This window comes from Euwallacea fornicatus, chromosome 5 (genome assembly GCF_040115645.1).
Source record: "Euwallacea fornicatus isolate EFF26 chromosome 5, ASM4011564v1, whole genome shotgun sequence".
NCBI classification, from domain to species: Eukaryota; Metazoa; Arthropoda; class Insecta; order Coleoptera; family Curculionidae; genus Euwallacea; species Euwallacea fornicatus.
The window spans coordinates 4817394-4887952 of NC_089545.1; the positions used below are offsets into that span (position 1 = coordinate 4817394).

General features: G+C 34.5%; 6 protein-coding genes and 1 non-coding gene across 13 annotated transcripts in view; 4 read left to right on the top strand and 3 right to left on the bottom strand.

Annotated features, from left to right (window-relative positions):
* The first annotated feature begins 353 nt into the window (after positions 1-353).
* On the top strand, positions 354-17451 carry LOC136339235 (proteoglycan 4). Of its 5 annotated transcripts, none has more exons than XM_066282311.1 (17): positions 354-522; positions 10482-10629; positions 10692-10854; positions 10916-11071; positions 11127-11317; positions 12410-12579; positions 12697-12838; positions 13110-13295; positions 13730-13819; positions 13917-14007; positions 14076-14222; positions 14334-14542; positions 14599-14785; positions 14845-14947; positions 15013-15145; positions 15894-16119; positions 16411-17451. In XM_066282311.1, the coding sequence occupies exons 1-17, from the start codon at positions 500-502 to the stop codon at positions 16542-16544; spliced, it is 2499 nt and encodes an 832-aa protein (XP_066138408.1). In that variant the 5' UTR covers positions 354-499; the 3' UTR covers positions 16545-17451. The 5 variants fall into 5 exon arrangements, with proteins under 5 accessions (XP_066138408.1, XP_066138407.1, XP_066138409.1 ...); XM_066282310.1 differs by having other exon boundaries at positions 355-522; positions 16408-17451; XM_066282312.1 differs by having other exon boundaries at positions 355-522; positions 12709-12838; positions 16408-17451.
* On the bottom strand, positions 14098-21262 carry LOC136339241 (solute carrier family 35 member E2A-like). The gene is made up of 5 exons (XM_066282318.1): positions 20599-21262; positions 20169-20420; positions 19701-19887; positions 18961-19158; positions 14098-18854 (listed from the first exon to the last, which is right to left on the bottom strand). Exons 1-5 carry the CDS (start codon positions 20822-20824, stop codon positions 18659-18661), a joined length of 1059 nt encoding a protein of 352 aa, XP_066138415.1. The 5' UTR covers positions 20825-21262; the 3' UTR covers positions 14098-18658.
* Positions 15606-15679, top strand: TRNAT-AGU (transfer RNA threonine (anticodon AGU)). Its single transcript has one exon. It is a non-coding gene; the product is annotated as a tRNA-Thr (tRNA).
* A 134-nt stretch (positions 21263-21396) lies between the features above and the next one.
* On the top strand, positions 21397-23906 carry Xxylt (Xyloside xylosyltransferase). Its single transcript, XM_066282316.1, has 3 exons — positions 21397-22067; positions 22282-22423; positions 22735-23906. Exons 1-3 carry the CDS (start codon positions 21596-21598, stop codon positions 23210-23212), a joined length of 1092 nt encoding a protein of 363 aa, XP_066138413.1. The 5' UTR covers positions 21397-21595; the 3' UTR covers positions 23213-23906.
* On the bottom strand, positions 23556-27022 carry LOC136339242 (calcyphosin-like protein). Of its 3 annotated transcripts, none has more exons than XM_066282320.1 (5): positions 26846-27022; positions 25477-25631; positions 25035-25216; positions 24595-24804; positions 23556-24268 (listed from the first exon to the last, which is right to left on the bottom strand). In XM_066282320.1, exons 2-5 carry the CDS (start codon positions 25628-25630, stop codon positions 24167-24169), a joined length of 648 nt encoding a protein of 215 aa, XP_066138417.1. In that variant the 5' UTR covers position 25631; positions 26846-27022; the 3' UTR covers positions 23556-24166. The 3 variants fall into 3 exon arrangements, with proteins under 3 accessions (XP_066138417.1, XP_066138418.1, XP_066138419.1); XM_066282321.1 differs by lacking the exon at positions 26846-27022 and adding an exon at positions 26392-26696; XM_066282322.1 differs by lacking the exon at positions 26846-27022 and adding an exon at positions 26282-26403.
* Positions 27023-28665: 1643 nt separating this feature from the next.
* Positions 28666-41209, bottom strand: LOC136339240 (protein Wnt-9a-like). Its single transcript, XM_066282317.1, has 6 exons — positions 41030-41209; positions 38670-38897; positions 38139-38341; positions 37922-38086; positions 36465-37750; positions 28666-35743 (listed from the first exon to the last, which is right to left on the bottom strand). The coding sequence occupies exons 1-5, from the start codon at positions 41113-41115 to the stop codon at positions 37365-37367; spliced, it is 1068 nt and encodes a 355-aa protein (XP_066138414.1). The 5' UTR covers positions 41116-41209; the 3' UTR covers positions 28666-35743; positions 36465-37364.
* Positions 41210-65812: 24603 nt separating this feature from the next.
* The window catches only part of wg (wingless), a 22423-nt gene continuing 17676 nt past the window's right edge, over positions 65813-70559 (top strand). Inside the window, exon 1 of the mRNA XM_066282893.1 lies at positions 65813-66173. Coding sequence (XP_066138990.1) covers positions 66004-66173 — 170 coding nt within the window. The 5' untranslated portion in view covers positions 65813-66003. The remainder of the gene's footprint in view (positions 66174-70559) is intronic.

The following is a 70559-nucleotide window of genomic DNA, read 5'->3' on the forward strand; positions in this document are numbered from 1 at the left end:
CACACGGAAATAATTTGCGTCAGCCATTTACCACATATTTTTAATGATAGTTGGTGAAGGTTTCCACACATTCGTCTTGTGTTCCTCACAGGTTGCAACAGACAAAAATTTCTGAAAATTCTTTTCGCAAAAGCACCTGGCAACTAGCCCAATCTCGACGACTCCTCTTGATATGCAAACCTCTTCTTCACCTTCAGCATTGAAAGCATCTTCACTGATATTTTGTCTGCAATCTTCATGCTGTCAATTCGAAAAGCGAAAGTGTTGGCCTCGATCTCTCTCACTCACGTGTTGGCCTCGTAGTTTCGTCGCACTCTGACACTTCTGCGACCGTCTAAGAGCGGTTCTTTCTTCCTTTCCTGCCAGCTAGTACTTCTTATTCGGGTCTTGTCTGTCGTTTAGGCGGTTGGAACGCGCACCGTACGACCGAGAGGGTGGGTGTGATTTGCCGACCCTCAATTTTTGTTTAAAGTTTTATTTTCTGGAGGTTTTAGTGGACATGGAGGGGAAGATAATCTTTATGTAAGTACATTTGCATATAGTGTTTCCACGTTTACGTCCCGTATATGGATCTCGCAAAATATAATACATACAGCCTTTCAAACAGACTTTTAAAGTTCACACTAGTTGTTAATTAAGTCGTATAAAAAATATCACGTATATACGGTGTGTTCAAGACAAGACACTGGGGTCTGGTACTCGGTCCTTGAGTAAATGGGGGAAGAGTTACGCATTAAAGGGCGTAGGTTTACGGTGCAACCAGATCTGTAAAGTTATGTTTAGTTTTTCAGGCGTTGCGAGTAAACCCAAATTTTCAATAATTTTTTTTTTACCGAATGGTGAGAAATATGTGAGAACCAGTTTTCCATTGCAGGTTTTTATAAACCTCAAAATGAGTCTTAGGTTCATTTTACGGCATTTGCTTTGTCAAAAATGACCGTTAATTTTTTCCTTAAAGCCGGCCCTGGTAACTTTTTTTCTAGATTTCGAGACACATTTTTTTACACACTCATTGACGATCACGCTTAGTAATTAATTTTTGAGGGAGGCGTCCACTTGCTCCACAATATGATAAGGAAAGCGTCGATTGATTTAATGTTCAAAGCGAATTTTAATCCATAATAATACTAAGCATGTGATAAATTCTTCTTGTCGATTATCAAATAAGTTAGTTTCTTTGTAACGATTTTGCGCAAATTGATAATCACAGTGTAACAGAATTTCGATATGTTTTCTGCTTCACATTATATCTTAAACACCGATTAACGTTGGTCAATTTCACACTTTCAACAAAAAGAAGCTTATTGTTAACTGTGCATAACAATAATATAAACCTCTTTGAACTGCTTCGAAAGAGCCATTCAGCTTCTGTAATATTCTTCTAAGATTGATCAAGGATTAATTCGTACCAGCAGCAGCTAAATGAAGTTAAGTTCACTTTTACTTTGTCTTCAATTTTTATAAAGTGCGGATGCTGCTTTAGAATGGCCGAATGAACGTAATACCTTCTGCCTTATTCTCATGACAAAGGAGAATTGAACACGAGCAGTTCTTTTTGTGAATTATGCTATTCTACCATGAATATATCATTTATCCGCAATCGCATTTTAGACGTCATCTGATAAACGATTCGCATACGAAAGCGCGATTGGGAAACGCGTCATGTGCTAAGTGGGTAGATATCCAGATTAACAAATACTTAGACATCTATATTTAACTATAATATTATATATTATATGTATAACATTACAGTATAATATTTACCTACTATAAACATTAATTTTTGATGTGTTAAGTCGGAGTTAACTTATCCAGTATGTAATAAAAAATTGTGAGTTTACAACAAATTTCATAAAAAAATTCTGTATTTAGTTATTAAAATTTTTAAACAACCGATTTAAAATGTTAGGAAGGAGTTGGTAGGGAAAATACTGCACCTGATAAAATATATGTTCAGAGCGAATACCATTCTGCACTTGAATAAGGATCTGGATTATAACGAAAGCGATATTGGTCAAGCTGTTTTTGGTCACAATCGAAGTAAATAGAAGGCACCGACACCTGTAGGGACAATAGGAAGACAATGTCCCCCCACGCGCCCTCAAAATTTTAGTCTTATAAGTTCTGTGCGTTTTTTCGTAAATATATATTCCCACATTTACAGGGTGTCCTCAAACGGGATTGCCTATACCACAAATGAACCAAATTGTGCATTTTTCGAGAAAAGGTCACTCTTCATGGAAGTTTTTGCTCGTTCCAAAAGCACCCTCCGTACTGAGAAAAATAACTTTCTTATACGGGGAGCTCGGAATCTTTAAAAACATAGTTTGGACTCAAGAGTAAACTAACTCTATTTCTGGTTTTTGAGCAAAATGTTACTTGAAGAAGTTGCTTAGTCACTTCACAAGTCAAAATGCAAAATTTCAATTATTTTAATTTTGAAATTGATAAAGTTTGAGTTGCCGAACAATTTGCAAGAAAAAATCGTAGCGACCCAATAGGATGGTAAATAAATTTTTTTATAAACAGAATGTGCCGTTTTAATGAAGACAGAATGATGAAAAGAAGTCTACATAACCACAAGCATGAGAAATAAAATGAAGATCTCTAAAGAAAGCTTGGTAAAATCCCAATTGGAAATGGCTCTCGTTTCCGGTTGGTTGAAGAAAAGGTGACAATATTGACTTAAGCTAACTAAATGGATTATAAATTCTTCTACTGAAAGTAAACAAGCGGTTTCTCTACTGATTATTAAATCTTTAAATTTCGATTAAGCCACATTGATATGTTAATTGAAAGATCTTGTAATATTCAAATACTAATTTTCTCTGCTGCAACATGTCCAAAAACCGACGTTTAATAACACTAATTCGTATTTAAGTGGTATGTAATAAACTTTCGGCGAGAGAACGAGTTGCATTTAACAATTTATTATTTGAGTAAAGGTTACGGTGATGAGATAAGGTTCTTCAGGCCATTGTGCAAAACGAATAATCTAATTAGCATGGAAGACGAATCATTTCGAGTTGATGACCAATTTATACGAAACAAAACCCGTGATGAAAAATTTTAATTAGCCATAATAAATGTTGAAATCCACCTTAGATATACTATTGAATCTCACTAAACATGTACTACCATTGAAAATATGTATTTGAGATAGGTGAGCATGCAAATGAAGTATTGTTGCTAATATCGAGTACTGCGGCTAACAGTAAAAGTAAAAACCTTGGGCCATGCAAAGTTCAACGTGAACGTTACCCAACCGAATAGATTCTTTGGGGATAGCTGTTATTTCTTTTAATTTTGCAGTCCTTTCGGTACTTAAACAGTCAATGAGAATCTTGATGTTACCGACCGTATTCTCACAATCAGCAACGCCATTTTTCAACCTCTCCTTTCGATGCGATAGAGAATACTGGAGGTACAGGGTGTCCACGCGAAAAGTCCCACTCCCCCTTTGACTTTTTAATGTATTGAGACAAAAAAAATAATTTTAGCAAAAAGTGCCTGAAAGTTTATGTAGTTTTTAAAGATTGTCAGCAGTTTTTCTGCACGTTGTTTAATAAACGTGTGCCAACCCAATATTGTATTTTTTAACAATTATTTTTTTTACATATTTAAATTCTGCGTTTTTTTACGAATTCGACAATATACATAGGTCACACTTCAAATCTCATAATTATTATTCTTATAATTATAGTGAAAAAAAGAGTGTCAAATATAATAAATGACATCAATCGAAGTAATATAATAACGAAATGCCCACGAAATATGGAAAAAGATATCGATTATGTGTTGAACATGATGGCAGGAACTTTGAACAATACCTGTAAAATAATAACAAAAACGAAGGAATAAGTTCATTCTGCCTTACTGTCATCGTATTCAATTGAATTTAATTTTAATTTTAATTATTAATATTAATTATACTGCTATTGGCCTGAAAATTAAATATTAGGTTTAGCAAATAAAAAAATAAAATACACCTTTTGAAGTGTTTATCTATTTTTTAAAGTAAATTAACAAAATTTGGCATCTTTCTTCTTCAAGTATATATAATTTTTCATGAAAAATATTGATTATAAACGCAATAAATTATTAAATTTAATTTTGAGACAATCCATAACAATTACAAGACAAATGACTACTGTGACCGTATCAGCTATATTTCTTTCAAATCTAACTTAGGTATATGTGTAGAACACTGTCATTGAACTATGTTGCACGGCAGTAAATTTTTGTAGATGTTTCAAAAATCATAAGATTTAAGACATGACATATATACAGGGTGTCCAAGCGAACATTGAATATAGGAGATTAACATGGGAAATTGGTTTTTATTTTTTTGCGCCTGTACGGATTATCCAATTGAAAAATTTTTATATGGAGGTCATAGTATGCAAGACCGGCTATCTTTCAGTATTTTTTTCAGTCTTCTAGTTACAGCCGTTTTGGCTCAAAACGCCTCCAAAATTCAAAAATTTGAATGTCCCGCGTAACCGTTCGGCGCCATGATTGGTCAGAATTAATGTCAAAACACAATGTCGCCAACAACGTAAGCGTAAACACCCCATTTCAAATTAATTTTCCCTTTTTGCTGATTTCTAACTTATTTAAGAATTAATTCAGGGAAAAATCAATGGAAAACCTGAGGATAATTATTATGTGGTCTGCTTTGATGTCCCTACGGTAAATACGCAAGTTTCTTATTACCCTATAATGATAACACAAAGACATAACCTAACCTTTTATCTCACTTACTAGACAGAATCTTCGCGGGCAATTTTAAATTTAATTCAAAACAAAACTTGCGTATTTACCGTAGGGACATCAAAGCAGACCACATAATAATTATCCTCAGGTTTTCCATTGATTTTTCCCTGAATTAATTCTTAAATAAGTTAGAAATCAGCAAAAAGGGAAAATTAATTTGAAATGCGGTGTTTACGCTTACGTTGTTGGCGACATTGTGTTTTGACATTAATTCTGACCAATCATGGCGCCGAACGGTTACGCGGGACATTCAAATTTTTGAATTTTGGAGGCGTTTTGAGCCAAAACGGCTGTAACTAGAAGACTGAAAAAAATACTGAAAGATAGCCGGTCTTGCATACTATGACCTCCATATAAAAATTTTTCAATTGGATAATCCGTACAGGCGCAAAAAAATAAAAACCAATTTCCCATGTTAATCTCCTATATTCAATGTTCGCTTGGACACCCTGTATATACTTGAATCCATAATAAAACGTACAATTTAAATAAATAAAAAAGTAATGCTTGATTGTTCAAAAAATACAATGTCGGGGTGGCACACGTCTATTAAACATTCTGTATAAAACTGCGAACTATCTTGAAAAACTATATGAAGTTTCAAGCACTTTTCGTTAGAATTTTTTTTCCTATTTCAATATATTAAAAAGTTAGAGGGGGTGGGTCTTTTCGCGTGGACGCCCTGTACATACATATTGTTACACTTCACTCTAAATTGCATTTACATGACTTAAATACTTCTTACGTACTTAAAACATAAACATTACGTTCCGTTTTGATAAAATTGAAATTATTTAAGAATCTTAAGTTTTAGGTATTCCAAGCCTTATTAAAATAGACTTTTATTTTCATTCGAGGATCCAAAAGTGCAATAATATACAGAGGTTTCCATAAAAAAACATAACTTTAATACTTTTAGGGCTATTGGGACATCCTGAAAAATGTAATTAAAAAAAAGGTTAATAGCACTCCATATGGCCCAAAAATATAACTTTTTGAAAACCTTGTATTTTGGCTACAATGTGTCGTGTCAAATAGCGTGAATAACTCTGTATATGGGGCGTACCGAACTATGATGTTTCGAAAAAAATAATTAAAAGAAAAATACTGAATTTTCCGAAGCAAATATTGCCTAATTTTTCCGGCAAAATCACTGCTTTTATTCATATGTTGGCAAAATGAATTATAACGGCCTATAAAGGCTTTTTTCGATAATATCTCTCGACGTTCAGTGATTTAGACAGTTATTCCAATAGATTGCTCTAGTGTTAAGTACTGATAACGACAAAAATATTAAATCTGAATACATTTTTTGGCAGCTACTTCCGCCCTAACTGTGGAAACCCGTATTTTTTGTAAAATTAAATTAAATTTAAGAAGAATGAGTCTCAGTGAGTCGTCCGATACTTGAATATTCATTCCTATTTTAATATTTAAAGGAATGTGGATTTTCGAAAAAACGACTTTTCTTAATTTAACCGATCGTGCGGATCCAACAGTTTCCGAAATAACAACAGCGAACAGATTTTTTGCTTCTGAGACACGTCAGAATGTCAGCCTGTAGATATAGATTATGGCCAAACTTGCATTTAACTCTTGTTCAGTTCTATGTTAAAAGTCTCTATTTTTTGAGCAAGATTTACGACGGTACCCTAAGCGATCCATAAGCTCGAGAACAACCGCCACGAATTTGGTAATAATGGCGTAACATGACTGAACTATAGGTCACGTTATCTAGACCGTAGACTTGGATAATATTGCTGAAAGTGAAATGTTAACGTACACTCAACCTGAATTTATTTATTTTTGTGGTATTTATTATGATACGTTTTAACCCGTAATTTTACTGCCGATTTATTAACGAAGCGATCTCGTAATCGTTTTGGTTCATCCGCCATAATTCCCAAAGCGTTAATGCTAAGTCGGAATTTCCATTCGGTAAGACGTTTCAAACTATCGAAGATCTTAATAATGCAATAAATTGAACTTTTAAAAGGTCACACGTCGCACTCTCCCATATTTCTGGCACCTTGACTTTTTAGAATCAAGCTCTAGATAAGATTTATTATCCTAATGATGTGTCCTCCAAATTGGCGAAAAGGCAAGTGTAACCAACAAAGAAGAAAGTTGTTTTACGTTCTATATTCCTATAATGGAACTAGGCTTATATAGACGAAAATAATTGCTGTCTTGTTTTACTCTTGTTATGCTTGTGTGTAAGTGTGCAAAAAAATTAAACCACAAGTATTTCGTTTAATCCGTTCCAGCCTAATTAGAACAAACATTGTTACAAATTATCTGAATATTGTTAGGCTAGGCAACTGATTTGCTCAGTTAACATTAGCAGACTTTTGCCTCGGGGAAATTCTGCATTTTCGAATTTACAAAAAAAAAATGAAAAAAAAAAGAGTATTTTCCCATTTCAGCACACAACAATGTTAACTTTAACGTAGTTTTAGGTGGGCAACTTGGCCGGGGATACAAACACTTGCATTCCAGCAGAGAAAATAATAAGGACCCACGCAATACTAATCAGCCAAGTTTGCATAACCATTTGTTTACCTGCTTTGAACGAAGTAAATTTTATGCTATGTGCACATTCGCTAATCTAGAATTTCTCTAATGCAAATTGGGAAAAAATGTCTCATACGGTTTACCTCTGCAATATCAATGCAACCGCAGAGTTTTTTTCTTATTTCTTCCGCGTTAACTTGAAACATGTTACCTACTGTGTATGCGCATAATATAATGACCTTTGTGCTCTCTTTATCCGTATGATTAATTTTTCTTAGCTATTTGACACCGAACGCTGATGTTATCCTCTCAAAATGGAAATAGTCGGCAGGCGAGCAATTTCAAAAATATCCAATTATGGAGATGCAATCAGAAAACGACCGACGCAGTGAATTTAAACGGCACGTAATTTTCTCAGATTAACATTTAAAATGATAAAATGACATTTTAAACAAAGACTTTTGCCTGCTGATGGGACGTGGAGTGAATCAAGGAAATTACGAAACACGCCCTAAAATTGCTTTACGTGTACTAAACGCATCTCCATTTTGTAATGTAGAGGAAAAACACGAGGAACGTGTTCTCTTTTACGATTCGATGTTATCTTAATATTACTCACTTTAACGACTTTGCCGCTCCTCTAGTGAGTGATCCTTTTTGCACTATTGATGGTTAATCTTATCTCTTGGAAGATGTGAGTTAGGTCTCAACTAGTGCAAGACGTAACACCGGCATAGAAATTTAACATTGAAATAAGCCTGCTTTGAGAGAATCTTTCTTCTGAAGATAGAAAATGGCCCGATGTTAAGACTAAATTGGCAGAGTTCCAGTGTTATGGGGATGACACATCAATTTTGTACAGAGTCGAGTTTTTAACGCGACACAAGACATCTGTTTCAAATCAGTTCTTACCCGGTCAATTCGCACAATTAGTTAAGTCAATTGGCACAATTAGTTAAGTCAATTCGCGCACAAATAAGGCACTTTTTGCGGCCCCGAGGGAAACGAAAAGATATTTTGCAAATCCGGTTATGTCACGGAGTGCATCGAGGCTATTAATTTAAGATATTTTTTAAAGCATTTGCTCAGCGTGTTCCCGAGATGCCGACGTTCGAAATTCGAAAAGTGGCAGGAAACATGTATCTGCTCCCTTTTGGAAATTGTCAGAGAAATTTCGATGTGCCGTTTCTCGGTTGAGTGGAAAGATATGGATCCTACGTTGATCCAGGGTGCTACCGAAGTTTCATGAAATTCTTCGCATGTTTGCCTTAACCGACGAGCAAGGGCCGAGGTCTCTTACCAGAAGGCGTACAAAGGCCTGTCGCTGATTTTTGCAATAAGCAAACTGTAGCAAGTGCTCTTCGAACAAAAAAGTTGTGACGCGATTCAGGTTGCAAAGATGGAACAATCGCGATGAATTTTGGAGGATCGAGAGGTTTCGAGGGACACAGCGACATAGATCCTTAGGCTCCGGACCATGTCCTTATAATTTATTTAAGCTCCAAACAATTAGTTTGCTTTTTTATGCTTTACCTGAGTACCCACATCGCTCTGCGACATATACAGTCATTTTTGTTAAATTCACTGATTGCGAAGAACTCTTCAAACCGTTGAACTAAAGTCTTCAGCTTTCAAACATCCCTGTTCAATTAGTTTCTACAAGATATATGTTTACAACATTGACAGAAATGATAGCCATGGGGACTCAAGGTACAACGAAAATAATTAAAGCCAATTAGCAAAGTAAAGAAAACGTAAATCAACAAAAGGAATAAATTGCCTGCCAGTCTCAACCAGCCGTCATGGGTATACTCGCCCAACCGGATATGGGTATGGACAGGTTATCGCCAATGGTCTTAAAAAATAATACAGCCAAAAGCAGGCGACTTCTGATTCGTGTGTTATTACGAAAATTACTTTCTATATTGGGAAGGTCATCCTTTGACCTTGATCCTCGAAGTGGACATGGCCGTAGGTTATTCAATTTCACTGCTCTTTCACTCCCGATTGAAAATTTACATATATTGACTTTAAAGGATAATTTTTAGAGACGAAATTTATTCTTGTCCACTGAAGATGGCACTGAAGATATTTCTTTATCTCTGTTAACTAACTTTAATAATTTTATGTTTTCTGTTTATTGGCAGATTCACAAATGATTTTATGCGTTAATCTCCTGCTTCCTCGAAATATAGCAGCTAAACTATTGCTACAATTTTTGAAGAAAACGATGCCCAACTATCTGTCTAAGTGCCAGTTCTTCAACGTCCTGTTAAACTGCATGTGAAGTAAGTTGTGATGTGAAGCATGTGAAGTAAGCAGTCGAGATTATGTAAAGTGTCTCTGTTACTTACGGAGGTGTCTTCCCTTCAACTATTGGTTAAACTTTAATTTCAATTCAAAAAACCTTGCATTTGCTAGTTAGTTGAACTAGACAGTAATAGTAAGCGTGACTGGACATTGAAGAACCGGTTCCAAGTAACGAAATATAAATCTTTTTAAGTAAAGTTTTTTTCCGGAAGGTACAACAGTAGTCAATATCTCAATTTTGGTTTAAAGCCAGAAATTATCCTGTTAGTGTCACAAGCAATTTAGTATTAAGCGTATTACCATTCTCTTTCCAATATATTTTTGAGCACAAAAAGTAGAAATACTAAATTATTATGTACCCGAAGCAAATAATTTAACACAAAATCATCAATTAGCAAATCGTACATTTAGGTAAGAATCATTAATTTATTAATGCACCTGTATTACTTAATATTCTAAGAGCTCGTATAAATCGGGGTCAAACTTTAAATAACGGTGATATTTTCTTACAAGGTAACAAACACTATTGATAGTTACATAACTGTAATGTAAGCTTTTGTTTCATTTATAGCAGGAACAACGTATGTGACTAGCCTAATTAGGACACCTCCTGAGTCTACCTGTCAATGAACAGCCCTAATTGCGCAGATTTATGTCCCATTGACCCCATGGTATAGTTAGTGCGTTCTCTCCATTCGGTGGATTCCAGAAAACTTGCGTCCAACTAAAGACTATTGGTTAACAAAAGCCTCTGTTATACACTCAAAATATACTTCTACCATTACTAATAATTCACAAACTTCTCGGGGAGTTGCACTCTTCCTAACTACATATATTACATGTATGTAATAATTAATTTACTTACCTACTTTTCATTTTAGATTATTTTCAATTGCATCCACGATAGTAGCTCTCCCTACTCAGGATACCAAACTTGTAACAAAAGCTCAGCCCGGGCAAGAATATGTTTTCGTCCAATCGTCCGGATCGGATGCTAAACCCATCAATAAAAAAGGCAAGGAAGAAAAGGTAAGTTTTTATTTACAAAAAAAAACATTCGATGGATGAGAAAATGTCTACTCTAATTTCAGATACAACCTTTTGAAACCTCTCATAAGATACCACCGAACCTCGCCTTTATCATCGCCGATGAAGATGATGATATTCTCGAAAACACCAAAGTAAAACCTACTAAATCTGCTGGGAAGAAGGTACACAAAAGAGAGGCCCAATCGGCTGCTCCAGCACCACCAGGTAAAATCTCATACAAGCCAGTTAATGGCTGATGAACAAAATTAATATCCACTGCTTCTAGGTGCTATAAAAATAAATGTGTCTCAGCTTTTACAAAAATATAAAGAGGCTATGAAGAGTTCTACTCCCAGTACTGTCAGCAGCAGTACAGCCGCTACGACAACAAACTACAGTAAAAGAAGGGGGGCCGGGACTAAAAGAAGGTCTAGGCGTTCAGGTAGTAAATTTAAGTTTTTTAGTAGCGGTGGAAGCTAAATATTCATCTCGATCAGGCCCCACAACTCCAAAACCAGTATTGACCACAGCCAAAATAGTCCCTAAAAATGAAGATACAGATGTAGTAGGCTCCGCCAGTGAAAAGCAAAGATCAAGGATCCAAGTCAAGAAAGGGCCCAATGGACAAGAGTATGAATATGAATATGTTTATTACTACTATGACGAAGATGAAGACTCAAAAGACAAGGTAATCACTAGAACCACTCATTGAATATGTATTGAATAGACAAAATGTTTGAATTAACTCACCTTGCTGGAAACCAGCAGCAGTGCCCACGACATACTTCATAAATAGCCGTTAAAGCCTGAGGTGTTCGAATTGTCACCATTAACGACTATCAGTTTTCAGATCATGATAAATCATCAGTGAGAGGATCGATTACCGAAAGATGAGATTTCAGATAATGATGATTGGAACCATAACTAAATATCAAAATATTGAATAGTAACAGTATCATACTACATGCATCAACAGACACACTAATGTATGCACATGACTTTCCCACTATGTAATTCACAATGCTGAAATATAGCGTCGGAATGATTGCGCCAGTAAACGTCCAGTGTAGCACTGAAGAATGGTATAGTAACTACCATTGAAAATGCCGAGCAACAGAATGTGGCAAAGCTTGAACACCATCGGTAACTCTTTTGTAAAATTTCATAAGCTATTGTGACATTTGTGTTGCACTTTTTGCTCTATATATAAGCATTTCTGTAAGAGGAACAATACATAGTTAATGCTCTTATCAGGAGTGTGAGAAAGCTGGACAAAATGTGAGGAAACTGTTTTGTGCAATATATGAACACCACGATTTAGGTGATTGTATGTGTAAGAAGATTGCGGTCTCGAATCCTTACATGTCCTGAAATTATTGCCATGAGTTTTTTCAAGGATTTCGTGAGGAAGCGAGAAACTCCGTATAAAGAAGAGTTTCAGTGATCTCACAACTATTAAAAAATATTATCGAAAGAACTCGTATCGGGTGATCTGGGAGGCCATGCATACGATCCTGCTCTTCCTATCCAGCTGTCAGAATTATTGTCCAGGAATTGACCTGCAACTAAATTAAAGTACGATGGCACCATCGAGCCTGAATCTGTATATGAAGTACTCGCTAAAATAAGAAGGAAAAACACGGGTTTTAAATTTAAATTTTTCCTAGCAAAATAATAACATGCATTCAATATTTTACCTCTAACGAAGCAATGTAGACAAAAACAAGGCACATGTTTCCATGGCTGTAAAACTATTACAAATATCATCATTTTTTTTAAGAACCTTAATGGACACGACAGTTCGACAAGAAACACCATCTCCAGAGGGGACAAATCCAGAGAAAAAGCCACCCCCGAAGCCAACGAAGTTGTTCCATCCCGAGGAAAATCTCGAAGCAGACAATTAGGCGAGGAAGAAGTTCAAGAAGAACGACTGCCAGCCAATACAAGGTGTGTATGGTAAAAGGTTACAACTCATTAGTGAACTTTGATTATCCCGAACCATTCACCCATATGTACCATTTCATTCCGTTCACGACAAAAGAGCAAACTTTGCAACACTTTCAGATTCCCTCCCAGAAGCAGAAACCTTAACACTACTCCGGTTCCACAAGAAGAACAGAAGCCTGCGGCCTCCAGAACCAGGGTCAGGGGCAAACCCGCAGCTGAGATTGCCATTGAAATTGACAATATTTCGGATGAAACTCAAGTAAGTCAATTTAAACGAGTGCTTAGATGCTTAGCTTAATTTTCTCGCTTTAACCAGTGTGCTGCTACTCACCTTCAACTAACTTTCCAGTCATTGGCCACTTTTTCTGTCCATGTTTACTTTTATCTCAACTCATTTTCATGTGTTATTTGTCTTTTTAACCATTCCTTCTTTTAGAACGCTCTCCTTTCTCTTTTTTTTCTCTTCTTCTATTTCTCATTTCCAACAAATGTGTTACATTATAAAGCACCCACATCGGATTAAATTTCAGGCTTCCAGAGGGCGAACCAGAGCAAACGTGCGCCGCCCATCGCTGGAATTCGTTGACAGCGAAACGTTTAACACGCATTCAGCTGCGCCACCCGCGGCCGCCCAATCTCCCACTTTTCCCGCCCAGTTACCCGCTGGACCGGTACGTTTTTTGGGCGCCACTCCGAATGAATTCTACGATCTCCCAGTAAATTCCTTTTTGAGAGAGTTCTCTTCTCTTTGGCACCAAAGCATTCGCACTGGGCAACTAACTTGGTTTTCTACTATCACATCAGATGATAGTGATATTTCAGTAATCGATCATGACTAAAATGCACTTTTAGGAAGCACTAACTTGGCGGGCTTTTATCAAATATTACATTACTCATTACATAGCTACAAGTAACTTAATTTCCATAGAAATCAGTAGATAACAAAGAAGGCTGAACAAAAACCAACGTAGATAATGGTGCACGCGAAAACTCATTTTTCAGTCACCGTGATATCTGACCGATAAGCTTACTCTCGCTTTAATGCAGTAGAAAAACTAAAAAAGTTTGAGGTTGATATTCTATCAATTACTACATGTGAAGAATATCAACTAAGGTCTAGATATCTCATTTTTTTTTAATGTATGCTTAGGATGAATCAGGAGATAAGCAAGAGGTAACTGAACAAACTTTCAAGCCTGGGGAAGATGATTCTACCACATCAACCACACGAATGAATAAGGTTAGACTTTAATCGCTCAAATTCCGTTGTACTAAACCGGCATCTCGTTTTATTGGGTCTACAGGGGCTTAATTGATAATGAATAAAACGTATTTAGGTGGCGCTGGACCTTTACGCCATTTCCCAAGGGACACAAAAGCTCTTCGGCGAAGATGAGGCAGAACTGAGCACCGAAGAAGATAATGATGGTAACGAGTTGTTAAATTAATTGAGCTGAGCAAACTGTATTATACTAACGTAATATGACATTGCTCAGGTACCACCCAAGACTCTTCGTCTACTGAAGAATTAGAAACGACTACCCCAACTACCACAACAACAACAACAACAACCACAACTACGACAACACCTGCACCAACAACGACCAAAACCACTACAACCACTACCGAGGCACCAACTAAAGGTAAAAGGAGAATAAGAAAAACCAAATGTTCGAGTGGAACTTAGTAGTTTCTCAACATCGTCTTTAATGGCTAGACAAGTTTAATCTGCTCAATTCGTATTTAAACAACAGCTAGTAGATTCGGAGGAAGGCATCCAGTCCTACCTTCAGGAAGAAAAACTTCCACGACCACAACCGAGTCCCCTTCTGCTACTGAGGCAAAACCAAAGAAATTTGGTAGGCCCAATTTCGGAGTAAGAAGTCGCGTAAAACCAACCCCAGCACCGGCCGCTGAAGAAGAGGTACGCAAGGAGGAAACCAAACCAGTGAGTCAATCAAAGGTACACCGGAATTTAGTATTTGGTGGCAGGATCTGATTTAAATAATCTCTTTTTAGCCTGAACGTGCAAGATTCGTTGCCTCAAGGCAACGAGGACGCACAACTGCTGCACCCCAAACCAAGGAGGAAACTGCAAGTACCTCGGCGCCTTCGTCTAGCAGACCATCGCTCCCTAGAGCAAGACCAGCGTTCAATTCTCTAAGAGGTAGAGGTCGGAGTACCACTGCTGCCCCCTCTACCAAAGGTATTTCGTGAATATTTCCTATGCGTATAGTGTGTTACTTTGCAGAAATTTTACTATAGAAGGTGCATCTGACTCTGAAGTCAGTTCTTCTGAGCCCAGTACCACAACCACTCGACCTGCTAGAAGAATTGCAGGAGCCACGGCTAACATCAAACCTTTAAGGTTCCTTTAAAATCAGATAAATAATAGTTTCAAAATAATAATTACAATATTTGTGATTTTTTTAGGCCGGGTCCTAAGATTAACTTACCAGGTAAACGTGTCACGCAAACTACAACCACAACTACTGAAGCTACTAAAGTTGAGGATATTGTTCCTGGCGATGATGAAGAAACGCATGCCGAGGCTGCAAGCGAGAAGGTAACAGTATTTTACTTTATTTTAATATGTAATACAGTGAATAATACTAGACATTCGCATCAACGGTTATTGAGGTATAAGATATAGAAATAGAAATTACCTGAATGTCGAAAATGCACCTAACTATCTCCTTTTAATCACAACTTTCCTCTTTTTTATCTAAAAAATCTATAGGCACTTTCTACAGTAAAGTCATACCTATCTTATTTGTTCACTTAGAGCAAATCCCGTCACGGATTCGACTAAAATTATTTTTCTTTAGGTGTTTTATATTTTTTAGATAACACATAGGAATGTTGTAATTAAGGCGAGACTGTTAGGTGGATTTTTGATACTTAGTACTTTCTACATCCGGCATGAAAAGAATCGATGGTGCAAATAAGGAAGTGTTCAAGTTGAATCAACCTGGACTAGCCTAAATCGGAATATAAGATTATGATGATCATCACCACGCACCGGAGGCGCCGTGGCTTAGTTGGTTAAAGCGCCTGTCTAGTAAACAGGAGATCGTGAGTTCGAATCCCGCCGGGGCCTACGCGTTTTGTTTTTTTTTTGAAAAAATATACTATTTGCATTTAATTTTTTTTTTGAGCTACATTAATGTACTGAGTACTTACGTAATCACAAAAGGCATTTTTTTCTACACTATTCTGCCTCTGAAATCGCGAATAGAACTACTGCCCGCACTTCACGGCAGTCTCTTCAATACACATAGAAATATGTGAATGAGTGACATTCCAAACTCCAGGACGAAGCTCCTGCACCAGCTCCCGTAGACAACAGTCCATTGGGACGTCTACGTAATAAGAACCGTTTGAACATTCAACCAAAGAGCAAATCTGGCACCGCAGCAAGTGCCAGTTCTCCGGTTCAAGTGCGAAGGCCAAACCCTCTTCTTGGCAGGAGGCGACCTGGACAAACCACTGAAGCACCATCTAGTGAAGCACCCACTAGTGAAGCTGCTGAATCAGAAGGTAATTGGGTTTAGAACAATCTACTCCTTTATTGGGTAACACTGATAAAACTTTAGAGGTAGTAGATCATTAGTCATTATATTTATCGATTATTATACCACACCTAATTTGATACCTAGTTATTGAGAAATTCAAGCGGCTCGTAAAAAAAGTTACCCGCAAAAACTTTTATACATACACGGTGGTCCCCACCGTGTATATATAATGGACCTAAGTTCACAAACATATTCATTCTAGAGAAATACAACGTTTCACATATAAACGACATTCATTACTTGACGATTTCAGCAGAAGAACCTGCTGCTGAAACTGAGGCTTCTCCCAGTTCTACTACGACAACAGAAGAGCCTAGAGGACTCAACAAACTATTGGCCGGGAGGAGGCGCTTAGCAGCCAGAACTCCAGGAACGATCAATCACAAATAGAAGGCTGAACAACTAAATTTTAAAAGAAACCATACACTTTAACACTGCTGACCATACATAATAACATTCAAACATGTTATATACAAATAATTAGGTACCTAAATGCTGTGTAAGTGAACAGTACTTAAAATTATAAGTTACAAATCTATGACGGATATCAGTGAAAAGCAACACAAACCCAATTTAACAATGTAATGGTTTAACTCAATGTTAGTAATGTAAATAATGGATTGAATGTTAAGGTTTTGAGTATCCTTTAATCAAAATCTTGTAAGTTAAAGTTTATCATACAGAGTGTCTAGGATAAAATATTGAAGGATAAATGAGAATCATGGAAACAATAATCAATATTTTGGACCATCACATTTCAGCCTAGGACAATTTTATTACTTCTTGAAGACCTACTCGACCTACTCTTTGTTTATCCTAATATATCATCCTCCTGTCCTTGGCGCACTGTATTCCCTATGTAGTGATATAGCTCAATAATTTAATTGAAAGTAACTTAAGCTAAGCAGGCCTGACATTAGTGCCAATACTCAAGATAATTATAGTTATTTCAGCAACTTGTCTAAAGCAGATAAGCTGTAATTATATTTTCGCATTTTGCCCGATTGGAAATGGAGTGAAATTGTTGTATAAAAATATTTCAAACATTTTAGTAATATTATTGTGATATATTATAATACTAAAACACAGATAAATAACTTTAAAGATCGAGATTAAAACAAAACAATTTGATAACACTTCCTGTAATACCTATACATACCTATAGCCCTACCATTAGTGATGTTTTTAAATTTTGTAATTATTTATTGTTTGGTGTCCAATTTTATTTGTCTTCGGTGTTTAATAGTTGTAAATAAATATGGAAAATAAATAAAACAATAAATACCTACCGCAAAAATATTTTTTATTGTAGCAAAAAATATAAGTTTTTAATATTTAGTAAGAGATCAGAACTGACCAACGCAAATTTTCATGATTTACGACGATGTGAATAATACCAAAATCAGTCACAAGTCGGTCACATGACAAAATCTTTATGTAATAACAACAAAATTTGCAAGAATCTAGCTCTTTGCAATGTCTTCACAACGAACCGGTTAAATTCGCCAATGGGAATACGGAAATAGTAAAAAATGCGCAAGGTCGTTCAAGTAGAAATACAACTGCATATGTATGCAACTTTCAGTTTAATAAATACAAAAATTCTCTCGAATACTTGAGTAATTTCTAGAAGTTAAAGGTAATTCAGATACCTATTTTGTAATCTTTTCGATACGTCATACATAATGTTGTGACTAACTCAGCGTAAAAAAGTGTTTAAAGAAATATTTCTGATAAATACTTTTATTTTCCTGAGTAAAATATATTAAAACATAACGAAAAAGAGCAACCAATTTGACGTCGCTTTATGAAATTCTCTTCCGCTCAGAAGTAGAAGCTTCAAACAATTTTTGATGTTTTGATTAGTCAAAATATAACTAGGGAAACCATATACTTATTGTAGTAGCCCAATTGTTACGGTTACAAAACGGTAATCGACACCTTTTTGTCGGTTGGTGATGGTAAATTCACGAGTTACCGACGTATAACCTTTCTAGAAAGATCTATTTGTAAAGGGATAACCTGTATAAATATCCATAAACTATCCTCATAGTTTTAAAATGTGAAGACAACCTCATATCAGACATCATCATCAGGCATGTTTCTTTTTTTGAACTGATACCAATTAAGAGGTACTAAAATTTAAAGAATCCTAATAGCAGTTACTATATTTGATAATAACTTAACAACACTTATATCACATACATATTTGATAAATTCAACAATAAATACAAAATATATATATATATATATATATATATATATATATTTTAAGTTCTACTAAGTACTTTTTTAGTTCACTTCTAAACCCTTTCAACGTTAATACAGAATTTAAAGTGTTGTTTGTTTACCAAGTACCACTGTGTTTGAAAAACGAACTGAAATTAAAGATGACTGCAAATAAAATTATCTAAAACTAATGGTAGATTTTCCTACAAGTTCTGAAATAAATAAACTCTGAACTCGAACAAACAATTAAACTCAAATTAATCACATGAATGGAATCATATAGCTCTAACTTTTTTATGCTTCATATTTGCGGAACTAATCACCTTTCGATCATATTCCTGGGCTTTAATGTACAAGAAGACGCCAACTATCACTGTTATGGTTCCAAGTGCACTTAATGGCGTTACCGGGTTGCTGAACATAAAGATTGATAACCAAATAAGAAAGGCACGTTTGGCTGTATTGGCAACGCTAAAACAGGAAGTATCTTCTGTAGATTCCATGGGAAAATAGCGTTTTGTCAACTTGCATTATACTTCCAATGCGGTTTCCAAGAGAGGCGAAATATTGCTCTTACCTATGGGTAACAGGACTAATATAATCCATTAGAACATACGCTGTTATGCTTTGGAAATGGAACAGAACTCCGTTCAGGACAAAGCATCCTAACAGCTTTGTATTCATATTCAAAAGTCTGAAGTCAACTAGTAATAATGTAACTGGAATTTGGACTACGATACTTGCGATACTGGTATAAAACTGCAATTCGGCTGGTCTAAAATAAGAATAATAAGATGCTAGGGAGGAAAATTGCTTGTTGCTATATATGTTAAACTCATTCCAAGATATGTGAATCGTTAATATTACAATAAGAAAATTTGAGACTTGCGAGCATCAAAGACGATTATTTCACAAACGCCAAGCTTTCAGGTGTACTTTTATGTGAAAGTACACAATTCTAAAGCGAATTTAGCATATTCGGAAACAAAACGCAGGATCTTGAAAGTTGTGGGGTGTAGATTTCTGATTTCAAAACCTAGATATCAATCAAATGAAAACACTAAGAAACCATAAAATATAACATAATATTTCAGAACTTAAAAATTTTAGACAGTTCTGATACTTCACAATTAAAGTGGAAATTCTACAAAAAAAACAGGAAATGTTGAGAGTGTTATGTATGATCTTAATACACCCGCTTATACAAGTTTTCCGAAAAAATCCCGAAAGTTGCCAGAAATTTTGGAACCTAATAATGTTTTCGAAATTTTATATCTCTAGCCCTTCACCATACCATCCACCATACCTCAAACTTACGTGTATTTAAAGTTCTCTCCTGAAATTAACATCTTTGAATAAACATTTTGCACACATTCGGTAACATTTGTGGCCATTGCCGCCAAGAATCCTATCAGATCAAAGCTAAGTTCATTCAAGGAACATAAAGCAAGACCACACATCACAGGCAAAAGACTTAAATTAACATATATTCCAGTTTGTTCGCCTACAAAAGGCGTCACCTATCAGGTTCAGATGAATCAGTGAATGGTGCCTGAGATTTTCTTAAATTACTGGTATTTCCCCCATTAGGGCCAAATTATTAATACATAGCCATTGAAGTCTCTAGCTTTTTTGCAATCATAGTCTAGAGGTATACTTAATTGGTTTTAAGTTTTTATTTTGCATTCAGTAGATGACATATTACATATACTTATCAATTTGCATGATTCTTAAAGGTCTCTTAAAAAAAAAATTTAGATAATGCACAAATGAAAGGAAACATACCTAATAAAAATCTAGATATTAAAACAGTAAATAATGGTGCGGAACTTTTTATGGTTTCAGTAAAGCTCACAGCCACATAATTCAACGCAACTAGCCCCAAAACCACTGTTGAAAATCTGAAACTTCCAACCAAAACCATGTGTCTATAAAAGCCAGGTGGTCTGTTGAGCCTGTGGAATGGTTTGTACATTCCACATGGAAAATACAATTGAATGAACCCACATGTGGCTGTCATTAACATTTGAGATGCTCCTGCAAATCAAAGGATATTGCAGCACTGAGTAGACATTGGGGTGGATGCCTGAATTTGACACATGCAACAAGAACCACATGTCAAATGCAAACAACTCCATGCCAATCTAAAGTAGCATGAGCTTAGTAGTGTTACTCAAAGTAAAACTTAATTTGAAAGAACCTTATGATTTCTCACCTAATATTGTCGGGTTCCCACTCAATGTAGCCAAAATATATTTGTTAAGAAACAATGTACACCCACTGAAGAAATACCATAACAAAAGAAAAGTTAATGCCCTGAGGTTGAGCAATCGCCCCTTGGTGGATCGCTCTAGAGCACTCAGTTCGTTTGTGTGGTCATTTTCTTTTGGGAGACTATTAGATTCTACCTGGTTACCAGTTCTGCAGATGTGTTTATCCATTTTAAAAGCGATTTATCACAATTTATCACTTTTAGTTGCTTTATTGCCATGTGAAATTAAACTTCGTTAAGAAAAAATTAAACTAAAGAAATATAAAACCTCTGTCATGTTGCTATTTATGTGTTCACTCATAGCCCCCAACCCCTGGTTTATTTCAATATTTTCCACTTTTACTTCTGACGTCATCAACACAAACATCGTGACGGGGGGTCTATGAGGCAGTGTATGGCATTGCCGCACGAAAAACGCTATTTAAAAGAAGATCAAGTGGGTTTATGAGATAAAGCAAATTAACTACAGGGTAACCATCACTTTCTGGAATTTAAAAATTCCTATTTGAAATATAAACATTTGCGAAACCTACTGATTTTCATGACTGCGATATAAATTTACAGTTAAAAATTCACATTACCTCGACTTGTAATAAGAGGTATATGAATTTTGTGTCACAACTGTCAATTAAATGGTACGTTCCCGACTAGCGACTCTGTAGTTGTCTTCCTTTACCACGCCATAGTAAAAAAGGACACATTTCCATTGGTTATGACCAAAAATTCAAATGGAATGGAGACTTCAATTTTCCTAACCAACAAAAATACCCTATAAAACAGTAATGTTTTAAAAATGTATGTTAAATTTTTAGTAATTAAACATCCATAAACTAATGAAACAGCTTAAAAGACGTTTAAAACCTACAAAACCCAATGAATAGGTTTTTTCAGCATCCAATAAACTGTAACCTCAACAAAGACAATACAACAATGCACCATTATGAGGAGACCCAAATTATATTCAGTTATTCACCTACTTTTGCTCTTAATTCTGCTATGTGCCTTATATTTTGCATTTAATAATGCAAACCTGGAACTCCAAACATCAACAGACATTCACGCACCTCAAAGTTTGCAATTTGTTCATACATCGTCACTGCCGTTACTTGTTTCTAGACCTATTCGCGACGAATACAATATTTGGCTAATATTTACAAAAGTAACAAACAAATCTCTATTGACCACAAAGTTTTATAATGTGATTTATAATTTAATGAATTTATCCACAGTACCTTTAGAGTTTCATGTAATTGTTGATAATATTTCCAAACCTATAGCTAAAGCTCAGTTTTCTGAAATTGTGTACAAAGCGAATCATAGTCTTATTTACAAGTTTTATGATGTTGAAGACTGTGCTGCAAAAATTGATGATATTGTTAAAGTTATGACTCCATTTTTTAGTTCCAAGCCTGGTAAGTAATTTCTATCATAATTAAAATACACTTAAAATTTTACCTCTTCATTGACTTTTCCTACATAATCACCTTGGTATACAGCTGGTGATGGGAGTTGATGTATTACATTATACAACATTGCATTACTCCTTATTAATTAAATTTGGTAAATTTTGCATTTGCTTTAAATTACCACCTCCGTAAAGTACCTAATAGGTAATTTTGTTTTTAGGTACATATTATAGTGATGCTTTGTTCTATATGTCATTAGGACTTTATCGGATAGCCCCGGCATCACATAAAAGAGCTATCCTGTTAGACTGTGATCTTTACTTTAAAAAAGACATTAAGCTGTTATTTGAAGAATTTGATAGGTATGATATCACTTATTTATTTTATCAAAATGTAACTTTGTTACTCTGACAGTTTCTGAAACTTTTTTAATAATAAAAAAAGTGACCTTGTAAATGTAAATTTTAATACAGTATCTCATCAAGTTGGTTACTCCATTGATTCATCATTTGTGAGAAAAATGTTAAAACAATAACTTTAAAATATTAAAAAGAAAACTTATGTGCTATTTTGATGGGACAACTTGGTCATCACTTACACAGTTTTTCATATGTCCATATATCTTTTTTCATTTGTGCTTCAAATTTTTTTTTAACTTTTAATATTATTTTAGGTTTAAATCCTCTGCAATATTTGGCCTGGCCCCAGAACTAACTCCTGTTTATCGTCACATATTGCATATGTACAAAAAAAAACACAAAACCACATTCGGTGATTTCTACCGCGCCCAAACTGTCACATTGAATGAAATTCATCCTAACGGATTCCAAGGTTACAATAGTGGGGTTGTATTAATTTTTCTTGACAAACAAAGGTTATCCAAGGATTTTTCTCATATAATTTCCAAAGAAAACGTTTTAAATATGACCGAAAAATACAAATTTAGGGGGCATTTGGGAGACCAGGATTTTTATACATTAGTGGGATACGAGTATCCTCATATTATTCAGACATTAAATTGTGGTTTTAACAGACAGTTATGTACATGGTGGAGGGATCATGGCTACCGTGATATTTTTGATTCTTATTTTAAATGTGATCATCCAATCGTGGTGCTACATGGAAATTGCAATACTAAGATTCCTAAGTGATGAAAATGGTTAAATCATGTTATAATATAGATTATTGAAAATTCTAAATTTGGAATGTTTAATCTATAGTGCAATATTTAAATTTTTTTTTTTGTATGATTAAGTAATATTTTAGTTACTCCCGAATCTCAATCAATAAATTTATGTGCAGAGTGTCCTACAGTTAATTTTCAGAGTCAGTTTTCTCAAAAGTATAAACTGCAGTGCCAAGAGCCATAAGATAAAATTTACAAATTTGGTAAACGGTAGAAAACGTGTTTCAAAGATGTTATAGGTACCACATTATTTTTGGGTATTAAACAGTTTTGTAATACTAAACCATATTTTAATGTAAAAACACATAACATGTCCGACTGATTTATTTACCACAGAGCTTGCCATTTAATTAATTATAATTATAGGTGCAACATTCTCATTTTTTATTTAAAAAAATCTCAAATCTATTAATATTTTAAGCAGTCTCATTTCTTATTTATATGAAGCCTTAATAATTGATAGTAGTGCTTATTTAATATGTTTAACTCTAAATTAGATTACTTGTATAAGTATTTGTAAGTACGCTATTTTAATTCTCTAGAAGAAAAGGTAGCAAATAATAGTTTTACAATGAGTTTTCGGTGTTGATGGTGTGATATTCTTCAGTCTGAAAAATGCATCTTTGATTTAATTTTGCTAAAATAAAGTATTTTCGAAATTTATGTATTTTATTTTAATAAGTAATTGGTATCCTTCAAATGTAGTACGATCATACATATCATTCCTTACAGAGCCACTATTTATATAAAAGTTTAAAATTACTTAAATACATATTCAGGATAAAGTGTCCAGAAAAATACACAACAATACTGCTTAAAATCTTTGAAACGGCTTACAGACTTCTTACTAATTTTTAAATAAATTAAAAGTAGAAAAATCTCATTAAAACGCTTTAAAATTCCAAAGTTGCGATACAATTTACAGCTTATAAGCTTGCCTCATCATCAAGTCAAAATAGCCATCGTTGTCTATAGAAGCGCTAATGCCAGAATAATAATTGAAGAATTCTTCGGTTGTTACCTAAAAATGTATTCACAAAAATTACTTCATGGGACTTTATTCGCATGTATGGGTTCCGAAACTAAACTGTGCACGTGGCTCGCAACAGGTAACCTAGTCTAATAAATTCCTCAGTAGTCACACAAGTCTTAAATTCTACATTAATAATGAAATAATAGGACACAACAGAGTATAAAATGTCACTCTCAATGTCTAAGCTATAAAGTAACCCATTCCCTGTTTAGTCATTTAAAGTAACAGTTTTTAAGGTCTGTAATTTATAGCTGTGCAACAGTTTTTGTTTTGGAGATGCACAATAATTAGACATTTTTACACAATTAATTTACCTTTCCATCCATAGTAGCGTCTTGTTCGAAATTTCCTAAGAACTTCTTCAAAATGCTTTCCTCTGTTTCCTCTCCGGACACATACCTTGGATTCGATTTCACGTTATAGATGTTCTTGAGATCTTCGATTGTTATCTCGCCATCTCCAGTTTTGTCCATTTTATTAAAAGCTTCGCCTATGACCTTCTTTCGAGAGTCTGATAAGGGAGGCTAAAGAAATTCATTTAAATTGACGAAATTCTGCGGTGATATATATTTATACCAAAGAAAAATGTGTTGCAGTGCAGAATACCCAAGTTTATTGCATAGTTGTGCTTCAAATTTCTAGTTTATTAGTACCGGAATTACTAAGAAGTTGACTGAGCGGGGCATATGACGAGAATTGTTCATTTGCACTGACGATATGCTTTATTTAATTGCTTAAATGGTAAACATCTTACCCTAATGTGAACTAAAAATTCATCCATATTGATACTTCCACCTCCATCTGTGTCGAATTTGGTGAAAAGTTCCCTAATCTCTTCATCTGTGATCTCCAAGCCCATTTCCCTAAGGCCGTGAGTAAATTCCTCTAAATTTAATTTTTTGTTCCCGTCATCGTCCATTCTTCGGAACATTCGCCCTAAAATGGTGATTATTAATATACAAAGTATTTTTTTGTAAACCATACAGATTTCAATGTAATATATTTAGTTTCTTCTAAAATTTTCCATACGTAACCCACATATCCACTTAGAGTCATTGGCTAATCTTAAACAAGCGTCTTGTATATTTACGTTAGTACTATCTATCTCTAATAGAACGACTATAATTGCAATTTTTTTTTGATTTTTTATGTTTTAGTTCAGCAATGCAGATTAAAAGTAATAAATTTTCACTTGCCTAATCCCAAAATGCCATTGGCTCCTCTGGATAGACATAACAGACGTAGGCGCTGAATAGCGTCAGTATTACCACCAGCTTGTAACTCTCTTAAGCATTTGGATGCCATTTCTGCTTCTTGACGAGATGTTGCACTCTGTGGTCGTATGGGCATTCTATCCAGGAATAAATATTCTGTCACATAATAACTATTTTTATATGTCCGAGAGTAAAACACAATTTTTACGCATCTATTTGCAGGTATAAAGTGAAAAAAGTAATATTGTTCTTGTACACCTGAGGCAAACCCTTTGTATAATTAATAACTATGGTGATGACTTTTTTAGTATTACGGTAATTCCTACCCTAAGTAATTTAACGCTACAGCGGTTGCGCTGGAACACTTCCTGTCCAGTGTTTGTACTTTTTGATATTTTCTGATATGAGAAGTTATTTAAAATAAAAAAGAGATATTGAGTGTTTTTAAAATTGCACAACTTTTGCAAAGCAAAACCATTTTGTTTGAATTGTTAATGTTTCAGATAATATGTTATCGTGTAGTGTTTTGTTCAAGTTCGCTTCTGATAAGCATTTAAACTTGTTAAGGGCGAGATTTTTTTATGCTTAGTGTAGGGATTTCGGCAACTAGCCGAGTTAAAAATCGATTAAATTGGGAAACATTTGCAGTTTTGGAAGAAGCAGTTCAAATCACTTTTTTTTAAGTGTAAAATTTTTCACTAAATAACAATATTTAAATATAATATAATAATAAATTCCTAAATTATTTTATTCTGATTTTGAGTACCCTAAGATCCGCCGTACTTACTTTTTCTAAATAATAAAACCCTGCTTCCACTTTATAAAAATAAGTAAATAAACTCTGTCGATGAGGAACACTTTTTACAACACAACTGTCCCTATTCTATAAGATCTTACCACACAAACTGGTGCACTGCGGTTCAGCTGTTGACTATTTTAATGGATAATTTAAGGAGTGGCCCTGTGTTATAATTTTCGTTAACAGTTTATTATTTTTATAATGGTTACACTTAAATGCATAGATGATTGTGTTTCGGATAGCTTAACACTGTAAATACCCACTAACAAGAGATGACTAACAGAACTACATAAGTGATGGGATGGTGAAATTTAAGATTATTCAAGGTAAAGGAGTCGGCAACAACTGTGATCTACTTTCAAAAATAAATATGGTAAAAGTGCACTAAAAATCTTGTTATTGGCTTACTCATTAATGGTTACTCAGACTCATGTTAAATACCGGTTTACGGAAATATTATTGCAAAATGTATACGCTTTTATAAATTATAATTAAGTATAAAATCATTAAACATTAAAGTTTCATGGAAATTTGAATTAAATTTTAACTTACTTGGCTTTTTTCTTTCAGAAATTTATTCGTAAGAGTCGTTTGTTTCTACACTATGCGGTCTACGATTCAAGTTAAAGTCTGTCGAAATGTGTTCGTTTTCCGTCGTATATCGACCGGAAAACCCAGCCTAATACCGCAATAGATTATTTATCAGATAATTAATTTAAAAAAGTGCCGGGTTGATCAACTTCCCCGCAAGTCACTGACACCAATACAGTTTAATATGTTACAAGTTAAAAGATGATAGGAGAATTTCTTTGGCTTGCGATAAATATTAAAATATAAGTCCCATGTTTTGCAAATGAAAATGTTTCACGCTTAGTACAATATATAGGGCATAGGAAATAGATATAATATGATATTGAAAGTTTCATACGATCGAAAGCGGTTGCTAAGCAATCGATTGATTTTGTGGAGTTTAAACAAATGTAACTGTTCGACGACCGATATTTTATCAGGTTAAATCCTTACGAATTAGGATGCCTGAAATATTCAAATTTTTGGATTCAGCTCGAAGATCGTCATTAAAATTCATATTACGGAATTGATTCTCTCTGCCATCAATAAATTATTGCGCATTAGATGGAAGTTTATATAACATATCTAACTTCATAGGTAGTATCAGGTGTTTGTAGATAATTTTGATTCAAAAAAGCACGGAAAAAAGATATCAATAATCTTTAATATACTTGTATTTGTCATTAAAGGCCAAAATGCGTACTAAATGTGCTAAAAATTTTAACTAAAAACTAATCTCCATAGAAACTTTGGATTATTAACAAATATAGGACAAATTTTTAGTTTCTATAGAAATTAGAGTAATGCCAAAATTAATGCGCATTAATAATTTAGGATTTTTAAATATCTATACAATAGGTGAAACGATTATTATAAGGATCTGTCAAAAATTCGAGAAAAAACACAAAGTAGTTTTATCGCTTTAATTTCTAAGTTTTTTTCAAGGCAAATTAAAAAAAAAACTTTAAGAATTATTTAATTAGTACAGGTATTTTTCATCATAAAATTATAATTTTTTGAAATACGAATTTTAAACATCCAATTTACAATCACCCTGTGTCTACGTAAATACTCGTGTTGCAGATATCGGGTTTCTCCGACTTCAGGGGTAAGTGAAATACTGCACATTCATCAACGAAAAACGAGTACTCTGTACTTGGAAAACGGTACATACCAAATTTCCTTTCAAGAGCTTCTAGTCTTCTATATCTCACAAAAGAAAGAAGACGTGAAGTTTTGATTGTTCGCCCAATAATAAATATATAATGTAGTAATACTTCTATTACCCTCTAGAGAGGATGTAACATGAATGGCGCACCTAGACACCAGACAATGTACCGAGGAAGTTTTAAGTCGATACGCTGACCCAATTTACGTATATTTTTATTCCTATTATATTCTGTTTGTACATGAATTTATCTGCTAATGCATTTCTCACATGCTAAAATAACGATCAGTACTAATTTACGGCAGGCCATTGGTGTATATAAAGTAGGTGAGTGTCGGGGCAAGAGTTGGTGCCTATAAAATTTATTTAGACAATAAGTTATGAAAGATTTTCATGCTTGCAGCTCTTTCGCGAATTTGTTCAAGACTAAATCAAAAGATAAAGTCGCCGAGCAGTAAATGGAAAGTGTGGTGTATGAATTCGCTCTTTTTCTGAGGAAGGATTCGATGGATATCGATGTGAAATTAAAGATCAATTAAAACAGTCGATTATATGAGTATTTATTCAACATCATAATTTAGCATTTTCCAGTCAATAAAAGAATTATTTCAAACAAGATGAAGGTAATACCATATTTATTTGATAGAAATGTAATGAAAAACGGGGCAAAGAAATTCACTTACTAAACTCATAAAAAATATAGAATCTTACGAATTTACTAACCAAAGAGTATTTGTATTAAATTATATTACTTGTATATGTTCATTAGCCAGACCCCTTTAAGTTCATTATAATGATATAGAGTTTTACGTATTTTTCTTTTTAAGTCAGGCTCCATTAATTTAATATTATTAAAGTAAATACGTTAATATTATGTGGGTTTTTAAGAATAGAAAATTCTATCAAGAAACGGTTATTTTCATTTTATACTGCGAAGGTCGATTCAAGGTTAATAAAGAAGGCCTCTCAAGGAGTAAAAAATATGGCGCTTCCTTAATATTCGTCACGTCAACATTCCAGACATTCCACTGCCAGGTGTTTCAGCGCCAGTTAAAGAGGAAGTCCTATTTAATAAAGAGATAGCTCTGAAGAAAAATCGTCCATCGGTCACTGTAGGTAAGACAGAGTACCAAAACGGAGAGGCGAATGCCAAATAAGGATAATATATATGTAACTTTTATCCGACGATTGATTATTCGGCAACGAACGTTGCAGCCGAACAGTTGAAACAGTAGAGCTATCCTTATTTCAGCTTTCCAAGTCATACGACTCAGAGAGAGATAGGATGGTTTTAATGGGAAGGTCCACTTAGATGTCTCTTTTATCCCTGTCACCTAACCTCAAAAATACTTATTTTAATTTTTGTTAGAAGATTGTTGTTATTGCGTTGTTTGTAACTGCATTTAATGCAAACACTTACTTTTTGCTACGTACTAACGAATGTTAGAATCAATAATACTTTATATTATATAAAACAGAGCAATTCAGCCTTAGGAACAAAATTAAATAAAAACTGAAAGGAGCACTGGAATTCTTCCTTACTTTAACCATTTACCATCCTATTAACTTCGTCGGTTACAATGTAATTTGTACAATATTAATAAAAGTTTTCTTTTCTCTTTTAGGTACTTACACTAAACACAAGACTTAGTGGTTATTGAGCAGTGTAACTGCATTTTCCAATGCTGTTACACACAGTGTGAAAAATGCATAAGGAAGAAAAACATTCATACTTGCATCTGGTTACCTTTTTATTAAATATTTAGTGGTTTATTTGTTACACCTAAAATGTTATAAAATCTTTATAGGTATGTAGCTCTTGCTTTTGACCAGTGTTACTTAGTATATTATGTTGGGTGCAAAAATAATAGACACATTGATACAGATTATTTGAAATATATCTTAAGTGGTTCTTTAATTGTGTATAAAAAAAATTTAACTTATGTATTTTTTCATGTAGTCTTATTAGCTTACCTCTGAAATTTTAGACATATATTTTATATTGTGTATATTTATTTACAGAATATAAGAAACAAAATAGTTTAGATAAGGAAGAACCCATATTTGTCTGATATACTTGACAAAAAATGTAGTATATTGCCCAGTGATAATGATAGATCATACTTCAACTTATTTCTTATTTACTTCTCTTATAAATATTGTTTTAAGTAACTTATTTCAAAATATGTTAAAGGAAACGCGTTATTCTTTCCATTTCATAAGATGAAATTATTTTAAGACTGCCTTCATGTGCCAATAACAATTTAATTTTTAGCTTCAAGGTGGATTTAAAGCCCTTCTATGAACGCCCTCAAGGAATGAATGTAAAAGGAAAGTTTCTAGAAATGATTTGTAAATAGTTAGATCTTAAACCATTTAGATAGTAATTTTACTTTTTAACCAGTTATTTATGCTAGTTTGGTATATTATTAAGTATTGCATAGAATAATTTAATAAACTATAGGGATTATAAGTGTCGTTCATTTATTACCGTCAAGTGTAAAGGTATTTAGTAACTTAAGACGCTTTACATTAAAATTGAACTTGCGCAAGCCAAGGTATAATTGTGTTATATTGAATAAGTGATTACCAATGATAATGAATAAAACTCCACTATTTATTCCTGCCGCTGGTACCAGGTAAGTGCATTCAAGTAAAAACCGGACAAGCCAAATTAAGTTAAAAACTTGAATGACCGTAGTGATTCCATCGCTTTAATAAATGTTATAATTAAATTTTATAGCCACTTTAGTTTTACGAGTTTCTAAGCTTAAAGATAAAAACAGTTTAAATCTCTTTAAACTGGGAGAAAGATTATTTTCTTTTATATGGCTTGGTGTTTTTTAATGTGTTCAGTCCTTTTAGAGAAATCCGAAGAAGGCTTCAATTTTGTTTAGTTTAGTATATTTTTTTTGTATTGATGTTATAAATGTCTTTAATTAGCCCTATAAGGTACTTCACAAATGAAAATATTTGGCCTTTCATATCGTTTAAGGAGATGAGAGTGCGTAGAATCCTTTTAGTTTGAATAAAAGAACTTTAGTATGCAATATGGTACTAAAACTTGCTTGACGTGCGTTTTAGTCACGTTTACGTTTCGGAAGACGAAAAGCTCTTGCTATACTGCTTGTTTTTATTGGTAAAATGGATCTGACTCTATCTACCCCCATTAGCAGTTATAAATAAATCGATTTCTTAGCTATTTATCTAGTTCAGCATATGAATGCAATAGCAACATGTCGATATGTTCGTACATATTTAATTTCAATGATTAATAGCTTGATTGCATTTCAGTATTCTTGAATTATCAAATTGCGAACCATAAGCTTCATAATCTATATTTCCCCAACTGTTTCATTTTCCATCCAAGTTAAGAATACAAAATGATGAGAAGGATGTCGAAATTTTTAACTGCGATTGTGTGCCTCATTTTTTTTATGTGGCCTCCTGCCATCTACACCAACAAATTATTGAAACTTTGTATGAAGCTAAGTATCGGTCTTTCTACAATTTATTCCACTTACCACTTGTTTAAGAATCAGATATTGAGATATACCAGTGAATCGAGTATATATATGATATGCATTTGGATTAGTTTTGGTTTTTACTGCTTGGTGCAAATAATCATATCTGCAAAGCTTATTGCAGAACCCAAGTCTATGAAGCAAATTATTCGATCCTGCTTTTCTAATTCTGATTACCAGGTCTCTAAAAGGACCATCATGGTTTCTTTTCTAGGTTTTGTGCAAGGTATTTCTTGTTATTTTGGGGTACGTTTGGGAGACAGTACTCCAATATTCTACATAATGAGAGTAATTCTTAATCTGTTTTTTATTAATTTGATGATATGGGAATTGAAAGCACAACTGAAGGATATTAATGGACAACTGATGCAAAGCGTTTCAACTGTGCATGTTTTAAAAATAAGAACCCGACACAATTTGCTGTGTAATTTTATCCTGAATATAAACGACTTGTTTGGATTGTTAGTTTTGGCGACGGTTCTAAGTAGCATCAGTGAAATTTGCCATATTAGCATTGGAATCTTAATGTTAAGGGAAAATTCAACTAATATCGAGGAACTGTTGGCATTAAGATATTACATATTTTATGCTGACTATATAGTAAGTTAAACATTGTTTCTAAATTTAACAACTAGGATCATGCGAAGTTTGGAACCACATATACTTTTCAAATTTGAAAATTGTTGAATATTAAACCACATTTATTTGACAAATTTTTCCATTGTCGTTAACCATTATTTATACAGGAACTGCCCAAAATTCTTAATAAGTTTTAAAAACATAGTATAGGTAGCTGACGATGTTGCAACATAAGTAATTTCGAAAAATAACGCACACATAATTCGAAAATATAATGCAGTAGAGTTCGGTTATAACGGGACCTTCAAAAGTGCATAGTTTTAGTCCGTTATACCCGAATATAAAAATATTAATTAAAAATAAATATACATATATACAAATATTTTATTTATTATTTAGGAATTAAATATAAATTCGTGACTAAAAACATAAAAATAAGGTGGTGATGGGTAGTGACAGAGCCATCATGTGATGAAGCTCTGTGGAATGAGATTACTACTACCGCCACTACTAAATGGCTGAGTGTTGGGGAATACCCTTCTGGATTGGGGAACTCGCCAATACGAAAAAGAAAGGAGAAAGGAAAAGGAACGGACACTTAAAATATTGAAGAACAGAGCTGCAGTTGGGTAATGGATAACTCCTTGGTCTGTCTTTCGATATATTTTAAATAAATATCTAATTGTTAAATATGAAAAATATTCCGAGTGTTATTCCGACATATACTTTTTCGAAATCTATAGGTTTATTTGATGAAGTTTGCTATAACGGGTCATTTATTGTTGAAGGAATTTCAAAAATATTATTTTATGGTGGGAATGTCTGTTGTAACAGGGTCCGTTATAATCGCACTCTACTTTATTCAACAGAAAAGAATTTGTAAGAGAGTTTTACTATTTTTCAAACATTTTTTCAAAATTTAAAAATTAAGTAATTAATTTGTTATTTATTAAAAACCGGTGTGTGAGGATATAAGGGATATCGTTTTGTGGCAAACAATTCGAAAGTAAAAAAATTGGGATCAATTTTTCGAAATCGGATTGATATACCGGGGGAAACGAAAAGTTTAAACATTTTTATTTGAAGGTCACTCGGTAGTTTAGCAGTTATTTTCACTAAACCAATGATTTTTAAAGTTTTTAAAATGTTTTTATATACTTATTCAATACACATGGATAAATACAATACTTCATTTTGAATTTGCATTGTTCGATCGTTTGCCGCATGTTAATAATATGCACTTGAGATAGTAAAAGTACATGCATTTTATTAGCGTTTCTTACTGTTTAACAATAATGTTTAGATAATTATATGAATCGCTTTTCATGCACGTGTATAATGGAAAAAATACATTACAAAAATGAAAACATTTAGCTGTCAGTATTTAACAGATGACCCTCAAGGGAATATTCGTCATTACTTACATTCAAATTGTTTATAGTTGAATCATAGTTCTCTCCATCACGTCTTGATTATTCTAAATTTGATGATGGTTTTCCAGAAGCTGATGAAACTATTGATAGCGGTAACTGCCACTGCATATTTAATTTTACCCCCAATAACCCAAAAAGTTAGAGTTATTAAGTATTTATTGAAAGTTTATATAATATTGGGCACCGTCTATTTTATAGTATATGCGTACCGCTTTCAATACCTGCGATGGCAGGCAGACAAGAATATTTTGACCACATATATTTGGATAAGCTTGTTATGGTTTTTACTAATAAATATTGCAATAACGTTGAAATTGGTCCATGAAAATACTATTATGAGAACAGTATATGAATGTCTAATTTCACCATACAACCATGGAGGAGTTAAGCTATCCAAAACAATAAGAGGATTAATTTGCTTTGGTTTGTTTAAAGCTTGTCTTGGCTTCGTTTTTAAGTACTTTTTAAAACAGGCTCCCTTTGTGTTCATCTTTAGAGCAACATTAACCTTATTTGTGATGTTTACGATTATCTGGGAATGTAAGACCAGACTGAAAAACCTCAATACAAATTTGAAAAATTGTTTCTCAGTAACAACTATTAGGGAAATTAGGGGAGTACATAATGCTATATGCAACCTAGTTGTGGCTACCAATAAGTTGTTTGGACTGTTAGTGACTTTAACAGTTGTAAGTTGCATATGCGAAATTTGCAATATCACATTTGGAATTATTTCACCACAGCAATATCATGATGATGAATATGCCGTAATAAGGTATTACGTAATATATACTGAGTTCATAGTAAGTGTAATTGCCGATACTTTCCACTAATATTTCCGTAGATATACACTGATAAAGGAGAGGAATTTTACAACACCAAAAATTACTATGTATTTAACAGAATCGCATAATATTAGATTTTAAGGAGTATTTATATAAGATATAGCAATAATTATTGATATAATGATCATCTTAAGCATTTCGTCTAATATTTGCCAGTATAGTATAATAAAACTATATAAGGTATCTCTAAAAGATCTGTACAAAATTGTGCTGCAAATTTCTGAGGCGAAAACATAACGATTTAGAACGAACCTAGTGTACCTTAGTTCAAAAGTGGACGATTTTAAAAATACAGGGCGTTAGAGTAAAAATTACACAAGAAAAAAACTTATTTGTCTTACTATCTATATAATTACTAATTATAATTCGTTTACATATTTGATGTACATTGTAAAAGGCGCTGTCAGTGCTAGGTGAGCTTTTTAAAAGAGGCATAACTGTTTTTATCACCGAGTATAAAATTTATTTATGATTAAATTTGTATTTTCCTACGTGTTTTATGAAAACAAGGTATGCTATTATATTACAAATCCGTACAAACATTCCTTCTTAAGATATTTGAAGTTTAATGTTCGCTATGTGTCTTGAAATTAACTTTAAAGTACATTTGAAAACCATCCACTTTTGGAATAAGATAAATTGAGTTAAATCGTCATGTTTTAGTCGGAGAAATCGGCGGTAGAATTTTGTATAGACCTTTTAGAGACACCCTATATAGCTCAAAAATAAAGTGAGAACTGGATAATCTGGAATTATTCATATGTCCTTGCTGCACTATCATATGGGTATGCCAGTACAGAAATAACTGTTTGATAATTGTTTGTACCCTGTATAATTAAATTATAAATTATTTTTTTGCACTGCGAAAAAAATGTAACAATAGTAGATTGTTAAGAAGAAGTATTGCGTACTGAATATGACAGGTACCTATGCGTTTTTGAATTTTCATAGATTAACAAGAAATTAATATCTAGAAGCAGCGAGATTAACATACACTAAGAAGCCCTGCAATTTCCACTTTGAAACAAATTCTCAATTGGTTTCAGATGCACGTGATTCTATTGGCAGTAAGTGGAGAATTATTAAAAAAAGAAGCCGAAAATACAATAAGCATCTGTTATGAGAAACTACAGCAATATCCCCTACATAAAGGCAACACAGATATGACGAAGCAGCTTTTGATAATGACTCAACAAGCTTTCCAACGAAAGCCTCACATTTCCGCGGCTGGTTTCTTTCCAGTCGATCACTCTTTAATCCTGTTCATTTGCACTAACACCTGCACATATTTAATTTTTCTTTGCCAGTTTATCATCATACCATCTGCTGAACTGGAAAACACCGTATCGGTCACAATTTAAGCGGTTTAAGTAATGCCGTTAACGCGACTATTTACTATAAACTTATAGATTGTATGGAAATACCTTCTTAGCAAATCTTTATACAGGGTGTTGTAAAAAAACAGGCGAAGTTACAACTTAGTTATTTATGAACAGATTTTGACGAACCAAAAACCAAATAAAATTATATTTTTCAAGGTCTTAGGTAACTCAATCAGGGCACCAAAATAGATTAATTTACAGGACGTTCAAGATACAGATATCTTAAATTGGCCGTTCGTGGTTTTTCTGATTAATTTGGGTTTTGGTAACCAACACATCGCGCAACTTTTTCCAGGGGAAGCAATGATGCATCTCTTACTATTGACGAGAATCCAATGCCAGACATCGATATCTTGGAGACGCTGTATGTTTAACATTCTATGAAAAATAATTATAATTCCCATTTACAAGCAGTTAGCCATTATGGGGAACATTTTGCGGTAAAAATAAATTGTTACATCACAGAAAAATTTCATTATCTAATCTGCTCTTATGTATGCTTATAAACTACTTTCTAGAGATAAGCAAAAATACATATTAATTCAATTTTAATAGAGATTATTTTAGGTTTATTTACTTAAAACAACCTTGTAATTTTCTTTAACAATTTGGCACTAAAACTTAATTTTAAATATATTCTGGGTTTTCACTTATGCATATTACTACTTACGGCCATTTATTTCAATAAGTGTGGGAAATTTCTACCCTTCAACCCTATGTCAGGTTGACCGCTATGATTATTGCATTGATCAGGCATAACATAGCTGTCAATGCTTCTACATTTCCTATACACAGGGTGCCCCAGAAACATTGCTACGCATGAGTGGTAGCGGATAGAAGAGAGCCTTTCGGCTAAACATGCCTTATAAAAAAGTTGATCGTTTTCATGCTACATAATGTTTAAGTCTTTTTTTTTTGGTAAATTGCAAATGAATCTTTCATTTCAGCAATAAAACTTAATTTTAAATACAGGGTGTTCCGAATCGTTATATTAAAATTTTGGAAGCATACAGTAGACTTGAATCTAAGAGTAAAAACATAAAAGTGGTAAGTCGGTTTTTTTTTATTCCAAAGTTACAGGTCTTTGAAATTATAAAAATAAATAAACAGGTTTAAATTTGGAAACCAAATAAAACTGTACTTTTTCACAAATGTTTAATTAGTAATTTTTTCAAAATGGCCTGCTCATATGCCATGGAATTATTAAAACTGCTGTATGCTGCAAACGGCCTAACAATTACCCGAACATACGTGTAAGATAAGGAGGGTAATTTCATCCGTTGACGCACGAGTACAAGTTTGTATTTAGATAAAAGGAGGATATTTTTAAAATATTATTAATTAATTAGTTGTGCAAAAATATAATACATTTTTAGTTGGTTTTCGATATCAACTCGGTTTATTTATTTTTATAATTCTGTAGGGCTGTAACTTTAAAAGGAATGAAAATCGACCGATCGGCTTTCGTGTTTTTTAGTCTTAGTATTAAGTCTACTTTGCACTCCCAAAATGTGAATGTAACGATGTCGAACGCCCTGTGTATCTTATGCTCTTTCACTTATGACAAGAGCTACTTACAGTAGTTCATATTTAATAAATGTGTGCAATTTTTGCACTTCAACACTACAGCGGGATACCAACTGCAATTACAATAATCAGGCATTATTTCAACCGCAGTGTGATAACCGTGGCTGCAACAAAGCGTAGCGCAGCTATCAATGTTTCCACATTTCCTCCCAGTAACGGGTAAAAGCCACGACTTATGGTTGGAATCACACACATTTGGGGTCGGATCTAGGAAAAGTAATTGTTTTTTCTTCTTCATTTTATTGGGCATCTCGTGAATGGTGTTTTCAGACTCTACTTGGATCGCCTTATGATAGAGTTGTTTTAGGTCTCGCGTTACGTTGAGAAAAGGGCTTACCCTCATGAAGCAAGTTTGAAGGTTACATGCCCCTAAAAAATCGGAGAGTAGCAATAATGTCGAGTTGCCTGAATTGCTTTTACGACTATAATTAGCCACTTGGGTGGGTCAAATATTTGAGGTTTTCCAAACGAAACTAAGGAGACAAATTGTTAGGATCTAAGCTTTCATGACGTGTCAACATGCCGAAAAGTAAGGCTTACCTGAGAGTCCATGGCACGTGCACTTTTTCTCGGTTTTTCGCCTAGCAACCCTTAAGCCTACTTTACTATTATATTTCATAATATTACTAGGATTATCACCGATTTGCTTTAACTCTAAAAATTTCTCTACGAATATAGAAGCGTATCTAGTATTCACCGAGCATCCTACAAGAAGTACCTCAAAGGATTATCGAACATTGCGTTGAAAGTGTATTACCTGCCCAATCCCACTTGTTCGGTTTATCACTTCTTGGAAGACTTGCACATATACAGTTTACTTCCAACTTTCCATCAGCGCAAGCTTGAGCTACTAGGTGCATAAACGCGGAAGTGGCTAGACTATACATAAAGGCGGTTTCCCTGTACATTTTTTTAAAAATTTTCTTCATGTATATTGTGGAGCAATTCCAGTGCTCATACCTAAAAACCACCATAATTGAAATTGAAGCATTTTTTTATAATACTACGGATTCTTTGAGAATTCGGAAAAAAATTTAATTATCATAAATCTGAAACTCACGCATCGCAAATTTGCATAAACAATGGATCACGTGCGCATGCGTCCATATTTTATTTTAATATGAGTGTGTACGAACACTTTTCACATCCTATTTATATCAGCAACATGTGCGAAAAATCACTTGTCACATGGTATCTAACGTTCGGATCGCCCCAATATCTCAATCGTATGAAAAGGCTATTTTCGGCACTAGATACGTAAAAACTATGCTTTATCAGTGTTACTTACTGAAATTGTAATTGACACGAACTCAATGTCAACTGCCTCGTTTTTTGCAATAGTTCTGCTAAACCCTTTATACGCTGGCATTGTTTCCTCTGGTATCGCAATCCTTTAAGCCATCTGCACCTGTTTTTTCCGATTTCTAATTCTTGATCGAAGAAGCTTGCATTTGTCGTAAAAAGCAAAGCTATAAGAGAATTCTTTTTCGTGCGCATCGTAGAATTTTTGAAAGTACTGAAACAAAATAAAACTGTATTTTTCCATGGTTTATGCTTGTATTAATTAAAAAATTGATGTTAATTATTATACGCCAGAACGAACGTGGTATTCCGAAAATTAAAAGCCAACATTAGTTTAAGACGTTTAAACTTCCGTTGTTTGACTGCCTCTAATTAAAAAAACCTGTTGGAAGGAAATGAGTGAGTGGATCACTGAAGGCAAGGACTGCATATGTTTGATTATCTTTTATTGACCAATAAAGCTTTAAACCGTGTCATGCTAAGTACCATCTTGACTACACGCACATATGGGGCTTTTTGGAGAAAAACCTTAGGACGACACCATAGCAATATATTTGATTAATGATAATTTGTGAAATGTTCCTACCGACTACGGAATGGTTAGTTCTGGTTAGTTGAGTCTAGACTGACATGATCAACATATTTTCGTAACAATGCTTCGAAACAACCATCTATACATATCAGAAAGGTCCAAAAGCATTGGCAATGCGCTAACAGTTTTCATTTTGAGGCGGTGTAGGCCACAAATGTAGCAATATACTGAATGTTCTAGTGTAAATAAGAAAGCCGTCATAATTTCTTTCAATAACCCAAAAATTGTCCTGATAAAGTTATCTGAACGACAATATTTTGATCCATTCAACTTGAATAGTTAGAAAATTAATCATCGCCATTCCGTCAAGAAAATTACGTACAGCGTTCATGCACAAATTTTTATAAAAATTTGGATCCAGTTTAAAAACATCTTTCAGTTTTTCTTTTTACTTTATTTTGTATTATTATACGATAAAAGTTATTTTAAAAAATTGAATGCCGGTCATAAAAACAGAATATATTTAACATAATATTAGTGGGTATAAAATTCAAGTTTTAATAAGAATATCTAAAACATTTCAATAACAAGAATATACAGAATATTCAATATAGAGTTTATGTGAATAACAATGTAGTTATTTGTGGTTTTTTCCATTCGAGCTAAAGAAAATTCGGCGTTTTGTTATTTGGACCTGAACCTTTGAGACAACTCGCTCCAATATTGCTGTTTTTTTTTTTTAACGAAACGCACAGTATTGTATCTTCATAAAATAAACGACTATCTTTTTCATATCTTCAGTTTTTTCTTTACAAAAAATTATTCAGCATTAAAATATGAAACTCTGTCTCTATTTAACAAACTTTACTCTTCACCTTTTGATTACAAAGAGCAATGCTATATATTTAATTTAAACGCTATATATTTTTTAAATTAAAAAAATTGAATGGTATTTTATTCTAAAGCATAATACACACAGTATTCTATTTAGAAATTCAAAGTTAGTGATGTCTTATTCTATAAAGAATTTCTAGATCTTAATCTACATATCTAAGATGCGATTTCAGTAAGTTTAAGTGTGTTTAATCCATTTCTAATTTCTACATCGTACATGTAATTTAGAAAAAATTATGTATAATATTCGTTAAGAATTTCAAATTTTTGCTGTTAGAGAAATTTTGCGGTTCTTCGTTTCGTTCTTCTTTCAAACTCTCAAGATTGCATTTCTTAACTCGTGGAATAAATTCATAGATATTTTTTGCGAGTTATGAGGGAAGAAGTTACAGTGATGAAAAATAAAAAATGAAAACCAACTTTTTTAAAAGTTATGTTAGATTTAATTAATATTCACCAAAGATGTTGCAGGTGCAGAAGAAAACCGTATACATAATTCTATATACTACGCATCACGGACAACTTTGTAAAGGCGATGTTATCATATCTTGCAGGTGCTGAAGAGATTCCGTTCGCAATAAATCTTCTATATTCGTTGGTAATATGAACTAACATAAATCAAAGAAAAATTTTAGTTTTGATGCATTGGGAAAATTTTGGTCAGATTTACCAATTAAGTCAAACTTAATCTCGTATACTTATATGTATTTTCAAAGATGATTTTGATAATTCCCCTGTTATTCAGGTGTTTGTGCTGTGATATTTAAAATCTCTCTATGGAGGATGTGTATGCTAATTAAATCTATTGTAATATATTTTAATGGTTACAAAGTCATCATTGGAAGATTTGTATTGTGCAAAGAAAGTCCTTTTGGTAAAGGAGACAGATAATGGATAGCGCCCTACAGTTACACACTTACTTGCTTATGGGACTACTGCCGAAAATTACACTGAAGAAACACAAAACAACGATCCAGTGAAGAATCTTGTTCGAAGGAAAAACCATTTTCTATCTACATCTCGGAAAACTGTGTTATCGGTGTGGCTGCGAGAAAATAGCGGTCATTTCTGTTCACGATTATTGTCAGACATGTGCGACAGATTTTTACCGAGTCCGTTTACAATGCGTTATGTGCTTACATATGTATCCATTTCCACAAAGGAACAAATACAAGATTAGTCACTTTCGGGTAAAACCATCAATGGAGATGTAACTGGTTAACTTAATTTGCAATAAATTACGAAATTTGAAGTAATTTTTTATGGTTATCCCATTCTGCACAGTTTACCGCAAAAAAGAATGTACGTGTAGTTTACATACTAGAAATTAATTAAGACATAGCATCCGCGCAAATATCAGTAGGTCAGTAGTAGCAGGATTTAATGAAACGTGTAATATGTGGACTTAGCATAGCTTAGAAATTCATTCACCGAATAAAAAGCATTATTTACCAGATTTCTTTTTAAATAAAATTGATTAGTAGTATTTTCTCTAATTCTAGGAGGAGCAGTATTATTTGCGACAGCTCCAAAATGTCTCTAATACTATGTAGATTTACATACAGGGTTAATTATATAATTGTCCGGTAGAAAGTTTTTGATTTCTCACTATTACAGCCCGTGTTGTGTTTTCAAAATGGCGGTATTTCTGGTTATATGGCTGGTACTTCTGGAAGTAGCTACCAACTTCGTTATTTTAAATGGAACCCCCTAATTTGTGTGTCATCTTCGAATTTCTTGCTAAATTTTAAGGCAAGTTTATTTAGAATGTCTAAGGCCTAAATTTAGCGTTTCCGAGTTATATTGGAAAATTTTTAAATTTTGGCAGCTACAACATTCCAGAAAAATCGATATTATGACCTTATCTCTGCGAATTTGAGAATTAACGATCTGGGGCTCAAAGAGGACCTAATAAACTACGTCTTGACGCATTCCAATTTGACAAAAAGGCTCATAATCCTCAATATATGCCTCAGAAGTTGCGTAGATTCAGATCTCAATAATTTCCTCACTTCAAATGTGTCTTAAAGCATTTTCGAATCTAAAATTTAATTGTGTCTCAAATAATATTAAGGTACCTGGTTTAGTTCTGGACACGTGCCGCCATTTTGAAAATATTTTATTTGGATTCAAAATTGCCGATTCTAGCCTAAAATCAAATTTCATTTGGCTACGATAGGGGTAAGTCAAAAATTTTATAATGAATGGGTTGCGTGGCTAACTCTGTATAGTATCATATACATGGCTGGGCGAAAATCCGGAATAAAATTTTCAATAAGTGACTTGAAAAAAAAGCCCTGAAACACGTGAATTGATTTTGAGTTGTACGTATTTTTCGACAACAAATGAAATATTTTCTTTTAATATTGAAGACCCGAAAACCAAAATTAGAGTGAAAGTAAATAACATATTCGCTGAGGTCATTCGGAATTCCAGCTACTGATTTTACCATAGCCAGAGAACATGCCAAGTAGAGGGTGGAGGACATTTTCAACATTTGCAACATTAAATAACGCGTAGATAAGACTAAGACGATATTCGTTATTTTTAGTTTGTAAAAGAGTTTTTTTTTATTTCTTAATAGCCACATGACTAAAAAAAAAGGATTTGGTAAGATTCCATTTTCACGAGCTTTTCAACGAGCCCACGCACGATATTTTTCCATAAAAAAAAGTAGTTGCAGCTACGGGGCCGAAGGAAAATATTTAATTCTATTTCCAAAGAATATACAGGGTTGCTCATTAGTGCATCAAAGTGCGATATCTCAGTAAATATAAGTTTTGGAAGGAAATTTGTCTTAGTAAAGTTTTTGGGGAATAAAAGGCACGTATTTTTAAATTATTTTCAAATGTACAGGGTCTGTTATAAAAGTGTGGTAGTACCAAATTATGTTTTTTTAAATGGAACCCCCCCCCCCTTTTTTTGCTATTTTCGGATTTATCGTCAAATTTTAAGGCTAGTTTATGAAATAGGTCTTATATAAAAAATTTACCATTTTCGAGTTATTTGTGAAAATTCGAAAATTTTGATAGCTGCAAGGTCTCACGGAAATCAATGCTGTTTCCTAACCGTTGCAAATTTTGGAATCGATCTTATGAGGCTCCAAGGCGACACAATAAGCTACGTTTTAACATGTTTTAGTTTAAAAAGAGTTTTCCATAACCCTCGAAATAGGCCTCCGAAGTTGTATGACTTCAATCCTCAATAACTTGCTTATTTCAAATAGAATGCCCTACTTTTCTCGACGGCATCTTATTCAGAATCCAAAAACATACAACTTTTGTTAACATTACCCTATCCCTAAACCCAACCGTTTCTGAGCTGCTGAAAATTTCCCCTTTTTTTCATTTAAATTTGTATTTGAAAAGTGAGTTTCGATGACTGTATTATTATTTTTATATTATTTATAACAAATTATTATTATTTATTTTCACAATATTATTTGTATCTACAATAAATTCTCAAACTGTCCTCCATTTCGATCAGAAACCAGTAAGTAAATAGGTCTTTTCTGGCAAGACTTCAACTATATATGTGTAAGTACAACTCAAAATCGATTCACGTGTTTCAGCGTTTTCTTTCTGTAACTCACTCGTTGAATAGATATTAATTTTATTCTCAGCTTTCGGCCAGCCCTGTATACTAAAATATAGTACTACTATCATATATTAGAATCAGCAGATGAGTAACCACTATTCACAGTTCACTTGCTGCTCTTTGTAATGAGTTGCCCTGCAGGGAAGATTTTGAGTCTTCCATTAATGCGAGAATTACTCGAGAAATTCATCTCTATTGAACCACAACATTTGAAGTAGCGTTTTGATAATCGTTGGTATTATTCATGGGTATTAGAGTGAGTTGATGGAAATAAATTTGGTTGCATGGTATTTCATGTGTTTTTTCTCTTACTTTTCATTTCATTAAATTTTTATGAATTAATGTGTTTTTTGATTGTGCCAAGGATTTTTATTTAAAAACCTCCGACTTTAATCTAAAATAAAAAAAAATAAAAAAATTACACACCTGACAACCGTCTTACTATTTGCCATTTACCTGCGACTCCGTTCCACCTTGAATGTGTCTCCCATTCGTATTCGTGCATCGGCGATTTGAAAGACAAACAGCCACTCCAAAAGTCGATAGTCCGCTCAAATATGTATTTTACGGATTGTTCGTGTTTTATTTTATTTGCCCAATGTCACTTGGGCCTGTAAAATAAGCAAACATTCTTCGAATCACAGAGGAACGAAAACTTTTTCCCTTTTCGTGGATAAACACGCAAATATTGGGTGCACGACCCTGTATTTCTTGGATTTGTCCGCTAAGTGTTAAATATTTGGGAGCAGTTGAACAAGCATAGAATTTGTTGACCTATTTCAGGCTATTTTGGAGATTTGATGCACATATTTCTATAACTTTATTTATATTCTACTTCTTAAACATGAATACGAAATCGGCATTTTGATCTTTTAATAATGGACAATGATAAGGAACATAATGGATTGCCGCGGTAAATAAGCGTGTTTCCTTATCGTTGCGCGAGAAACCCATAGGCAAGGAAAGTACTATTCGAAAATTGATAGTCTTTTCAAGTCAGGAATAACTTAATATCTTATAAATCGTGGGAAAAACATATATGAGATATATGCGCATTTGCAGGTATTTCATATAACTCAACTTGCCGCGTTAATCAAGAATAAAATTCTCTAATTAACCAAGCACACAAGACTCTAAATTGAAATTCTCACAAAGACGTGCGACGATATTTTCTCAAGTCATAAACGTTATTTGGGTTGGGAGTTAGCAGCCACCCTTCAGTTTCTAGGAAGAACCTTCTTTACAGCTTTTTTCCTTTCAACGCTTTCAAATAGCTGCAGCTGAGTGAACTCAGTGAATTATGAGTTTAGTCAGTAGATTTTGACAATTTGGCAATACTTAAACTTGGATCTAGTCCGCTGCTATCGCAGATTTATGTCTTGCTAGCCGAATATTTAGTTCCAATAATACTTCATGATGATGAGTAAAGATTGATAGTTGCAAAGGTAATCGGCAGTATGAAGATCGCAGAAAAACTCATTGGTGCTGTGCGAGTCAATGTGATTTTATTAACGTACTAGCTATCTGTAGGTACGTAGCAGGATAAAGTCAGAAGTACTCGGCCTAAAACTTAAACATTGTATTATATTATTTCTCAAGATAGTCTTTTTTGAGATTGAGTCACTTTTCCGAACAATGGTCTGTGGCTTACATACCCTGTTCATAGTAAGTAGCTTCGAATGTTTCAAAATAACTTCAGACTCCACCTCTTCATTATTGTCAAATCTCTTTCCATCGGGCCATTTTTTCATATTTGGAAATATAAATAAATCTGAGAGGGCCAAGTCTGGCGAGTAAGGTGGATGAGGAAAAAGTTCGAAACCAAGATGATTGATTTTGGACATCGCGATGACGGAAGTGTGAACTGGTGCGTTCTCGTGATGAAACAAGACTTTCTTTTTCGTCAAATGGGGTCGTGTTTTCCTTATTTCTTTGCTCATACGCTGCAATAAAATTGCATAATGTCCTCCAATTATTGTTTTTCCTTTAGGGCGCTAATCCATAAAAATTATTCCACGTGCATCCCAAAAAACCTTTCCTGCAGATGGAACAATTTTCGCCTTCTTTGGAGCCTATTCTCCTCCTTGAGTTCATTATTTTCACTACTCTTTCGTCCCAGGTGTGAAATGATGGACCCATGTTTCAAGCATGGTTATCGACGCAAAAACTCAGCTTTGATGTTGGATGTACTGAGATATTTCAAATGAAAGAATTCGATTGCATATCCATAACCAATTTTTTCCATGTTCACAAAATCTCTGAAAGCGTTCGAAAAAGCGGTTCCAAAACAAACAAAAATCAATGTACCACCCTCAAAGTTTAGACAGAAATTTTTTAAGGTTAAGTCTTCGTAATTTAGGCAAATTTTTAACAAAAAAATCGCCATCTATATGTCAGATCGGGTACTTCCGGGACTAACCTCGTACCTCGCAAAGGCTTTGATTGATGGTTGATAATATTTTCTCTAACACTTATCAAATTAGCCATTCCAAACGGGCGTAATATCAATTCGTTCCATCACTGTGTTACACAATATTATTCTGTAACCAGCATTAGATGGCCGCAGTCATTTTCCATTTAAAATACAAGGGAAAGTTGCGCTGTGAAACGGTGCTGGTCAATTTACAATTAAATTAACTTTAGTTTGTAATACGGGACGTTCTAGACCAGAAAAAGATTCCAGAGATCAATATACAGCTTACCTGCCATAAAAAATGTCATATAAATGTAGGTCCGGAAATGGTTCGTAGCCGAAATACAGGCCGTTAAAATTTGACATTTTTTTATAATACTTTCTTTACAACCCTGGTGGACGGCAGTAAAACCAGAAAATTCCAAATAAGTATCAGAAACATACCTATGTAGCATTTGTACGGCTATTTAATTTCAATTTTGTTGTCCAAAGGTGTCCCAGTGTGACAACCTACGCAGCCCAGCTATGCCATATCGCCCTTTTCTCCAACTAATTACTTCCTCCATGTCTTGGACAATAAAAAAATCAACATTCCATTTACGTCTTACCACCGATTGTTAACATTTACTAATGGCATGTTCTGTCCTTGTCGGTTCACAAAGTGAAACACACCGGAATCAAAAGCGTTCTCAACTCACCGAAGGAGCGAGGATTAAGAAGAATTAAGATGGCATGATACGGCTATCACGACCTTTTGAGAAAAAGGATACGATTGAAATGCCGATGCCGCTGAAGCATCTCTCTTCTTTGTGAGAAGATTTTTGAAGAAGTGCCCATTCACATGAACCCATTAAACTTGTTTGTATATGTTTTGTAGGCTGCCGTCAATGGAGGACCCTTAATCGATGCTTGTATTATCAATAGCCCGTGTTGTCAAGTGAAAAATTTGATAATGATTATACTTCAACTTAAGTAGCTTATGCATTTTTCATGCCTTTCCGGCAGATGCGATCTTCCAATTTGCAATAAAGAACAATACGTCTAATTCATTGGAGTCCGGGGCGTAGCCAACCTGAACATGTTTACCAAAAATGTGGTTGCGGGTGTCCAATTTCAAGGTGTTAAAATGGCCGAAAATTATCTTTGGACCACCTATATTGGGGTTGTTTTATATTAGGCCATAAAGTGCACTAATAGACCATTCGAAAGAAATCTGTGGCTTCCGTTATACAAACAAGCAATGGCGATAAGACAGAGTGCTACGTGGGAAGGGTTACCTAGGCATGTAAAAAGTCAACAATAGATTTCGAGAAAAAATTATTCGGCCTCATAAAAGAAATGATCGCGAAACGATTTGTCGAGCTTAATGATTGTGGGATTGTCGGGGATTAGAGCGGATTAGATCAACTGAAACACTCCCTTGTTTTTTTAGTTCGGCTCATCTAATAACAAACTGAGGAGATAATGCTTTAACCGCCCTGAAACCAGATTTTTCACTGAATTCGAAACATGGTTTTATATGAGTGTAATCTAATCTAACTCAATTTCCTACCAAGGTGTCATGGTTTTATCGTCATAATTAACAGACGAAGATAAAAAGTAACAAAAAAGCTGCTTTTAAATTAGGTAAGATATCAAGCCAATCGCGAAGACCACCCTTGCTCTAATGGAACTAATTTGGAATTTTTTAGGATTTTACGACTTAATTAATATTAGTATGTATTTATAGTCTTCGATGTTTTCAAGGCCCTTGCATTCCTAATTGGACGAATTTCGTGAAATAAATGTTTTATAGTCTGATAAGTCAATCATTTATTGGAGTTTTATGGAGTCACTCTTTCAGAATGTACAATAAGATACGGGAATCGAGAAAATTTCGAGTTAAGGGCACGGCAAATAGTTTGATATTTGCCTCAAATGTAAAACTTGACTCGATAATGGAATAATTACTTAAAAAGAGAATTCTTGCCGAAACCTCCCCACAGCATAGCACGTTTTATCGATCGTTTCCAAACGTATTTCTGACAGAAATTTAATAAATCTGTAATAAATCTTACCCTAAGAACCCCTACAGACCGTCAAATCAGTATCTAATAGCAGAGAGTCATTCAAATGATCACTTTTTTGTTCATCTTTCTAGAGCCATCAGTTTTTTTCCCTCAATAAACTATTTCGTCAAGTAGCTAATTCGACAACTTTGCCACACTTTGACATATGTTGCGTGCGTCGCCACTGCAATCCCACAATTTGGATTAATAACCGACTTAGAGCAATCCTGTACGTATCTCTAAATATGTTCTGCCACTAATCGATATTGTACGCAGAACGGTCGAGTTCCCACGAACCTCTTATAAATCGTAAAGGTTTCACACTCGACTAAATTTGATTCGAAATTTATCTAGAAAATGAAAATACCACCAGAGTGTTCCCCTATTTTCCAAAATTTGATGCGATTTCCTAAACACCAACAGAATATCTGCGAAAAATTATTTCAGAATGCATCTGAAACTTCCAAGTAAGTGATTTGTGTGTACTTGCAAAAACTAGTAATGAATGGTGTCCCAGGTAAAAGTAAATTATACTGAATTGTTTGATAAGTTAAGCTGCAGCATCGTCACTTCCCGGAACCTTCATTGTATTCAAACAATCTCTGTGAAAACGCTTCTAATCCTGGCAGACTCCGTTAAAACACCTCTAATCTATTTTTCGCGCCATCAACAAATCTAAATAAGCTTTGGCACTTTAGAGCTTTATCTGCAAAACAAATATTTGAAGAATATAATTGAAGATTGTTAACTTCTTAAGAAGCTTACGAGACCATAAATAACAAAGGCAACACCTGAAATGTGGGTGGTTGGCGACAAATGAGCTTGATTACTTTGGGGCGTAACTTGGAACTCTTCCTGATATTATTAGCATTCACAATGAGTTCTGCACCATGGGGATTTGAACCGAAATTGAAACGAAAGGGGGAGTGGAATTTATGAGGTGCATATTTAAGTTTATGACAAAAATCAGAAAAAGCTCATTTCCGACTGTTGATTGAAATTTTGTTCGAGGTTAAAATGGTGAAAAGTCTTTCATTGATTTGATTAGTTGATTGATTTGCAATATAAAATGTTAACGATTCAATAAAACGTTATGGAAAGGCGAATAGTAGGGATGTCGAAACAGAGCTTTTCTTGTTCAATGTTTGAGCTAGCCCATTGAATTTGAGTGTTTCTTTAATCTGGCGCGATAAGTAATTTTATATCTTAGAACCAATAACTAAAATTTATCACATTTTTCAAAAACTTTAGTCAACCACAAACGAAAAAATATCAACAGAAAAAAGTCAATTTGTAGTGGAGGAAGCTTGAGACCTAATCACTTTACGATAAATTTATATTTTTTTTATCTACTTTTTATATCCAAGCCGGACATAAAGTCATTAAAATTGAAGCAATATGGCGGAATACATCTTAATATCATGAATAACGAGGTATTACCAATGTTACGCTTAATCACATTATAATTAAGTTCCAAAGCAACATATGATGAAAATTGACTGTCGTTTGCACAGAGTTAAACAGGAAGCAAGAAATTTCTCATTTTTGAACGTAATGGGTTTTGTCTTAAATTAGTGTCAAAAAGCGATACATAGACAGTATATGACATTTTTTTTAACGATGGTCCTTTATTATAATCAGGTAAATTATTTTCGCCCTAAAAAGAATTCGTTGGGTTCCTCAAATTATGTATGCATAAGGCCAACGTCGCTAGAGACCGGTGAATGTGAAAACTACTTACAGGCGCAGAAATCTCAGTCCTGCCCAAGACCACAAATCATCTTCTATATGGACTTTCAAGACTAAAACATGACAGACATATTAACATCTATTATTTGTTGGCCTCACGTACTAATAGCAGCTTTTCCCCAAACACCTCGATAATTATTTACAAAAAGGTGGTCGGACCTTTTCCTTTGAGGCTCGTCCACGGTCGCATTCCGGATTCGTTTCGACGATCTGTGTGGCGGAGGCTGCGACTAGCTAATTTGATTAAGGCCACACTGTATAAAACAATTCTACACTGACAGAACCGCTATGAAAAGGGTACAGAATAAGTGCCAGAGTCGTAGAAGAATTTTTTTCGGAATGATACATTTTAGTTTAGAATTAAGAGACAATCCTAAAAGGGAAAAAATTGTTTGATCGAATATTTAATAGATATTGATGTGGTATCAGAATTCGAAATATCCAAAAAAAAAGAGACATAACCTCAAAGAATAGCTTATTTCCTTTCTAGACATGGAAAGTAGTTTGCTTGGCCACAGATCATTATGTTATCTCTCACTCCATTAACTCTCACAGCCGTTTCCATCGTTCTTGCACCTAAGTATTATGTCATTAATGAATACAATGAACAACGTAAAAAATATCCAAACCATCGCCCTAGAACGAACAGGTCATAATAAACAATTTTAAGTAGTGCACTAAACAATTTTGAACAAACGCCCGCCATATATTAGTGTCTCTATGATATCATCTTATCCTAGGGATGAGTTATGTATCTATGTGCATACAGATACTGTGGCGTTCGATTCGCTGTGATAGTAGCGCAATGATAGTTGAGATCTCTTATTTCTATCAAATATAACTTGTATTTAATAACAAGCATTTGGGTTAGGCAAAATGTAAAATGAGTGCGCCACTGATCGAATGTCGATCAATAATTTTTGATTAATTCTTCAGTCGAGTTTTATCATGCTGACCGATGAAGATACAGAATGTCGATGGAGCACAGCGTGAAGAATCATCTCTCTACCGAATGAAGGTACAAAGCACTGTGGCAGTTACACAATAGAAATTAGATGGCTTTTATTAATGATTCATTGTGTTTATTAGGGCAATAGTTTCTGTAATCTGTAAATAATGAAAGGGAACTCCTTATGGGAGCTTTCGATTCGGAACCGAATATTATCTGGAAGCCTTTTAGTTTTATAGCTAAATAAATAATTTAAAAAACTGACTTTCCGAAAAATGGAATCTTAATCATGATTACCTAAATAATAATTCTTATAATAGTTACGTTAAAGAATTCAATTAATTTCAAGTCGTTTTCGATTTATTTTCTAATTAGTCTTGGCATCCCATACCTGAAAATTCCTTTAGTTTTCAAGTTCATTCAAGTTTTGGGTATTTCACTTTGAATTTGTTACGGAACAAAATTGAGACATTCACGTTAAAGCCTAACATATCGCGCGACAGGCCCGAAAAAATAATTGAGGCTCCGCTCATATAATAACTGAATGAGCCGAGTAATAACTGCAGGAGCTAACTGCTAAAATAGACTATTCGCGTATGGAAATGAATCGTGAGACAATAGCAAATTTTCCCAACGTTTGTGGCCGACCTGAACTAAAATGAACGAATTCAATTTTATTCGTAGCCGAGTCGCAGACGAGAATGCGAAGAAAGCAAAAGGAGCCATTTTGTATTTTCGTGCAGTGATACACATAATTTTGAGCGAACTTGTTCCATTCAAATCATTATTTGATTTTTTTAATGTTTTTATTTGTAGTACGAGAACTGCAAGGAGAAATAGAGCAGCACATACGTTCTGAAATCTTCCTTTACTGACCAAAAACGTCAAAGTTAACATATAACAAGATACCATAGAAGAGAGGAACTTTTCCTACTAAAACAGCCATAGAGGAGGATCTATTCCTATCCTTTCTTAACTAAATATTTGTTGACACAAATGCTTTTTTTTTGTTTGTTTTTTTTTTTCATTTTAATTTGAACAATTTGACCTTTTACGATAGCTCTTGTGCTAACGATTGAAGCAGGTAAAGCAAAAAAAAAGGAATTTAGGCAACAAACATTTTTTTATGGCTGAAGCAGTAAAATTGACGAACCATCGACTATTGTGTCCCATTAAATTGCCACTTTTTGTCAAATCTCTTTTAGCTAAGGAGTGCCCACCCTCTTACCAAAATTAGTTCTTCATCCATTCCGTTCAGGTAAACGTGATTTTGCGACTGAAATAACTAATTCATCTGTCTAAATATTTTTCACTCTAGTCCAAGAATTTCATCGTTCCAAACTCTAGCTTTTTTCCTAAGCTATATTTCATATAAATATCGGCATTTAACCTAAATTTTTGAAATCTGAAAACGTCGATTCTGTCCCCTACATAGTGGGCCCTCAGGTACTTTCTGTGTCTGGGCGCCACCCATCTCGCTTCCCCCATCACCTCCATGGTCGCGGAGCTTTTTATCGGCGCCGATTGAGAATCTTTTGATCCATTCCGGCCTTGTTCGCACCCTGCCGTACCTTTTGTACCATCCCTCCGTGGACCAGGGAAATAGGGTAACGGCTTCAGAGGGAGGCCCATGCTTCTGTGAGGTAAACTGATATTTATTGGACAGATTTGGACGTCAATAGAGATAATTTCCCATTTCAATAGAGGCGTTTAGGGTCAATGGGTAAAGTAATTTATGTTCTCGATGTGAGAGGCTCTACTTGATGCTTGCCGAAGCATGTTTTTGATGCTATCAGTATTAAGGAAGGGCTGAAGGATCTGAAAGGTGGAGCGATTCTTATGGATATTGACTTGACAGGAAATGGCTTTTATGTGCTTCAGTTAATATAGTACAAACATTCGGTATATTAATTACGATATCCCAACTAGAATCATCATTTATTTGCAATATTCTTCACGTTGTGCTGATCGGACGCGATTGCATTCGGTAAGCATAAGGTGAAGAACGATCATTCGGGTTTGCTAAGTAAATAACCTGAACATGAATAAAAGCAAAGAGCATCAAAATCTCCATTAGCCGTGGCAATATATCGCAAGTTAATAATTGAATTTTAATGTGGGGAAACAAGTTCTTTTTCAAAACATCCACATGACACCATTAGCCAACAATGATTGGCTGGCTTTTATCGACGAATGGTTTAAAACGTCATTTTATTGCTTTTTTTAAATCAAAAAAACTTATTATATTTTGGTTCAGGTTAGTTTACGTGAAGGTAAGAACTAATTCGTTTAATTTAAAAAGGTAACCGACCACCTTGGCGTTTCTGATATTTGGTCTCCGTTAAATTTATTTGAAATTTTTCAAAAAACCGTTTTCTTTTCTGCGGTAACGTGCTCGAAATTTTGCAGCTTTGGAACGTATGATGCGATTCTTTATGATTTCCGATCGTGTCGAAAATGTCAGGAATATCACTCTTTTGACCGAAAACTCCCTTATGTTTTTACACGCACAGAGAGGCCAAACGTTTTTGCCTCGCTGTGAGTGCAAAAATTTTGTAAATTTGGTATAATATTTGACGTATCGGCAGTTGCTTTGACAGTGGTGGGCCAAGACACCTTTCTCAGAACTTCACAGCAATTTGTGCTAGTCTGCAATAATAATGAATTTCGATTGCAAAAATCTTCAAAAATAACTGAAAAAATATCTTCTTTTACGTATTTCTTACGTCTTAGTCAAAATTCCTCAGTCGCAAGCCACAAACTTAAATCTATGCTCTCCGAAACCCCCCGCTGTGACTTCTCAAGGGCAATAATAAGCAGATGTTCTTAGGATGTAGCGGATACACATATTCGGATGTACGAAGCACTTAACAATGTATAAAAAGACTACTTAACGCCCTCTTGATCTGCCCTTAAATCTACGTTTTTGAGCAGCTGCTATGAATTTATTCGAGAATCCACTTTTCTGAAAAACCTCTTCCTGTTACAATTGCTGAACCAGTGTCAACTCGTCGTGATTTTACGTAATTCCCCGAAAGCCACGAAGCAATCAAGTTTCAAAAGCAATTCGGTAAAAAATATCTCGGTCAATAAGGATCAATTGATTTCCCTCTGTTGTTGAGGGATCGTTCGGCACTGCGCATTGCGGCTCAGACTAAATAAAGAGGTGTCCTCGCCACCACTGGACCATTAATCCTAGCTTTTACCTTTAAGGGTGGTCATCATTGAGAAATATTGTCACCTTTTGTGCCGGTTGTGTTTAGAAGCATTTACAATAAACATGATGACAATGCCTGGAAAGGAACTACACCGATTTGTGGCCTTTTGGTAAGCTACACTTCTTTGTTCGGATGACGTCTTTCAGAAAAATGAGTGTCTATTTCTTTATAGCTACTTTCAGAATAAAATAAGTGTGGGGCGACCGTGGGTGTTCTACAATTGCAATATTTTCATCTGTCATCGGATCAGCTTCATGAGAATTTGTCTCAAGTTTTTTTATGTTTATAAATACAAAGAGAAATAGGCTTAAATAATACAGGATGCAGGTCTGATTAATAGGGTTTGCGTATCCAATCCAAATGCACGGAATAATTTCTTAATCCATTTACAGGGCTTTGAATAAATTTACACATTAAAAGACATTTAACAGTGTTTCAGACCTCCCGTAAGTTAATTTCCAACAAAACGGGTTTCGGGAAAATTGCCCCGTGATTAATTTACTGGTTTATGACTTGTAAGTATACTCATGAAATATGTAAAATAAGTGGGTAATAATGGCTTTAAAAAAATTCACTTGATCTTGACAGGCATAATATTCGGGAATTAATGGTATACGAATATCTATCGCAATGAGGATCAGCTCCTAAAGATCAGAAAAAATCTCATGGATATTAATAGATCTCTCTCAATAATGCGATTAAGGGCCAAATGATTAATGCGTCGCCAACTTTACCTACGCACTCCTTCCTTTAAGGGAAACGTTGAAATTAGTTCTATAATATACAGGGTGAGCCGTTGAAAACGAAACAAAGCAGATTTCTCGTATCTACCGCTTGCAGAAGAGACGTCGCCGGGACTCGTCGATTTCTATTTCCGGGAAATAAATCTTTTGCGCATATTTTCAGCTTTAGGACCTCCAACTCCTTGGGAGGGCAAGATGCACCCCTTAAACCTTAAATAAGATTAGGGGTCAAATGATGTCCAATTTTAAAGTTCGTCGAATTCTCTTTGCAACGCTTCCAAGTTGCCTGAATTTCAAGCAGTAGTTTTCGACAAAACACGGTTGTAAAAAATTGGCCAATAAAGAAAAATAACGTTTTTGCCATCTTTGCAGTAGATTTTTATGTAAAAACTGCTTAATGTGTTTTTTTTAATCACATTTGAACCAATTTCAGGCAAGGAAGCATTTAATGTCAGTATTTTTTCACTTAATAAAATGCATCTCTAATCTACTTTGATGCGTTTAAAAGAAAGGTTTATTTTAGGCGTGAAATTATTATCATTTTAATTTTCATATATCATATCACATCATTAATTTTTTTTTTAATTGAAATTATTATCATTTTTCAGTGCGTTATTTACAATTTTACTAAGGAATTTTTAATAGTTATTTCTGCTATAGAATTTCATGTTTCCAACAAGATTAAATATAGTATTTTCTAACCTCCCTTTTATAGTAGATGTGATGAATGATTCGTATTCAATTTATTTGCATTTAGTGCAGCACGTGATTTTGTCTGTGACTATTTAGCCTCAAAACATTTCGAAGACTTGATAAGCTAGAATGCAACACAAGTATAATTATAGGTAAATGATGAATGTACATGTTTTAATCATCCCCTTTGTATGGTGACTTCTATCAGACACTTAAATATGTGTTCAGAAACGTTTTTTTCAGAAATGTCTTTTTTTCACAAAAATTATTATCAAAAAAATGTACATTACGAATTAATAAAGCATTATTACTTGTTCACTGTTAGCTCGTTTAACATTTAAAATATGTTTTGTCGAAAACTGCAACATGAAATTTAAAGAACTTGGAAGCCTTGAAAAAAGAATTCGATGACATTTAAAATAAGATATCACTTGAACCCTAGTCCCATTTGAGATTTAAAGATTGCGCCTTTACCCCTCTCCCCCCGGTTTAAGGTGGCAGAGTTCAAAGTAAGCATAAAAAATTTTAAAAATTAAAATGGACGGGTCCCAGCGACTTTTTTCGCCAAACGATAGATATGAGAAATCGGCCTTGTTTCACTTACATTGATCCACCTTCTATATTATATTGTAAACGTTCTGAAATTTTAACGCAAACAGGAAGACTTACACTACATGAGCATACACACGTTAATACAAAATTTTCAGTACAAAAGAAATCGAACTAATCGGAAACGAGTCATGTATCTGAGGTATTTTTATTAGTTAGCAAAATGTACCTCTAATGCAGATATTTTTTTTAAGGAGGGGTCCCTATTTCACATTATTTTTTTAAACTATTTTACCTAATTTAGTGTTAAATCACACTTAAGTGAAGTTGTAGTCACACCATCTCACAGGCAATTCAACCAGTTCTGTAGCGATATAAAAGTAAGAGTGTGAAAAGCTCACTTTGCACATTCATGTGAGCGTCACAAGTACGTGGATGTTAAAAACAAGAATGAAAATTTCGAACATATATCCTAAGAAGTCAATTTGAAGAGGCCTGAAAAAGTCCCAGAGACATTCATCTAGCAACTTTCAAATGGGCGCTACAGTGTGAGAACACGAGCATTAGACCAATTTCAGATCATCTCAAAAGTTGACTGATGTTTGTAGCACGTCTCTTATATTATACTTTTCATGATCGTACGTTCTTCTGTGTGATTTCCAATTTTTTCCAATAAAACCAATGATGGAAAGATTGGGAACGAGTAAATGACTTAATTTAACGTATCAGTGAGAGTCTCATAAAACTAGTGAAACATCACCATCTCCAGAGAAAATTAAGTCATTACCATCATTCTAACGCTACCATGCTTAATGTAGGCATTAGTCAAAAAACCGTCGTCTAAAATTAAACCGTTGGCCCTCAAACCACCTTGAAGGTGCAAAAATTGGACACCCAGGTAACCCAGGCATCTTCAGGGGACTAATAGCACAGTATAATGCGAAATTAGCTACGTTCGGAGAGCTTAATGACAGACTTGGGCCGATACGGGTGTCAAAATTAGCCGGGAGATACCTTCGAGGTACATCTGTATCATTACTGAGAGAGGGTTGTTGCCAACTCCCAGAAAAGCTCCTGTTTCTAAGCAGATTTTTGATTTTAAAATTTGAGAAATTCAATCTTTAAGAGAGTATATTGAAAATGCAGAGCAACAATGACCATTTTCTCATCTAATACCTTAGGATAGGACGATTAAAGATGAGCACATTCACTGTAATAAAAAATTTTACAAATTGGAAGAAAAAACCATTGAACGACGTGGCAACATTGCCGATGGACCACACGCGCTGTAACAATAGCCCAGTAAATATACCAGCGATGTCCATTATCATTTTTTTCTTTCCTTCATCAAAACCCAGAGCGAAACACACCTTCGTGGATAATTCTTTTACAGCTTTATTTTAAGGCAAAGGATAAGAGCATAATGGAAACGCGTTTTGTGGATCGAATTAATTAAGTGACTTAGGCTTAGCTAGAAGTTTGTGGTGCCAAGCAGTGGATAAACTGCGATTTGATGTTAAAAAATTTAGTACTCGATTAATTTAGGCGAAATGGAAAGACGTAAAACATCTAAAATAGACAAAAAAAACGATTTTTTTTTGGAAGAAACTTATCTAAAAATGAGTGGTGCCTATAAGAATCTATGGAAAATGGGAAATTTCTAGGTTGATTTCAAAGACATCTTTTAATGGTTAATATTCTTAACAAAACGATACCACGAAACATAGGATGGGAGGTCTTTAAAATTGTTAATTTACTGTTTTTGAAGGTAATTATAAAGGTATAGGAAAGCTGAATAGACTTTATCGCAGAACCTTAACCACCTCTGCTGTAACTGCGTGATCATTTTTTTTTATCAAGGAGTATATTTTTTAATGCAGCTCTTAACGAATTTTAGCAACTCTTTTTTACCATATATCACAAGTTTTAGTAGCATGTTTAAAGCCTGTTTTCATCAGAGTGTCCTTTTTCAGTGCTTAAGCACCATTTGTGGCTGTCCAGTTGTCAGAAAATCAATATGTTCCAATGCATTTTTGAAATGTGTTTAGTAAGGACGCACGATAGAGATACTGGTGCATGCTGAAATTATGGACAAGATGTCGAGAAACCAAATCCCTTAGCCATAACTCTTCTTTCTCGCCAATTTACAGAGCAGCCGCTTAATAACTTGCTCCCCGAAGAATAAAAGCGATTTTCAGGTTGATATAAGGCACGCATTGATATTTTTAGAGGAATAGACCTAGAGGTATTTTTTTGCCTTTTCTTTAAGAAAGAAAATTTATGCTGTGCAGGTTGAGCTTTTTCGATGGTAAGTGAAGCATATGCAAACAGAACTATAGTATAGCGCCCAGAGTTCCAGTAAATATTAGAAATCAATGCATAGCCCTTTGTATTCCTTTCATCGCCGTTGAAGTAAGCAGACAACACGTGTGTCCAGGACTAAACCGATTTTAAAAGTTCAACTAATCTCTCAAAAACATCAAAGATGAAGGCCCGTTAATTGGGTTAAAGAAAGCGGAAAGTTTTTTGGTACAATGGAGTTAGAGCCGGCTAAAATGTGTCTGAAAGAATTCCAGAGGCAAATTTCTATTAGTGGGACTTTGGCAAAAGAATGGCTCTCAATAGAATAAAGTGGAACCACTTAAGCATCATAATTGGCATTTTAGAAAGATTTGCTTAACAGAGTAGGGCAAATCGCTTTAGTTTTGGTCGACTTAAGCTTGGAAATATTTTGCGAATCGAGGAATTAGCAGTGCATACAAAAAAGCATGTAAGAATAACCTTTTTATGCTTTTATGCCTTTATATTATAAATAAGATAAGTGTATAACTGAACATCAGCAACTACAGGCAAATATATGTGATTCAAACCGTGCGTAATAATATTACATAACAGCGTTTCGCAATAGATCAGCATCACCGTAGTAGCCACGAAGCGCGTGTTACATGTATTACGATAGTACCAGAAGTACCCGAACTGATCTATAAATGGCGAATATTTTGTTAAAAATTTCCCTATATAACAAAGACTTAACCTTAGAAAGATTATGCCTTAAGTTTACGAGTGCTACATTAATTGGTGTTTGTTTTGGAGTCGTTTTGAGTGAGCTTGGTCCATCTAGCATCAAAACGGAATTAAATTGTACTTTGAGGGAATCTGGTGCTTTGCTAATAACTGTAAAATATTGGGTGTCAGAGTTCAAACGCGGTCGTAACAGGCGCCAAGATGAATTCCACAGTGGTCGATGCAATGACACTCCAGATCTGACCACTCCAGAGATTATCGTGCAAATCCACAAAAGTGTACTGAAAGGCCGCAGGCTGAAATCGCACGAATTAGCAGATGTAATAAACATTTCAAAAAGTACTATACATCGCACTTTGCCACTAAAATTGGATATGAGAAAGTTGTGTGCAAGATGAACAAAAATAGGGCTGTGAGGATGTTTCAAGGGAATGTTTGGTAAAGTTTCATAGCAATAAATCTGAATTTTTGCGTGTATTATATGCAAAAACGTCCATTATATACCGTGGCATATATTATAACTATAGATGAAATGTGGATCAAACATTTCAAACTTGAGACGAAAGAGCAGTCAAAGCCATGGACTTTAAGGGGAAAATTGACTCCAGAAGGCGAAAATTCGGTCCATCTGCAAGAAAGATGATGACGGTAATTTTTTGGAATGCACGTGGAATGATTTTTATTGACTATCTTCATAAAGTAAAAATAATAATTGGAGAATATTGTGCAAATTTATTGCAATGTTTGAACGAAAAAATAAGAAAAAGCGGCCGTATCTGGCGAAAAAGAAAGTCTTGTTTCATCATCGTGATGGCCAAAATCAATCAACTTGATTTCGAATTTTCTCCTCATGCACCCTATTCGCCAGACTTAGCCTCCTCAGACTTCTGTCTATTTCCACACTTAAAAAAATTACTCGGTGGAAAGAGATTTGCCAATAACGAAGAGGTGTAGTCTGCGGTTACTTTGAAACATTCGAAGTTCCTTACTATGAACAGGGTGTGTAAGCCATAGAACATCGCTGGGAAAAGTGTGTCGATCTGAAAAGTGACTATGTTGCGAAATAATGTATTGTTATCCAAAACGTTTTTTCTTTAAGTGTTAGGTCGGATCCTTCTGAGACTCTTCTGGTATTTATTGGTCCAGAATTTGGGAATACAAACCAACACAAAGGTCATCTCTATAGATTGACCAAGTCGGTCGGACTTCAATAAGTTTGTCATCCGTACGGCTTTTATTCTTTTGATGTTAATGAATTTGATGGGCCATAGAAAAAGCTCGAAAATAAGTCATGTTAGTTTTAGTTATAATATTACTTATCTCGGCTAAGTTTCGGTTACAAACTTTTTTTTCTTGTTTTCAACTGCTCCCACCATTTTCATAATATCGCAGTTTTAATTTATTAATATATAGTATACCATCATTTACAACCATGCAATGATGTTTTTCTGACGTTTTGCTCAGATGGAAATACACATGTGCAACAAATTCTCTTAACTGCCTCGATCAGTAGGTGAAGCAAATAAACACTTTCCATCTTGATGTGAAATCTACTATTTTCCACCTTCATCAAAATAAGTTTTGCGTGTGAGTGTCTAAATCGATGAGTGTTTTCATACATTAAAATGTTTGCTTTCTGGTGTCTTGTTTGTAACTATTGCGCGAAATCTCATTGACGCTTTCAATTGATATTTAGACTCGGCAACGCCTCAAAAACATCAAAAACCTTCGATTTCGTCCACCAAATTTCGCACAAGTAATAATTCAAACATGAATTTGCAACAATATATTTTCCTTTATTGATCTACACACACAACAAATTGTTACATTGATGATCCTGACGACTCAAATCAATCACATGCTCGTAACAAAAATATATATAGACATAATGGAAGTCTCAGTAAGTAGGTTTTCATGTTATCACCTGAGAATCAACACGCCAAAGAGACAAAACAAACACTTCATGGATATGAATGGTTTCAATATGGCTTTTAAGTGAATTTTGATATGTCCAAATAAGACATTTTCATACGTGCGTACATATAAGTACATATTCTATGACATGTATGTTTGAGTAGAGAGGATCACTCTTCAATGCTATCTTCTTTCAAGGGGGTATCCAGCAACGCCCACTGGTTCTTTGTTAATGGCAAATCACGTGAGATGAATAAAACTGTAGATAAACACTCAACCAATAACTGGTTGAAAATGAGTGACAATATTATTCAGGGCCAACCACTCGACCCAATCAAATTATTTGTTATTTTGGGTTGTTTGCCTTAGGTTTGCGAATCCATGCGAAGCAAATTCAAGTTAAAGTAAAACAATGTTCTCAAATATTGTTATTACCTACTTACAAAGGCATTGTGCAATTTGCAAGTTTACTCGTTATGCGGTTAAGGCTAGGTCGGATATTAGATCATTTTCAACGTAGATATAAGTCAACGATTTTATGATCATGTGGGAATATCGAAAATAAATAAATTTGAGGGAATATTTATTTATATTTGCATACTGACAGATGCAAAATGATAAAACCTTTGAAATATTACTAGTTTCAGCAGTTTATTCTAACGGTTAGAAATACATAATAAATGTTTACTTAAGCTATTACGAGCCTTGATGTAGGTCATAAATTAATTGGTCGTTGCGAAAACCGTTTGTCCTCGTCGTTTCTTTCTCAACTTATTATCTCATGTCAGAACTTAACTTCCAATTGTTACGGCTAATTTGAAATTGATAATTGGAATTGAGTTATGGTTACTAGTGGCTTTGCCATTTTAGCCAAATTAAGTAGTAGAAGAGCGGGAAAAGAAAGAGAATATAGGTAATAACCTTCGTTTGATAAACGAATAAAGATACCAAAAACCATTAAAACTAAAGTGGCAAAGCAAGAGCAAGTTGGGTGATAAAAGATGTGAAAAAACTCGAGAGGTGATGAGAAGTTCAACATGGAAAAATTCATAAACGCTATAAGCGAGATTTAATTTGCTTTTCAGTGCAATCAGCAAAAATATAACTAATTTCCTAGAAGAAGACGACTTCTTTGTCTCGGCCGATGATGATGATGGCGACTAATGTTTTACAGCTTTTTGAGCACTTAAGATTATTTTTAAATTGTAAATTTGTTATGGGTGGAAGACGCTTTGAAAAGGTATTAGTTTTAATATGTCTTGTGTGATAGTTTCTCATTTTCGTTATGGCAATGTTTTACCATGCAATACTTTATTATTTTACCTTTGCGTTTTATTTACTGAAACAAAATGCGTGATACAAGGCCGTTGTTAATCATCCTGAACCGCTAACGAAGGGTAAACGTCATTCTCGGTTAGTCTCAACCGAGAATAGCATTCAACTTAACCGCTCAAAAAATCCCTCCTTATGTTTGGTTCGATATTTTCAAATACAAAAAAAAATACAATTGCCTCAAAGAGCTGCAATCATGAAATGTTTGTAGAACGTGCTTCACGAATTCCCTGGAATATTCTCGAAAAGCAATACTGCGGCGTCTTCATTGGGAGTCACTTAGGCCCTATATGCACCAAACAAAATATGTGGGATTGTAATAGTAACGTCGTCATTTCAATCCCTAAGAGGTTGAAACTTCGTGTGAGAGGTCCAGAACATGTCAAGTGCGACGGTGCCTTGTTGTCGTGCCCCTTTACCTTGATTTAGGGAAATCCCAAACTGATCATTTAGTCAATTATTCGCAATGGATTTATCGTATTGAATCCTTCGGAACCATAAAAAGAATTATTACTGGTTTTTATTGTGTATATGAAATTGATTTTTTTCTTATAAATCGATGAAGGCACCAAAAATGTCGCCGGAAAAGATAAAACTGTTTTTCGATTGGTGTATGAGATATCTCCTTTCGCCATTTAAAAATCTTAAGGAGGTTGTGGCGACGCGCCCATGTTGAGGGAGGGAGGGGGGCATATTTTTTAATAAATTTGCTCCCCTTTAAAGCAAGCGTTGAGGTATTGTGTGAATATTCAGAAAGGTATTTTTTAAAAGACCCTATGTATCTCGCGTATTTCCAAAATTTTTGGCAAGGCATTTCTCCACATTATTTATGCTGATCAGAATTCCATGGAATCAAAAGCATTTAAAGTAGGCCAAGACATCTTCCCACGCCTTTTCGAACTGAAAACTCAATGAAATTCCATAGGACCAAATGTTTGGCATTCCAAAAGATACACGAAAAGAATCTCCACGAATAAAAATAAAGGAAAGAAGCTCAGTTTAAATGTGTGAGAGTCATCAGACTTGCATATTTAAGCTTTTTACCAGCAATTTGCGAAAGAAAACAAAATTTCTTAGTTCATGTTGAGCTTCTACTTCGCCACCATTTTTTGTTCATTCCAAGTGTGTTTAATAAAATGCAAATTGACATTGCAGCATTTCTGCCTGCCAATTCGTTATAGAGAAGGGTGGACATTGAATGAAAGATCCGAACAATTTTTTTACATTAATGATGTAAATATTAGTATCTGATTGTCATTCATACCTTTTTTTGCAACATAAAGTCGTAATAAGCAGCAAATATTGTCGACTCATTACAGACGATAATTATTATTGATTAATGAAGTGTAGATCACTGAAAGGTACGAATTCTAGAAACGGTGTGTAACTGCCGTTCTAGGAATCCATTAGATATTTAAGCCACCAAAGACGCACGGAGAAAAAGAAACGAGGTAATACATAAATAAAATTTGAACAAAACAGAGAAGCACTTTTACGATGTGTCTAATTCGTTGTGGTCTCCAGGTGTAGTATCCCACAAAAAGAAAGGTGAAGATACGGGCAGTTCAGCTATTTTAAGAACGAGGAGCTACGAAAACGCCTGTTTCAATATTTCAATTTTTCATTGCTTTATGCACTCGAACAATGACCGAGGCAATCAAGAACCGTGAGAAACTCAGGCGTAGATTTCAATTTGCGTCAAAAGAATGCCTAAAACTACCTAAAATAATAAGGCACAATTAAAATGCAACATCTAACGCTACCTTTTTCTATTTGAGGATTAAACAAAAGGGAGCTGTAAAAAAGCAATTATTAACGGAGCATTTGTAGATAGCTGATGGCGATAAGCCATTTGCTCAGCTTAGAATAACAAAGGAAGGTATCATTATTGAATTAGCATTAGTTGTTTCTGCTTAATAAGCTGGAGATTATGATCGAGGAGGTCTGATACTTCGAGCATGTCTTTTGGCGGGTCGTAGCGTGTAGAGCGCGGTACGTCTATGTTGCTAGAAGAAATAACAAACCTAATAATGAAACAGGATACAGGGTTTCCCCTCTAACATATCGAAGTTGCCAATAGTTTTTTACATAAGCGGCAACATTGCTTTGCTGAAAAACGTACATTTCTGTACCCTTTAAGACAATTTGTGGAAATTAAAAGCTATAAAACGATCCCGGATTGTTTCGGTGTTTTATAGCGGTCATTTGCTGATCTGGCCCTTCCGGGTAAACCGCTTCGACCTTCAGTTAGAAAGTTCTTTAAGATAACTGTATTGACCTTGCTTATTAAATATGTACATTCGCTCACTTCAATATTTTTATACTAAAAAATGAAATTTCATGTGTTCGCACATTGCGAAGGCACCAACCAATTACGAAGATAATACTTCCGAATCAAGCTCTAGCTATTGGCGATGTGCCGAATTAAGTCCTGGTTGTTAATAAGAAGATAATAGCAACACCTTTTTTGAAATTTCTAATTAATGCAATGAAATCTTTCCTTTGAAATGCCACTGTTCTCCGCCGATACGTTATTTCTTCAATACACTTCAACGACTTAGGAACGACTTCAAATAAGCTTACTGAGAAATTGAGAGAACCAAATCTGGATGTAACGGAGGCCATTTGATAGCACCAATGCGTTGGCTAGTTAGTCAAAAAGAGGTAGTCCATTAGGTTTTCTTAAGAAAAACTGCTCCAATAATTTTGTTTCGATGTAACGATTTTCTCTGAAGATTGTTTGAGATCCTCACAGACTCTGTGAATTGCATTTCTATTACTAATCGAGTTGCCTTTTGTGTGAATCGAAAACCAAAATAAAATAGAAGGTGTTCCGCATCGAAAAAAAAAATGTTTAAATTTATTTAGTCCAATTTTATGAAACATTTTTTGAGCCTGTATATGCAAACTTATTACCAAATTGAAATGTTTCAAGTCCTATAAAGAACCTCTTCATTTAACACTCTAATATCTCAATAAAGGGGTGCAAGCATGTTATCTGCCGTTCTTCACCAATAATTTCTTACGCCGGAGGACTATTTGAAAATCCTATGTGAAGCTCCGGATGATAACCGGCATAACTCGGTAGATTCTTCACAAAAATAGTAGCTAATACCAGAGCGGTAAACTAATGACAAGTAATTCGAAAAATCCCACCCCGCATCCCGGCGAACAAAAGCATTCCTCAAAGGATACTAACCCAACCTCGAAGATCATCCGCAAAGAATCCGAAACTTCTTCATCTTCGCTCGGAGCAATGGCGGCATCGGGCCACGCCCAAGGTGTAAAGGCGCCGTTCCGTTGGCGGAGAAAAAGATCAGAGGCGGCGCCGAGTTCCACGTGCTATTTTTCCCACGTGCAGAGAACAAGCGAAAGCACCGCAAAACCAAAACTCCTCCTTTGAACGCACCGATTCGGCAGCGTTCGTGAATGTTCGGCAACCGGAGGCAGCATCCCTACGTTTGGTCCAGTTGATGGTTCAAAGTAAATACCGAGGTGCACAGAATTGTTTATTTTTTGCGGATGATCGGCAACGCACACCCGCTCGTGATATATTGACGCGTCACAAGTGATTATTTCGTCACCGTGATTAGTCCACACGCACCCCCACTTGATGTGATCCCCGCTATCGCTAGTTGTGATAAGAAGTCAGTCGCGGGGGCAAAATGAGACTTGGCACCGGCACAAGAATGGACGATTTCGCGATAAGGATAGCGTGTTTTGTGATATGTTTTTCGGGATTTTTTTTAACTTGTGCTGTGAGGACTGCGGCTGCTGAGTTGACACTCGGACCCTCTGCGAGGAACAAGAACAGGGGAAAGGGTTCCATGTGGTGGTATGTAACACTAAATTCAACTAAAACAATTCTTTCGCAACTAACAATTATTGCCGAAGCACCAGTTTTTCTATCTAGAATGCCAAACGATGTAACGCCCACACCGGGAGGTTACTCGCTTATGCGAGAGTTAAACTCCTTTTCTGTGTTATTTAGAACATTCCATTGTCTGTTTGAAAGCACTAAATACATTTCAAAAAAATATCTCAAATGTGTTATCCACAGCAAATCTGAAGGTCGAAATATTGCATGTTCAGTTACTTAATTTCAGTCATTAACCATTGCCAAATGGTACCTTTCCTGAACATTAAAATTCACGTTTCATTGTTTTTGCAGTTTACTCGTATGAACGTGGAAGCAGAATATCTCACGGAGTTGTGTTTAGATGATTTACTCATTTCGCTCATAAAACGTTTGTTTAGATAACTTAAATTATTGCAACGTTGCCTTCGTTTCAAGTTCAAGTTCTTTCATAAACCTTTTAGAGCTGAAAAATATATTGTAAATATACCAATTTTATGTGTTAAATTGGTTATAAATTCCAATGTAATTATAATTTTGCGGTATGTTGACATATAGGAGCACAATCGTGAGATTAATAATTCATCAAAAAGTTTATGCAATTTTACAATTTATCTTATTCTAAGAAATAGGTACGTTAATGTAAAAGCAGAAAGAATTACTGAAGTTGTCAAAGGTGCAACAATAAAAATGATTAAAGCTGCTGTTAACAATTATCTTATTATTGATTCAGTACGACTTAATATGTTGCGTTTCACTGCCTTCTAAATATATTATGGCAATTCTCGCATAAATCAACTAGGGTTTCCTTCTTTATATTAAGTATACGATATAAAGATTTTAACAGATCCTATTAAGTAGGTTCTACATAGATAAATATGTTGTTTTTTCTATATTGGATTCTATTATTCTATCATTGTACTGTACAATGGTCCTTAAAATAGCTTGAACTTCTCAATATTTTTTAACTTATTTTCTATTTAGAACTATTTTTAAGTGACACTTGCGATATTTTCTCGTAATGGAAATTGACTAGAAATTCAATGTCGAAAAGATTCCACATAAACGTCGATCGACCTTCAAATTTGAACGACATTTAATTCCCCTTTTCACTGACGAAAGGGGGACATGATCGAATTTGTCTCAATAACTTCTAGACAATGTCCCCAGAGCACAACTTTTCCTGGTTCAAATGAAAGTCTTTTAATTGAATAACAGTTTGTACTGTACAACTGCAACATGGATTTTAGATATCAGATTTTGGACAGATCTTTTAGAGATTGGAGACTGGTTGGGGGAAATTATCCGGAAAAAGGGCGAATGTTTAGCAATACTTACCACTATTTCTTTTGATTGAAAATGGCTGAAATTTGAATAGCGCTAAAGTGTCCCAAAAACGTGAAGCGATCTTGAAACTAAAATCAAACCCTTTTCATGAACGAAAGATAGAACGTTAGCTGATTACAATACTTCGTAGTAAGTGTCCTCAGAGGACGACTTTTTCTGGTAAATTTATGTTGAATAAATGGAACATCATATTAGGATACCAGATACTTTCAAGACTGGTGATTGGGTGGGGAAATTAGAACAAAAAAAATTACGATTGCATTAAATATTTTTTCAAACTGGTGGAAAAAATCGAATCTATGCCATTTATCCGTACTCACTGGTTGAAAGTTTCTGTCTTCCAGAGCAAAGATATCTTGAAGTAAAAACATGAAAAGTTAGTGCACTCCTGTAGTTTACGCAAGTTGCTGACCTGAATTCCTTTGTTATTTTTATAAATAGCTAAAAAACTCACAAAGTGGAATAGCCGGGAAACAACGGTTTAAAAAAACCTCAAATTTTAGAACTCTATATTTTAGCAACCAAAAAAATTATATTTTTATGATGGATCCACCCTAAAGTACGTTTTTTTTTATGGATTTTGGGGGTTTTGATCATAAAACCTGGTGCCCATCAGGTATAAAACTCTACGTTTTACGATTTCAGGTTTGGCAGAGGTTATTTACAAAAATTGCGAACCCTTAAAGACCCTTGAAGCTATTGTGCTATTTACGTGTTTTCAAACTAAATCCCCCTTAGATCTTCTTCATACCTGGAGTAGACTGAAACGGTTTAGCTTCGTCTTCAGTTAGCAAATTATCTTCTCAGTTTTAAGTGAAGTTACCCTAGGTGCCAAGGTCATAAAGGGTGACACATAACAATTTTTCTCGTGGCTGAGTAAAGTTACGTTACGTCAATAATATTTCAACATTGACCGAATTAAAAATGAACCGAAACGTTCCAACGCGAAAATCATAACTTATAACAGTCCTGTGACTATGCCATTCGCTATTGACGGCATTTTGAGAACGCTATTTTTGGACCTAGTTGCAGAATATGCTATTGCAGCCACGTGTCTATGATATATATTTAACTACGCCTCTTATATGTTTAATATTATACTTCCATATGAATGTTCATCGATAATAGCTGAGGCAGAATTTTATCTTCCAATATCCCGTATGTGAATGGCGTTATTATTTTTTTTAATATTATTGTTCATATTTCTATTTATATTATTTTTAGAATATTCGTTTTTAATTTTATACTTTTTCCATGTTGTTGTCATCAAAATTATCTAAAAATCGAGCAGAACGCAATGAAAATTGCCTTTTCCGTGAACCCCCAGGTTGTTTCGCTCTGTTTACAGTTGTCCTTTTTTAAGACACCGATCCTTATAGGAATAACACGTAAAATATGCGAAAGCTTAAATACCGTGCTTTAGTTCTACAGAAGGTTACAAATCACATATAAACGAAGAATGCCATAAATAATCCAACATTCAAGTAGTGGCAACCGGTACAAGCCTAATAGCAGAAAAAATCGTTGGCTTTAAATAGACAGTGCGGAATCGTATTTCTTGGGGACAGAAGGCAAAATAGAGATAATGTGTTAAAATTTATCACACACCAGGTACAATGCATTTTCTCATGCATAGCCAGGAAATTGTTCTGCCAAAGAGGTAAGAAATATGGGTTTTACCGTAAATGCGACAAGAATATGCGGAAAGGCGCAGGATATGCTTTTACGAGCCTGCACTTGGAAAGAGAACGCTGAAATACCACCGGTTTTTGTTTAACTGGTAAATGGGTATCATGAAAACCGATTATCGGAATTTCGTTTTAATAATACAGGGTGCGTCGACTATTTACAGAAATTACCTGACGCATCTCTCCGTGAAAATGTTAAAATCCTTCTGAAGGAAACCGAGTTACTTCGATTGAGCCTAAGCTTGAAATAAAACTTTTATTCAGAGGTACATATTATGTATGAGTACCATTTTAGGTACCGCCAGTCCAGCAGGAAGAACTTACGAAGAAAGTGGACTTTTATGTGTTCGAGTTGTTGACATTTTAAACATAGTGCTGTTGTTTATGTTTGATTAAACGGCATTGTGATGAAAATGTCGCCAACTTTAACAGTCAATCAGCAACGATGGACAATGCGTTTTGCAATGTTTTCCGGTTAAGTCTGGTTAAAATCGATCAAAAGACGACACCATGGCACAATTATTTGAATTACCTGTGAACCTTTATGAATACATTCATTCCATAAATATGACCAAGCATGTTTGAAAAATCACCCAGTACCGAGTAGGGCCCACATGGAGGCCAAACAAAAATTTTTCCATTGGAAATGAAGAATATAGATTGTGGGTTATGAAAGTGTTCAGTTATTTTGATAGTATTGGTAATTTCCATGTCAGTAAATCCAATAAATTATATTGTTTTCTAGTTCTCACAGTACAACTCAACACCTGAGTTTTTTTTTCGAAAGAAAGGGAGAATTACCTTCCATATCGCACATCGTGGAGAGGTGGGTTCCAACTGCAACTTTTTTTTTCTTGTTGTCAATTTGTGTATTGTACCGTCAATGGTCGATGGTCTCCAGTTCATCCAGAGCTCGAGTGGCCGCATTTCAGTTTTAATTTCACCATTGCGAAGGTTCACGCCTTATACTCAATCTGAGAACGCTGTCGACCTCTCCATCACGGAGAGCACCATTCAGTTTCACCAAGATCGTCGTGGCGAAACATTAAAGTTTTAAGTTTCATTAGTTAGTTACAGTACATGAATTCTAACTAACGAAATGCCCTAATTTAGCTCACTTATTTCGCAGGCGCAAGCAAATTCTCATGGTTTTTGGCAGTCGAAAAATAAAACTTTGATATTTTCTGCATTCGTACGAAAAGTAGAGAGAAAGAATATAATTAATTTTTCGCGCTCGTGATTTTTTATACATCTCTAAACTAACTCGTGCGAAAAGTTTTGGCACTGGTTGCGGGGCGTGAGTTAATATCTCACATACAAGTTTGCGAAT

What these genes read in the sequence shown, in the direction of transcription:
- LOC136339242 (XM_066282320.1), bottom strand. Translation starts at nt 25,630, where the DNA reads ATGCCCATACGACCACAGAGTGCAACATCTCGTCAAGAAGCAGAAATG. An exon ending in CAATGGCATTTTGGGATTAG is followed by an intron (nt 25,217 to 25,476) that starts GCAAGTGAAAAT and finishes TCACCATTTTAG; the next exon opens with GGCGAATGTTCCGAAGAATG. An exon ending in AATTTTTAGTTCACATTAGG is followed by an intron (nt 24,805 to 25,034) that starts GTAAGATGTTTA and finishes GAATTTCTTTAG; the next exon opens with CCTCCCTTATCAGACTCTCG.
- LOC136339240 (XM_066282317.1), bottom strand. Translation starts at nt 41,115, where the DNA reads ATGGTTTTTCCTTCGAACAAGATTCTTCACTGGATCGTTGTTTTGTGT. An exon ending in GAACAAGTGGGATTGGGCAG is followed by an intron (nt 38,087 to 38,138) that starts GTAATACACTTT and finishes TACTTCTTGTAG; the next exon opens with GATGCTCGGTGAATACTAGA. An exon ending in CACGTGCCATGGACTCTCAG is followed by an intron (nt 37,751 to 37,921) that starts GTAAGCCTTACT and finishes CCGATTTTTTAG; the next exon opens with GGGCATGTAACCTTCAAACT.
- Xxylt (XM_066282316.1), top strand. Translation starts at nt 21,596, where the DNA reads ATGAGGAGACCCAAATTATATTCAGTTATTCACCTACTTTTGCTCTTA. An exon ending in ATTTTTTAGTTCCAAGCCTG is followed by an intron (nt 22,068 to 22,281) that starts GTAAGTAATTTC and finishes TTTTGTTTTTAG; the next exon opens with GTACATATTATAGTGATGCT. An exon ending in TTATTTGAAGAATTTGATAG is followed by an intron (nt 22,424 to 22,734) that starts GTATGATATCAC and finishes ATATTATTTTAG; the next exon opens with GTTTAAATCCTCTGCAATAT.
- LOC136339235 (XM_066282310.1), top strand. Translation starts at nt 500, where the DNA reads ATGGAGGGGAAGATAATCTTTAT. An exon ending in CGACTGCCAGCCAATACAAG is followed by an intron (nt 12,580 to 12,696) that starts GTGTGTATGGTA and finishes CAACACTTTCAG; the next exon opens with ATTCCCTCCCAGAAGCAGAA. An exon ending in CACCGAAGAAGATAATGATG is followed by an intron (nt 14,008 to 14,075) that starts GTAACGAGTTGT and finishes GACATTGCTCAG; the next exon opens with GTACCACCCAAGACTCTTCG.
- LOC136339241 (XM_066282318.1), bottom strand. Translation starts at nt 20,824, where the DNA reads ATGGATAAACACATCTGCAGAACTGGTAACCAGGTAGAATCTAATAGT. An exon ending in AATATCTAGATTTTTATTAG is followed by an intron (nt 19,888 to 20,168) that starts GTATGTTTCCTT and finishes CGCCTTTTGTAG; the next exon opens with GCGAACAAACTGGAATATAT. An exon ending in GGAGAGAACTTTAAATACAC is followed by an intron (nt 19,159 to 19,700) that starts GTAAGTTTGAGG and finishes TTCTTATTTTAG; the next exon opens with ACCAGCCGAATTGCAGTTTT.